Source organism: Lithobates pipiens, unplaced genomic scaffold (assembly GCF_037356315.1).
Source record: "Lithobates pipiens isolate NorthernLeopardFrog02 unplaced genomic scaffold, aLitPip1_a1.2 Scaffold_19, whole genome shotgun sequence".
Classification (NCBI taxonomy): Eukaryota; Metazoa; Chordata; class Amphibia; order Anura; family Ranidae; genus Lithobates; species Lithobates pipiens.
Window position 1 is genome coordinate 793,029 of NW_027507764.1, and position 72,089 is coordinate 865,117.

Consider the following 72,089-nt stretch of genomic DNA (forward strand, 5'->3'; position numbering starts at 1 on the left):
ACCGGACAATGAGGTCCCTGTCCTCCAATCATCTCACCACTGGACAATGAGGTCACTGTCCTCCAATCATCTCACCACACGACAATGAGGTTCCTGTCCTCCAATCATCTCACCACCGGACAATGAGGTCCCCGTCCTCCAATCATCTCACCACTGGACAATGAGGTCCCCGTCCTCCAATCATCTCACCACTGGACAATGAGGTCCCCGTCCTCCAATCATCTCACCACTGGACAATGAGGTCCCCGTCCTCCAATCATCTCACCACTGGACTATGAGGTTCCTGTCCTCCAATCATCTCACCACTGGACAATGAGGTCACTGTCCTCCAATCATCTCATCACTGGACTATGAGGTCACTGTCCTCCAATCATCTCACCACTGGACTATGAGGTCCCTGTCCTCCAATCATCTCACCACTGGACAATGAGGTCCCTGTCCTCCAATCATCTCACCACTGGACAATGAGGTCCCTGTCCTCCAATCATCTCACCACCAGACAATGAGGTCCCTGTCCTCCAATCATCTCACCGCTGGACAATGAGGTCCCTGTCCTCCAATCATCTCACCACTGGACAATGAGGTCCCTGTCCTCCAATCATCTCACCACCAGGCAATGAGGTCCCTGTCCTCCAATACTCTCACCACTGGACAATGAGGTCCCTGTCCTCCAATCATCTCACCACCAGACAATGAGGTCACTGTCCTCCAATCATCTCACCACTGGACTATGAGGTCACTGTCCTCCAATCATCTCACCACCAGACAATGAGGTCCCTGTCCTCCAATCATCTCACCACTGGACTATGAGGTCCCTGTCCTCCAATCATCTCACCACCAGACAATGAGGTCCCTGTCCTCCAATCATCTCACCACTGGACTATGAGGTCCCTGTCCTCCAATCATCTCACCACCAGACAATGAGGTCCCTGTCCTCCAATCATCTCACCACCAGACAATGAGGTCCCTGTCCTCCAATCATCTCACCACCAGACAATGAGGTCCCTGTCCTCCAATCATCTCACCACCAGACAATGAGGTCCCTGTCCTCCAATCATCTCACCACTGGACAATGAGGTCCCTGTCCTCCAATCATCTCACCACCAGACAATGAGGTCCCTGTCCTCCAATCATCTCACCACCAGACAATGAGGTCCCCATCCTCCAATCATCTCACCACCGGACAATGAGGTCCCCGTCCTCCAATCATCTCACCACCAGACAATGAGGTCCCTGTCCTCCAATCATCTCACCACTGGACAATGAGGTCACTGTCCTCCAATCATCTCACCACACGACAATGAGGTCACTGTCCTCCAATCATCTCACCACCGGACAATGAGGTCCCCGTCCTCCAATCATCTCACCACCGGACAATGAGGTCCCTGTCCTCCAATCATCTCACCACTGGACAATGAGGTCACTGTCCTCCAATCATCTCACCACACGACAATGAGGTTCCTGTCCTCCAATCATCTCACCACCGGACAATGAGGTCCCCGTCCTCCAATCATCTCACCACTGGACAATGAGGTCCCCGTCCTCCAATCATCTCACCACTGGACAATGAGGTCCCCGTCCTCCAATCATCTCACCACTGGACAATGAGGTCCCCGTCCTCCAATCATCTCACCACTGGACTATGAGGTTCCTGTCCTCCAATCATCTCACCACTGGACAATGAGGTCACTGTCCTCCAATCATCTCATCACTGGACTATGAGGTCACTGTCCTCCAATCATCTCACCACTGGACTATGAGGTCCCTGTCCTCCAATCATCTCACCACTGGACAATGAGGTCCCTGTCCTCCAATCATCTCACCACTGGACAATGAGGTTCCTGTCCTCCAATCATCTCACCACTGGACAATGAGGTCCCTGTCCTCCAATCATCTCACCACTGGACAATGAGGTCCCTGTCCTCCAATCATCTCACCACTGGACAATGAGGTCCCTGTCCTCAAAATCATCTCACCACTGGACAATGAGGTCCCTGTCCTCCAATCATCTCACCACTGGACAATGAGGTCACTGTCCTCCAATCATCTCACCACTGGACTATGAGGTCCCCGTCCTCCAATCATCTCACCACTGGACAATGAGGTCCCTGTCCTCCAATCATCTCACCACCAGACAATGAGGTCCCTGTCCTCCAATCATCTCACCGCTGGACAATGAGGTCCCTGTCCTCCAATCATCTCACCACCAGACAATGAGGTCCCTGTCCTCCAATCATCTCACCACTGGACAATGAGGTCCCCGTCCTCCAATCATCTCACCACCAGACAATGAGGTCCCTGTCCTCCAATCATCTCACCACCAGACAATGAGGTCCCTGTCCTCCAATCATCTCACCACTGGACAATGAGGTCCCTGTCCTCCAATCATCTCACCACCAGACAATGAGGTCCCTGTCCTCCAATCATCTCACCGCTGGACAATGAGGTCCCTGTCCTCCAATCATCTCACCACTGGACAATGAGGTCCCTGTCCTCCAATCATCTCACCACCAGACAATGAGGTCCCTGTCCTCCAATCATCTCACCACTGGACAATGAGGTCCCTGTCCTCCAATCATCTCACCACTGGACTATGAGGTCACTGTCCTCCAATCATCTCACCACTGGACAATGAGGTCCCTGTCCTCCAATCATCTCACCACCAGACAATGAGGTCACTGTCCTCCAATCATCTCACCACTGGACTATGAGGTCACTGTCCTCCAATCATCTCACCACCAGACAATGAGGTCCCTGTCCTCCAATCATCTCACCACTGGACTATGAGGTCCCTGTCCTCCAATCATCTCACCACCAGACAATGAGGTCCCTGTCCTCCAATCATCTCACCACTGGACTATGAGGTCCCTGTCCTCCAATCATCTCACCACCAGACAATGAGGTCCCTGTCCTCCAATCATCTCACCACCAGACAATGAGGTCCCTGTCCTCCAATCATCTCACCACCAGACAATGAGGTCCCTGTCCTCCAATCATCTCACCACCAGACAATGAGGTCCCTGTCCTCCAATCATCTCACCACCAGACAATGAGGTCCCTGTCCTCCAATCATCTCACCACCAGACAATGAGGTCCCTGTCCTCCAATCATCTCACCGCTGGACAATGAGGTCCCTGTCCTCCAATCATCTCACCACTGGACAATGAGGTCCCTGTCCTCCAATCATCTCACCACCAGACAATGAGGTCCCTGTCCTCCAATCATCTCACCACTGGACAATGAGGTCCCTGTCCTCCAATCATCTCACCACCAGACAATGAGGTCCCTGTCCTCCAATCATCTCACCACCAGACAATGAGGTCCCCATCCTCCAATCATCTCACCACTGGACAATGAGGTCCCTGTCCTCCAATCATCTCACCACCAGACAATGAGGTCCCTGTCCTCCAATCATCTCACCACCAGACAATGAGGTCCCTGTCCTCCAATCATCTCACCACTGGACAATGAGGTCACTGTCCTCCAATCATCTCACCACACGACAATGAGGTCACTGTCCTCCAATCATCTCACCACCGGACAATGAGGTCCCCGTCCTCCAATCATCTCACCACCGGACAATGAGGTCCCTGTCCTCCAATCATCTCACCACTGGACAATGAGGTCACTGTCCTCCAATCATCTCACCACACGACAATGAGGTTCCTGTCCTCCAATCATCTCACCACCGGACAATGAGGTCCCCGTCCTCCAATCATCTCACCACTGGACAATGAGGTCCCCGTCCTCCAATCATCTCACCACTGGACAATGAGGTCCCCGTCCTCCAATCATCTCACCACTGGACAATGAGGTCCCCGTCCTCCAATCATCTCACCACTGGACTATGAGGTTCCTGTCCTCCAATCATCTCACCACTGGACAATGAGGTCACTGTCCTCCAATCATCTCATCACTGGACTATGAGGTCACTGTCCTCCAATCATCTCACCACTGGACTATGAGGTCCCTGTCCTCCAATCATCTCACCACTGGACAATGAGGTCCCTGTCCTCCAATCATCTCACCACTGGACAATGAGGTCCCTGTCCTCCAATCATCTCACCACCAGACAATGAGGTCCCTGTCCTCCAATCATCTCACCGCTGGACAATGAGGTCCCTGTCCTCCAATCATCTCACCACTGGACAATGAGGTCCCTGTCCTCCAATCATCTCACCACCAGGCAATGAGGTCCCTGTCCTCCAATCATCTCACCACTGGACAATGAGGTCCCTGTCCTCCAATCATCTCACCACCAGACAATGAGGTCACTGTCCTCCAATCATCTCACCACTGGACTATGAGGTCACTGTCCTCCAATCATCTCACCACCAGACAATGAGGTCCCTGTCCTCCAATCATCTCACCACTGGACTATGAGGTCCCTGTCCTCCAATCATCTCACCACCAGACAATGAGGTCCCTGTCCTCCAATCATCTCACCACTGGACTATGAGGTCCCTGTCCTCCAATCATCTCACCACCAGACAATGAGGTCCCTGTCCTCCAATCATCTCACCACCAGACAATGAGGTCCCTGTCCTCCAATCATCTCACCACCAGACAATGAGGTCCCTGTCCTCCAATCATCTCACCACCAGACAATGAGGTCCCTGTCCTCCAATCATCTCACCACTGGACAATGAGGTCCCTGTCCTCCAATCATCTCACCACCAGACAATGAGGTCCCTGTCCTCCAATCATCTCACCACCAGACAATGAGGTCCCCATCCTCCAATCATCTCACCACCGGACAATGAGGTCCCCGTCCTCCAATCATCTCACCACCAGACAATGAGGTCCCTGTCCTCCAATCATCTCACCACTGGACAATGAGGTCACTGTCCTCCAATCATCTCACCACACGACAATGAGGTCACTGTCCTCCAATCATCTCACCACCGGACAATGAGGTCCCCGTCCTCCAATCATCTCACCACCGGACAATGAGGTCCCTGTCCTCCAATCATCTCACCACTGGACAATGAGGTCCCTGTCCTCCAATCATCTCACCACACGACAATGAGGTCACTGTCCTCCAATCATCTCACCACTGGACTATGAGGTCACTGTCCTCCAATCATCTCACCACCAGACAATGAGGTCCCTGTCCTCCAATCATCTCACCACTGGACTATGAGGTCCCTGTCCTCCAATCATCTCACCACCAGACAATGAGGTCCCTGTCCTCCAATCATCTCACCACTGGACTATGAGGTCCCTGTCCTCCAATCATCTCACCACCAGACAATGAGGTCCCTGTCCTCCAATCATCTCACCACCAGACAATGAGGTCCCTGTCCTCCAATCATCTCACCACCAGACAATGAGGTCCCTGTCCTCCAATCATCTCACCACCAGACAATGAGGTCCCTGTCCTCCAATCATCTCACCACTGGACAATGAGGTCCCTGTCCTCCAATCATCTCACCACCAGACAATGAGGTCCCTGTCCTCCAATCATCTCACCACCAGACAATGAGGTCCCCATCCTCCAATCATCTCACCACCGGACAATGAGGTCCCCGTCCTCCAATCATCTCACCACCAGACAATGAGGTCCCTGTCCTCCAATCATCTCACCACTGGACAATGAGGTCACTGTCCTCCAATCATCTCACCACACGACAATGAGGTCACTGTCCTCCAATCATCTCACCACCGGACAATGAGGTCCCCGTCCTCCAATCATCTCACCACCGGACAATGAGGTCCCTGTCCTCCAATCATCTCACCACTGGACAATGAGGTCACTGTCCTCCAATCATCTCACCACACGACAATGAGGTTCCTGTCCTCCAATCATCTCACCACCGGACAATGAGGTCCCCGTCCTCCAATCATCTCACCACTGGACAATGAGGTCCCCGTCCTCCAATCATCTCACCACTGGACAATGAGGTCCCCGTCCTCCAATCATCTCACCACTGGACAATGAGGTCCCCGTCCTCCAATCATCTCACCACTGGACTATGAGGTTCCTGTCCTCCAATCATCTCACCACTGGACAATGAGGTCACTGTCCTCCAATCATCTCATCACTGCACTATGAGGTCACTGTCCTCCAATCATCTCACCACTGGACTATGAGGTCCCTGTCCTCCAATCATCTCACCACTGGACAATGAGGTCCCTGTCCTCCAATCATCTCACCACTGGACAATGAGGTCCCTGTCCTCCAATCATCTCACCACCAGACAATGAGGTCCCTGTCCTCCAATCATCTCACCACTGGACAATGAGGTCACTGTCCTCCAATCATCTCACCACTGGACAATGAGGTCACTGTCCTCCAATCATCTCACCACACGACAATGAGGTCACTGTCCTCCAATCATCTCACCACTGGACAATGAGGTTCCTGTCCTCCAATCATCTCACCACCGGACAATGAGGTCCCCGTCCTCCAATCATCTCACCACTGGACAATGAGGTCCCCGTCCTCCAATCATCTCACCACCGGACAATGAGGTCCCCGTCCTCCAATCATCTCACCACTGGACAATGAGGTCCCTGTCCTCCAATCATCTCACCACTGGACAATGAGGTCACTGTCCTCCAATCATCTCACCACTGGACAATGAGGTCCCTGTCCTCCAATCATCTCACCACACGACAATGAGGTTCCTGTCCTCCAATCATCTCACCACCGGACAATGAGGTCCCCGTCCTCCAATCATCTCACCACTGGACAATGAGGTCCCCGTCCTCCAATCATCTCACCACTGGACAATGAGGTCCCCGTCCTCCAATCATCTCACCACTGGACTATGAGGTTCCTGTCCTCCAATCATCTCACCACGGGACAATGAGGTCCCTGTCCTCCAATCATCTCACCACCGGACAATGAGGTCCCTGTCCTCCAATCATCTCACCACTGGACTATGAGGTCCCTGTCCTCCAATCATCTCACCACTGGACAATGAGGTCCCCGTCCTCCAATCATCTCACCACTGGACTATGAGGTCCCCGTCCTCCAATCATCTCACCACTGGACAATGAGGTCCCCGTCCTCCAATCATCTCACCACTGGACTATGAGGTCCCCGTCCTCCAATCATCTCACCACTGGACTATGAGGTCCCCGTCCTCCAATCATCTCACCACCGGACAATGAGGTCCCCGTCCTCCAATCATCTCACCACTGGACTATGAGGTCCCCGTCCTCCAATCATCTCACCACTGGACAATGAGGTCCCTGTCCTCCAATCATCTCACCACTGGACAATGAGGTCCCTGTCCTCCAATCATCTCACCACTGGACTATGAGGTCCCTGTCCTCCAATCATCTCACCACTGGACTATGAGGTCCCTGTCCTCCAATCATCTCACCACTGGACAATGAGGTTCCTGTCCTCCAATCATCTCACTACTGGACAATGAGGTCCCTGTCCTCCAATCATCTCACCACTGGACAATGAGGTCCCTGTCCTCCAATCATCTCACCACTGGACTATGAGGTCCCCGTCCTCCAATCATCTCACCACTGGACAATGAGGTCCCCGTCCTCCAATCATCTCACCACTGGACTATGAGGTCCCTGTCCTCCAATCATCTCACCACTGGACTATGAGGTCACTGTCCTCCAATCATCTCACCACTGGACTATGAGGTCCCCGTCCTCCAATCATCTCACCACTGGACTATGAGGTCCCCGTCCTCCAATCATCTCACCACCGGACAATGAGGTCCCCGTCCTCCAATCATCTCACCACCGGACAATGAGGTCCCTGTCCTCCAATCATCTCACCACTGGACAATGAGGTTCCTGTCCTCCAATCATCTCACCACTGGACAATGAGGTCCCTGTCCTCCAATCATCTCACCACTGGACAATGAGGTCCCTGTCCTCCAATCATCTCACCACTGGACAATGAGGTCCCTGTCCTCAAAATCATCTCACCACTGGACAATGAGGTCCCTGTCCTCCAATCATCTCACCACTGGACAATGAGGTCACTGTCCTCCAATCATCTCACCACTGGACTATGAGGTCCCCGTCCTCCAATCATCTCACCACTGGACAATGAGGTCCCTGTCCTCCAATGGCCTCCACACTCACCACATCTCATCCAATAGAGCACCTTTGGGGTCTGTAGACTTATAACGGAGCTATAGCCCTGTATAGGAACCATAGACATGTATAGAAACTGGGATCTGTAGACTTGTATGGAGACTGGACTTTTATGGGACCACAAACTTGTATGGGATCTGTAGACTTCTTTAGGAACTGTAGATCTGTATAGGAACCATAGACTTGTGTAGAAGCCTAAGGCTTGTATGAGAAACATTGCGTTTTATGGGAAGTGTAGACTTGTATGGAATCTATAGACTCGTATGGAATCTATAGACTCGTATGGAATCTATAGACTTGTATGGAATCTATAGACTCGTATGGAATCTATAGACTTCTATGGAATCTATAGACTTGAAGCAAATAAAAATGGCTCCTCACAGAGGTCTTTAGAGCCTCGGGGGGGTGGAAGGATTCCCAGGATACCCAGAGCAGAATCACTAGAACCTTTAATGACCTGTCGTGTGCTGAGTATACTGTCCAGCTCATGTGTGCGTTTGCTGCCATAATAACCAGATCTGGAGAAGGAGAGATTCACCTAACATACACCGCCAGGACTACCCCTGACCTGTGACCTTAGCGCTATACATATAATATATATATATATATATACATACAATAGAACTCAATGGGAAAAAAATGCACCACACATCAACTCAAAATCTCCTTTATTGTATACGGAAGACACATCGTTTTGTTTTCTATATATGATTGTTACAACAGCCAAAAGTCTTCTATATATTTGTACAAAGACGTAAAAAAAGGGACCATTCCAGAAATTAGTGCCGACCAGAGGACTGGAAAGGCCCCAGGTCCCCTAGGCCCCCGCCCCTTCTCCAGGACCCAAAGATCCTAGACCCCCCCCCCCTTCCCTTCCCCAGACCTCCACTCTCAGTTCCCCAGAGCCCCCAGACCACCAACCCCTCTTCCTAGGCTTCAGAACCCCCAAACCCTCCTCCCTTCCCCAGAACCCCCAGACCACCACCCTCACTCCCCCAGATCACCAATCCCTCTTTCTAGGCCCCAGAATCCCCAGACCCTTTCCCCAGGTCCCAGCATCTCCAGACCACCACCCTCACTTCCCAAAGGCCCCCAGGCCCCAAAGATCCTAGATCACCAGGCTCCAGAACCCCCAGACCACCTCCCTCACTTCCCCAGAGCCTCCAGACCACCACCCATCTTCCAAGGCCCCAGAACACCCAGACCACCACCCTCACTTTTCCAGAACACCCAGACAACCAACCCCTCTTCCAAGCTTTCGGAACCCCCAGAACAAGCCCCAAAGCCTTCAAACAATTACTCTCTCTTCCTCAGGCTGCATTGCCCCCAGACCACCAGTCCCCCTTCTCTGGGGTCCCACAACCCCCAGACCACAGCCCCTCTTCCTAGGCCTGAGAAACCCCCTCCCCCTTCCCCAGGGCACAGAACCCTCAGACCCTTCATTCCCCAAGCCCCAGACCACCAGTCCCCCTTACCCAGATCCCAGACTCCTCCTGATGTCCCAGAGCCCTCAGACCACCAGTCCCCCTTCCCCAGGCCCCAGAGCACTCCGAATACCAACCCCCTTCCCAGGTCCCAGACCATCAACCCCTCTTCCCCAGAACCCCCGGACTACCCCCCTTCCTTTCCTAGGTCTCAGACTACAACTCCTCTCTTGGTCCCAGAGTGTTCTGGTCATCAAACTCCCTTTTTCCAGGCCGCAGAACCCCGAAACCACCAACTCCCCTTCTCTAGACCCCAGAGCCCCCAGGCCCTTGTGTTTATTCCATGCCTTGTATCACACCTCCCATCTCACACTGAGTCTGTGTCTTTCCACACACCTGCAGTGCAGAGGCAGAGACCGCCATAAACCGATCTCCGTGTTCCTCTGATTTCGCACTTCTAGTGACGGCGCTCTCAATAAACTCGCCAATTCCATATTTCTACGTATGTCCTCTCCTCATTAGAGCTCATACTAGTCCTTACCGCCTTCACCTATCACCTGGCTCTCCTGAAAATCGTTGGTGGTAGTTCACATCCACCAACCGGAATTCCAGCTTTTTCTCAAATTGTAATTTTTACAGGGTGGAGTCAAATCTGGTTGGCGGTTGTGGAACAACACTGACAATTTCTTACTAAAGACAAAAAAGTAGCGTGTAACTCTTCCCAACACCACCTGCGGAGCTCCTCCCATCACCCTGCATAACTCCTCCCACTATTAACTACAAAGCCTCTCCCAACACATCATCAATTCCTCCCACTATTATCTGCATTCATCTACATAACTCCTCCCACTACGCCATATTAAATATTCTATTATTGCTTGTTATTTCCCAAATACTCGGCAGAACATCTATTACGACATATAACTCCTCCCATTATTCTCTATGACTCCTCCCATCATTCTACTTGACCCCTATCATTCTCTATGACTCCTCCCATCATTCTCTTTGATGCCTCCCATTATTCTCTCTGACGGCTATCGTTATTTTATGACTCCTCCCCCTTTTCCTCGGACTTCCTCCGTCATTGACTCTGACCCCTCCCATCATTGTATCTCTCAGTATTTTCTGCAGGTATTGGGGTTCCTCCTGAGAGGCTATTGGGGGCAGTGGTCTACGCAGGGGTCACCAGACTGGAAGAAGGAGTACACGTTGACCACAGGGAACATAGTCAGGGCCCCCACCATAGAGCCCAGCTGCACCACCGCACCACACCAGACGAGGGCGCTGTGTCCTTCATCCCGTAGAATCATTCCGATAACCACCTTCACATAGGAGAGGATCCCAACAAACAGCACCCAGGACGCCACCTGCGGAGACAGACAGATCATCAGCCTCACATGGGGATTACATGGTGATATCCTCATCCCTCAGTGTGTTATATTAGTCCTTCATTATGACCTAAACCCCACACATGACACCCTTGCCCCCCCCGGTTACACATACACATGTGAGACGCGTTTCGTTATGAATCGAAATTCAGATGAGATTTTCGTTATTTGGAGATTCGGATGTATCCAAATTTCCGAATCACATTAGTAATGAATTTCAACTAATCCAAAATAAAGTATAACTAACCAAAAAAATAAATCTTTTTTTGGGGTTCACATGTGATCGGGGCCCTTCCGGGCGGTGGAGGCTTGACAGGGATTCCTTTGGAAGGCTTAAGGCCCTGGCTGGGTATATTCTGAGATTCAGATCTATCCAAATCTCCAAATGAAATAGTAATTTAGTTGAAATGTATTTAATTTCGTTTTTTTTATTCATTTTCTAGCAAATTCCAAAATTCCAGAACGATTCGGATCAGTCGAAAAACGATCGACCGATTTAAATTCTGGGTGAAGAATAGCTGGTTGTTAAGGAGTGGGCTGGAAAGGCAGACACCGCATCCTTAACAACCGGTGCTTCATCAGCTGTCAGCGGGCTTCCCTACGGAGAGCTAAAATGTTATCAAAAGGATGCCGACATTCCAGATCAACCCCCCCCCCATACCAGACCCAACATCCGAGCATGCAGCCCTGGCAGGCCAGGAAAGGGGGAGGGGACGAGCAAGCGCCACCCACCCCCATCCTGAGCCATACCAGGCCACCACCCAAAGCACCTTGTCCCCATGTTGATGAGGACAAAGGCCTCTGCCCCACAACCCTGGGTGGTGGTTGTGGGGGTCTACAGGCAGGGGGCAAATCTGGAAACTCCCTCTCCCCCCATGTGACTGAGTAAGGGGTACCCACCAATAAAATGTACATCAATCACGATGCCCGCCGGACCCAGAAAAAGAGAAACCTCCGGCCTCAACGAAGGCTCCCGCTGTCTGTCTGCTCCACCATCTGAGCCCCCCTGCCCCAAAGCACCCGCCACCGTTCCTGGCCTGCCAGACTTCGTGCTTGGATAAAGGCCTGGTATGGATTGGGGTGGGACCCCATGCCAATTTTTTTTTTACATTTTTAATTGCCGGTGATGTGTTGAATACTGTCCCCAATTGGATAGTGTCCGCCCTGTATTGCGCTTTCCCAGTATGGAGGACAAGGAGACGCCGAAGATGAATGGCGCCTGCGCACTGAGTCCAGTTTCAAGTCCCACCATCCAAGTGGACATAGAATATAAAAGCCGAGCGAATCGAGGCCGTGCTCAATGCATGGCGAGTGAAGCGAGCAGGCGAGGGGCCCTGTTACTAAGTGCTACCGTATATATCCACTTGGATGGTGGGGCTTCAACCTGGATTCCGTGCGCAGGCGCCGTTCTTCTTCGGAGACTTTCGGAGTCTCCTTCTCCTCCGTACTGCGCAAGCGCTGCGCCTTTGCAGTACGGGGCGGACACTATCCGATGGCTAGACAGTTTTTGACAGAACACCGGCATTCTTTTGTTTTACATTTCAGCCTTCAGTGGGGGGAAGCCCGCTGACAGCTGATGAGTCATCGGTTGTTAAGGACGCGGGTGGGTGGCTTCCTGGGCCCCTCCTTAACAACCAGCTATTCTTCACACACTATTCAAATCATTTTTTGACCAAAATTAGTAACATAACAAATTTTTCCGTTCTGCACGTCTACTGCTTTATTGTATAGGATAGAAAATAAAAAAATAGAATAAAATTGAATAGAAAAACGTCCATCGGACTGAAGCTACATAAAAACATCTTTCATCCTCAGAGCCCTAAACCTACCAATGATCCAGAGGAAGGCAACCCCTCCCCCCCCCCCCCCCACACCTCCATAAAGTCACCCAAACTACTCTGACAGAAGAAAAAAATTCCTTCCTGATCCCCCCCCAGATGTGATTGGATTCTACCCGGATCAATAATTGTCCCTGTATTCCTTTACTGTATAAAGATACCTGACCACTCCCACTTTGTGCGTTCAGAAACTCATCCCGCCTTATTTCCCATCAATCTACTAGACGTGCGCACACTGAAATATTTCGTTTCAGAATTTCGTTTTCATCTGAAAAATAAATTGATTTAGTTACTCCCGAAATTCGTTTTTATTCATTTCGTTTTGTTAAAAAAAATTAATTCGTCCGAAAATCCGAAATAATTACGGTGGAATCTGTCATTGAAGGTTTATGGTGTCTGTGGAATGTTCTAAGAAGATTCAACGGAGCGGCTAAACTTCACAACGCCGCAATCGCACATTTCTGGACGAATGTTCCGCCTACAAGCTATAGTAGAATTCTAATGTTGTATGACGTGAGTAATAATTATATTTATTAATTATTAGTACTAGGCAACCAACATTAGAATTCTTCTATAGTCTATGGGAGGAGGATTTGACCATAAATGTCCGCTCGCGGCGACTGCTTTTTTTCCTATTGTCTCTATAATGTCAAATCTTTTCTCTCTATGTAGAATAATCTTGGACTAATAGAGTTAGGTTAGGCACATTCAACCTTTTTTGCTATTGTCTTTATAATGTTGAATCTTTCCTCTCTAATCTTTTCTCTTTAGGGCCGGTTCACACAGCGGGCGATGCGAGGCGACACGACTCGCCTCGCCTCGCTCCCGCAAGTCGCCCCCGTTCTGTACAATGGAACCGTTCTGAGAGGAGCGACTCGAGTCGCTCCGACTCAGAAAAAAGGTTCCTGTACTACTTTTGGGCGACCTCGGGGCGACTTGCATTGACTTCTATACAGAAGTCATCTGCAAGTCGCCGCTGAGGTCGCCGCAGGTCGCGGCGAGGCAAGTCGGAGACGCCTCGCCTCGCCTGCTGTGTGAACCGGCCCTTATGTCGAATCTTTTCTCTCTATGTCGAATCTTTTCTCTCTATGTCGAATCTTTTCTCTCTATGTTGAATCTTTTCTCTCAAATCTTTTCTCTCTGTGTCGAATCTTTTCTCTCTATGTTGAATCTTTTCTCTCTATGTTGAATCTTTTCTCTCTATGTTGAATCTTTTCTCTCAAATCTTTTCTCTCTATGTTGAATCTTTTCTCTCTATGTCGAATCTTTTCTCTCTATGTCGAATCTTTTCTCTCAAATCTTTTCTCTCTATGTCGAATCTTTTCTCTCTATGTCGAATCTTTTCTCTCAAATCTTTTCTCTCTATGTTGAATCTTTTCTCTCTATGTTGAATCTTTTCTCTCTATGTTGAATCTTTTCTCTCTATGTCGAATCTTTTCTCTCTATGTAGAATAATCTTGGACTAATAGAGTTAGGTTAGGCACATTCAACCTTTTTAGCTATTGTCTCTATAATGTCAAATCTTTTCTCTCTATGTCGAATCTTTTCTCTCTATGTCGAATCTTTTCTCTCTATGTAGAATAATCTTGGACTAATAGAGTTAGGTTAGGCACATTCAACCTTTTTAGCTATTGTCTCTATAATGTCAAATCTTTTCTCTCTATGTCGAATCTTTTCTCTCTATGTCAAATCTTTTCTCTCTATGTCAAATCTTTTCTCTCAAATCTTTTCTCTCCATGTTGAATCTTTTCTCTCTAATCTTTTCTCTCTATGTAGAATAATCTTGGACCAATAGAGGTAAGGTTGGGCACAATCGAGCACAGGTTCCATGGACACAGATCGCTATTGTCAGCGTCATGTCGAATCTCCTATCTATATATCCAACTGTTGTCACAACGAAAATGAAAATAAAGGATTTGTTTATGACGGATCTTTCGGTTTTCGGCTTCTAACCGAAATTCGGATGAAAACTAATGCAGATGTCTACAATCTAATGGAAGAACCAGATTATATCTCTTTTGGTGAAGGTTCAAAAAGTCTCCAGCTCTTCAGTGAAGAACTTAAGAACTTTGCCCCAAGGTAACCATATCCCTATGAAATGGTACAATCCATTCAGCCAATCTTTCCTTCCATTATTCAGTTAGTGACCTTTCTCTGCCCCCCCCCCCCCCCCCCCGGGTCCACCATGTGAGTGGTTGGGTTGGTCTTCTCTCCTGGACATAGAAGGGCAGATGTCTCCCCAAGTACTGAAGCAGTAAAGACACCTTCCTATCCAGGAGAGGACCACCCACCTATTTCTACTTACCCAAGCAGGAACAGGTCATTCCATACGCCTTCCCTTCACCGGGACGGACTGGTTGGCTCAGTTGGAAACTCTTTCGGCTCATTTTGGTTCCCAAACTTCATCCCATGTCCCAACCCTCATCCAATCAGAGGTAGAATAAAGGCTTCCCCGTGGCAGGGAGCGGCGGTGATGCTAAAGGAAAAAAGTGGGACTTTAAATGAAGCTCAGGATGACTCCCTGCCGCGGTGAAGCCTTTATTTCTAGATGATAGGGATGGAGGCACATGACTTTACCCAGCCATGGCTTCACTCAAAGTCCCAAGTTCCCCAATTTTCCCCCCCTTTTTTAGCAATCAGAGGTGGAATCAGACTGTTCATGGATGTCTCCACCGGTCATAATGAATAGAGAGCTCCAGGCTTATTGGCCATCATCAGTGCAGTGTATGGACACCATGGACTGGGCTTTATGGGCCACACAATGGACTGACGTTAATACTGAAGGGAATTAGTTGTGTTGTCCCCGGTCCTGGAACCCCTTTAGTTGTGTTGTCCCCGGTCCTGGAACCCCTTTAGTTGTGTTGTCCCCGGTCCTGGAATCCCTATGTTTGTGTTGTCCCCGGTCCTGGAATCCCTTTAGTTGTGTTGTCCCCGGTCCTGTCATCCCTTTAGTTGTGTTGTCCCCGGTCCAGGAATCCCTTTAGTTGTGTTGTCCCCGGTCCTGGAACCCCTTTAGTTGTGTTGTCCCCGGTCCTGGAATCCCTATGTTTGTGTTGTCCCCGGTCCTGGAATCCCTATGTTTATGTCGTCCCCGGTCCTGGAATCCCTATGTTTATGTCGTCCCCGGTCCTGGAATCCCTATGTTTATGTTGTCCCCGGTCCTGGAACCCCTTTAGTTGTGTTGTCCCCGGTCCTGGAATCCCTATGTTTGTGTTGTCCCCGGTCCTGGAATCCCTTTAGTTGTGTTGTCCCCGGTCCTGGAATCCCTATGTTTATGTCGTCCCCGGTCCTGGAATCCCTATGTTTATGTTGTCCCCGGTCCTGGAATCCCTTTAGTTGTGTTGTCCCGGTCCTGGAATCCCTATGTTTGTGTTATCCCCGGTCCTGGAATCCCTATGTTTGTGTTGTCCCCGGTCCTGGAATCCCTATGTTTGTGTTGTCCCCGGTCCTGGAATCCCTTTAGTTGTGTTGTCCCCGGTCCTGGAATCCCTATGTTTGTGTTGTCCCCGGTCCTGGAATCCCTATGTTTGTGTTGTCCCCGGTCCTGGCTTCCCTTCCTATTGAAGGAAGAAGGGCTTTCCTTATCAGAGAATAGGTGCAAGGACTCCCCCCCTTCGGAGTCACTCCGGCCTCATTGGACCCTTCCCCACACTCCGCACCCCTTACCATTATACACATTGGGTGCAGGAGGTGGCGGAGCTGTGTTCCCCCTGGAAGGAGAAGGGTGTGATATCGGGACTAACATGGAAAGACTCCCAACAGTCAGAGGACAAAGGCGAGGCCCGGGCGGGGCGGGGCAGGGCGGAGGTTTATTCCCCATCAGAGTACCTACCATGAGTGCTCCCCCAATGGCGCTGTGTAGAAGAGGTGGGCAGGGACTCAGCACTGCTATACCCATAATGTACCCGCCTATAATGGAACCGACCAATGACAGCACACCGACCACCACCAGAGACCTGCGGAGAGAGACATGGGGGGGTTACTGGAGAAGGGGGTCACCACAGAGGAGGAATGTCCCCTCATAACTGGAGAACCTTAGAGTGTCAGCTCCTCGGCAACAACACTAAGGCCGCGTACACACGGGCGGACTGTTCGCCCAACTTTGTCCGCTGAACAGTGTTTGGGCGGACAGTCCGCTCGTGTGTGGGCTTTCAGCGGACAGTTTCAGCGGACAGTCTGACGAACAAAGTTTTTCGGAAATTCCGTAAAACTGTCCGCTGAAACCTTGTTTGAGCGAACAGTCCCCTCGTGTGTAGGCTTGTTCGTCAAACTAAGTTGCGCGCATGCTCAGAAAGGATTTACACGGCGAAGGTTGTATTGCAGTGTATAGGACGTCGTATTTTTCGTCCCGTCGTACGTGCCGTTCACGTCATCGCGCACGGTTTCAGCAAACTGTTCGTTCGTCGTGTGTGGCCATGTCCGTCCATGCTAATTTTGAGCGGACTGTTTGCCGAAACTGTTTGACAGACAAAGTTGGGCGAACAGTCCCCGCGTGTGTACGCGGCCTTACACTCTAATGTCACACACTATTATTATTATTATACATTTATATAGCTCTGACATATACCGCAGTGCTGTACACAGATCACTGAACCGTAACATACTGCCCATTAGGCTTGTGCAATTCGCTTCGTAACGAATCGAAATCCGGCCGAATTTTGCATCTTTCGGACATTCGGATGCATCTGAATAAAAAAATAACAAATTACAACGAATATGAAAGAAATATAACGAATGAATTCGACATGATTCGACATTATTTCAACTGCATTCGAAAAAATTTTGTGACCCGACTTTAGGGCCATGTATCTCAGGGTCACTTGGTGCTAGAAACTCCAAATTTGGATATGTTGTAGTGCTATTATGATTGTGTTTGCATACCAAATTTGGGGTTTCTAGTACCAAGTGACCCCGAGATACGTGGCCCTAAAGTCGGGTCACAAATTTTTTTCGAATGTGGTTGAAATATTTTCGAATTCGGTAGAAAACTAAACAAAATTAATGAATTAACGAATTAAAATGAAACTAAACAAATTTTTTCCTTTTGCACATGTCTACTGCCCATTGTACAGAGTGCAGTGGTCAGGAGTAATTAACACACAGTCCATTGTATAGAGTGCAGTGGTCAGGAGTATGTAACATACAGGGCATTGTACAGAGTGCAGTGGTCAGGAGTATGTAACATACAGGGCATTGTGCAGAGTGCAGTGATCAGGAGTATTTAACACACAGCCCATTGTACAGAGTGCAGTGGTCAGGAGTATGTAACATACAGGGCATTGTGCAGAGTGCAGTGATCAGGAGTATTTAACACACAGCCCATTGTACAGAGTGCAGTGGTCAGGAGTATGTAACATACAGGCCATTATGCAGAGTGCAGTGGTCAGGAGTATGTAACATACAGGGCATTGTACAGATTGCAGTGGTCAGAAGTATGTAACATACTGGGCATTGTACAGAGTGCATTGGTCAGGAGTATGTAACATACAGGGCATTGTACAGAGTGCAGTGGTCAGGAGCATGTAACATACAGGGCATTGTGCAGAGTGCAGTGGTCAGGAGTATGTAACATACAGCCCATTGTACAGAGTGCAGTGGTCAGACGTATGTAATATACTGGGCATTGTACAGAGTGCAGTGGTCAGAAGTATGTAACACACAGCCCATTGTGCAGAGTGCAGTGGTCAGGAGTATGTAACACACAGGGCATTGTACAGAGTGCAGTGGTCAGAAGTATGTAACACACAGCCCATTGTGCAGAGTGCAGTGGTCAGGAGTATGTAACATACAGGGCATTGTACAGTGTGCAGTGGTCAGAAGTATGTGCATGTGTGTTTGCAGTTCCCTGGATCTCCCGGTAAGTGTGATGACACTGTTGCAGCTCTGCATGGGAGCCAATCAGCTTCTAACTTCAGCTTGTTCAGTGAAGCTTTGACAATAAAACCTGGAAGCTGATTGGTTTCTATGCAGAGCTGCACCAGATTTTTCCCTCTCCAGGTTTAGTAAATCTCCCCCAAAGTGTCCAGTTAGTCCCCTCGTTCTCAGTACCTGTTGGGCAGAAACATGGCTATGCCACAGGCCAGTGGGTTTGCCATGGAGGCAAGGGTGGCAGCCAGATGGTAGATGTGCCCTCCATATGGCATGCAGGAGTAGGTCTGGACCGCGGGCAGTACGGCGTTGGTCAGAGCGTTGACCCAGGCCAGGACCAGGAAGATGAAGATCTTTTCACACCGGGAATATCTTTGACTTTCCTTCTTCACTTGGGTGACCTCTTCTTCCATCATCGGCCGTTGCTCCACCCCCTTTCCCCAGGACTCCTCCTGGTCTCTTTTCCGGTTCTTCACCACCTCCTGGTGCCTGTGGCTGCGTGTGCTGGGCAAGGTGTGGAGGATGGCAAAGGCTATCAGGCAGATGCCCATCATGCCGGCCAAAAACAAGAAGAAGCCCCAGGCGGGAAACCTGGCCGCCTGGTAAACGGCGGTGAGATTTCCCAAGACAAACGACCCATTGACCTCGGTGTTGTTCACCGGTTCACAGCTCAAAACCCCCACGCCTTGTGCCAGGGCCAGCAGTGCGGGCATCAACCCACTCAGTCCTTCTCCGATGAAATATGAGACCAGGTAGTCAGGCCGGAGACGGGTCATGTATGGAAGGAAGGTGACGGAAGAGGTGCAGTCCACCAAGGACAGGAAGAAGATAAGGGAGAGCAGGGCCGTACTCCTCCGTGTGCCCCCGACCCAGCTGGTCTTCTGCCACAGAAATGCCAGGAGCACACAGGACACGACCCCCACCCCTAACAGGACAAATATGACAGGTCCCTCCCGGAGGCGCCCCGGACGAAACTTGTGAGTCAGTGTGACCGCCAGGGGCCCAATATTGGCAAACTGGATAAGAAGAGACAAGTAAGAGGGCAACTCCCAACCTTCCGGTGCCCGAGGCACCAACAGGGGCAACTCCACCCATACTCCATTGATGGCAACCCAGGAGCCCAAACCAAGCAAGCAGGAGAGGATATGCAGGGCAAGAGCCATGGCTGTCCAAGTCACCGGATCTTCTGTGATGATGGGGGATTCCGGGGAGTAATAATTCACATTAATGTCTCGTCAGAGTAAAGTCTTCATGCAGGAGAAGCGCCAATGAGGGAGTCCAAGATCTGGGATCTATTCATGAGGATCGGGGATCTATTCATGAGGATGTGGGATCTATTCATGAGGATCGGGGATCTATTTATGAGGATCTGGGATCTATTCATGAGGATGTGGGATCTATTCATGAGGATCGGGGATCTATTTATGAGGATCTAGGATCTATTAATGAGGATGTGGGATCTATTAATGAGGATCTAGGATCTATTAATGAGGATCTGGGATCTATTAATGAGGATGTGGGATCTATTAATGAGGATCTAGGATCTATTAATGAGGATCTGGGATCTATTAATGAGGATCTGGGATCTATTAATGAGGATGTGGGATCTATTAATGAGGATCTGGGATCTATTAATGGGGATGTGGGATCTATTAATGAGGATCTGGGATCTATTAATGAGGATGTGGGATCTATTAATGAGGATCTAAGATCTATTAATGAGGATGTGGGATCTATTAATGAGGATGTGGGATCTATTAATGAGGATGTGGGATCTATTAATGAGGATGTGGGATCTATTAATGAGGATCTAGGATCTATTAATGAGAATCTAGGATCTATTAATATGGATCTAGGATCTATTAATGAGGATCTAGGATCTATTAATGAGGATGTGGGATCTATTCATGAGGATCTGGGATTGATTAATGAGGATCTGGGATCTATTAATGAGGATGTGGGATCTATTAATGAGGATTTAGGATCTATTAATGAGGATGTGGGATCTATTAATGAGGATCTAAGATCTATTAATGAGGATGTGGGATCTATTAATGAGGATCTAAGATCTATTAATGAGGATGTGGGATCTATTAATGAGGATGTGGGATCTATTTATGAGGATGTGAGATCTATTAATGAGGATCTAGGATCTATTAATGAGGATGTGGGATCTATTAATGAGGATCTAAGATCTATTAATGAGGATGTGGGATCTATTAATGAGGATGTGGGATCTATTAATGAGGATCTGGGATCTATTAATGAGGATGTGGGATCTATTAATGAGGATGTGGGATCTATTAATGAGGATCTAGGATCTATTAATGAGGATGTGGGATCGATTAATGAGGATCTAGGATCTATTAATGAGGATCTAGGATCTATTAATGAGGATGTGGGATCTATTAATGAGGATGTGGGATCTATTAATGAGGATGTGGGATCTATTAATGAGGATCTAGGATCTATTAATGAGGATGTGGGATCTATTAATGAGGATGTGGGATCTATTAATGAGGATGTGGGATCTATTAATGAGGATCTAGGATCTATTAATGAGGATGTGGAATCTATTAATGAGGATGTGGGATCTATTAATGAGGATGTGGATCTATTAATGAGGATGTGGGATCTATTAATGAGGATGTGGGATCTATTAATGAGGATGTGGGATCTATTAATGAGGATGTGGGATCTATTAATGAGGATGTGGGATCTATTAATGAGGATGTGGGATCTATTCACGAGGATCTCCTCTCATCCAGACTCCGGGAGAGGGAAGGACTTGTGTTGAGACCAAATGATGAAGATCTATTCCCGCTGAACAGAATTCTTCTCCATGACGTAGGGAGGGGGTCCGGGTTCTCTACCTTCCCGAAGATAAATCCACAAACCAGAGACAATAGTTGGAATTCCAAAGGCAGCTCCTTATCCCGGAAATGAAAACATTCCACCGCCTGTGAGGAGGAAATCAGATAATAAAGAATTATTCAATGAGGGAGAAGAGAGATCCGGAGGACAGAAATGACCTCCTAGATCCGCCGTTCTCAACACTTTCATTGCAGAGGAACCCTTGAGATATCTCTCTGGTATAAGGCAATCGGTACTAATAATTACTATCTCTTCAACTCGTGATACATTAGTGTGATGTTTAGTGGGAACTTATCTAAGCCCCCTGTACACACGGTCAGAGATTTCCACAACCAAATCCGTTGGATTTTGCCCGAAACTGTTGCATACACACGGGTCAGACAAAGTTGTCGGAAAATCCGATCTTTCAGAACATGATGACGTCATTTCGTTACGATGGGACTATGTTCAGGCTAGTAGCCAATAGCTTTGGTGTAGGAATTTGATCTGAGCATGCGTGGCACTTGGTCCGATCGGAATTCTCTACACATAATCGGAGTATGTCCGATGGAACCAGTTGGTCGGAAAATATTTCCAACATGTTGGAAAATTGGGTCCAACGGATATTCCGACGGAATCAGTCCGATGCAGACCACACACAGTCAGATTATCCGACAACACGGTCCGATAGGACACATTCCAGCGGATTCTCCGACCGTGTGTACAAGGGCTTAGAGGCAGAAATTCCTCATTGGCCAAGGAACCCCTAGCAAACCCTGGAGGAACCTTTAGGGTTCCATGGAACCCAGGATGAGAAAAACCCGTCCTAGATTGATTGTAGAGAGCAGTGGACATAATTGTCCTCTCTATATACTAGAATCCACCACACTCCACCCTGGAAATTATCGGGGGGCTTCTGCACACTTAGTAGAATCGATTGTTGCCCATAGCAACCAGTCAATGATTTAATTTATTTTCTATCTCCAGGAACATGAGAAGATTTGGTCAGGAAGGGCGATGAGATGCTCCAGTGCATTGTGGGTAAATACGGCATTTCCCATAATCATGTCAGGGAGCTACGTAGCTATACTAACCTATGGGAATGTGCACTGAGGATGCACCGACAGGCAACTGGGGTCCGCTCTAGGTGTGTTAGTAGAGGTTTTGTTTCCAGGGATAGACCCCGGGGGACCTTTTTTTATCCTATTGATACTCATTTCTTTCTATCAATACAAGATTATGGTTCCAGATGTTTTTGTCTAAACCCAGGAAGAATGATTATGGTTAGATGCTGGCTGCATAGACAGACAGGACACTAAGTTAACAGCTCACTGGATTTCTGGCGGGACCAACAGGTTTTTTTTGCACCTAACAAAAACAAAACAGTTTTAATGGGATGTTTAACAGACCAAAGGGAAGTAATGAAGAGAAGATAATTGTCAGGGATTATCTCAATGGAAGATGTGATGGAGAACCTTCACACCTGTATAGACAACCCATTGTCCTCTCCTTTATGATGTCATTATTCTGCTGGAACCCAGCCAAGGTACCTGGGTGAGAAGAGACGTCTGGATGATAGGTAGAGGAACGGAAATGGAGGGATGGAAAGTGGATGAGAGGAGATGGAGGAAGAAAAGTTGAGCAAAGGGAGACCAAGGTATGGATGGTGGGTGAGAGAAGATGGAAGGATGGTAGGTGGAAGAGGAGATGGAGGGATAGAAAATAGGCAAGTAAAGGAATGGATGGATTGAAGATGAGTGAGGGGAGATGAAGGTGGGTGAGAGGAGATGGAGGGGTATAAGGTGGGTGAGAGGAGATGGAGGGGTGTAAGGTGGGTAAGAGAAGGAAAAAGCATGGAAGGTGGTATTGAAAGGACGGAGGGATACAATTGGGAGAAAGGAGACAGTGGAGGGAGAGGAGGTGGTACTTGGAGGTGATGGAGAGATGGAAGGGGGTACTAAGAGGAAAAGAAGGGATGGAAGGTGATACCAGGACGAGATGGAGGGTTAGGAGATGGTACTTTGGATAGAAGATGGTACTTGGAGACAATAGAGGGATAGAAAGTGGTACTTGGAAACAATGGAGGGATGGAATGTGGTATTTGGAGGTGATGGAGGGATAGAAGGTGTTAGTAGGAGACAATTGAGGGATGGAAGGTGGTACTTGGAGGTGATGGAGGCGCAGAACGTGGTAGTTGGAAGCGGGGAGGTGGTACTTGGGTGTAATGGAGGGATGGAAGGTGGTACTTGGAGGAGAAGGAGAGATGGAAGGTGGTACTAGGAGGAGATGGAGGGTTAGGAGAGGGTACTTCGGATAGAAGGTGGTACTTGGAGACGATGCAGGGATAGAAGGTGGTACTTGGAGGTGATGCAGGGATAGAAGGTGGTACTTGGAGACAAAAGAGGGATAGAAAGTGGTACTTGGAAACAATGGAGGGATGGAATGTGGTATTTGGAGGCGATGGAGGGATAGAAGGTGTTAGTAGGAGACAATTGAGGGATGGAAGGTGGTACTTGGAGGTGATGGAGGCATAGAACGTGGTAGTTGGAAGTGAGGAGGTGGTACTTGGGTGTAATGGAGGGATGGAAGGTGGTACTTGGGGGAAATAAATGGATGGAAGGTGGTACTTGGAGGAGAAGGAGCGATGGAAGATGGTACTTGGGGGCAATAGAGGGATGATAGATGGTACTTGGAGGAGAGGGAGGGATGAAATGTGATATTTGGAGGGAGAGATGGCAGGTGGTACTTGGAGGCGATGGAGGGATGGGAGGTGGTACTTGGGGGCAATATAAGGATGGAAGGTGGTACTTGGAGGAGAGGGAGGCATGGAAGGTGGTATTTGGAAGGAGAGATGGAAGATGGTACTTGGAGGCGATGGAGGGATGGGAGGTGGTACTTGGGGGCAATATAAGGATGGAAGGTGGTACTTGGAGGAGATGGAGGGATGGAAGGTGGAATTTGGAAGGAGAGATGGAAGGTGGTACCTCGAGGAGATGGAGGGATGGAAGGTGGTACTTGGAGGAGATGGAGCGATGGAAGGTGGGTGAGAATGGACGATGGCCGGCTAACCTTTACATTTCATACTGAACAGCACGATCTGCAGACTGATCGAAGCTCCTGGGTACGTCATGTTTGATGCAGTGAGCTGTAGAGCAATTCCCTATTTTTGGTCTATGAGTGCCCCTCCCCCCCAGGACGGGGCACTTACTGTTTTTTGCCAGTTAGTGATATTTTCCTCAGGGAAGGGCGGTGGAGCTGCCAGTTAGTGATATATTTCTGAGCAAAGGGGTGGCGGAGCTGCCAGCTATCAGCTGACATTCCAGAAGGGATTAATAAAGTACAGAACTACCTACATACCGCCCAGGTCTGCCGCGGATCACCTCATATCAATGTTTCTTCCCCCAGACCGACACATATGAGGGGGGATCTCCAGAACACCCTCCACACCTACTACACAACTACTTACCTCCTGTCATAGAAAAGTCCTCATACCACCTACCTCCAGAGAGGGGTACCTCCTCCATAATGATGTCACACTCCACACCTACTGCATAACTACTTACCTCCTATCATAGAAAAGTCTCACAAGATACTGTAAATTAGGTAGGTGGTCCCAGGCATCACAAAATAGGTAGTTGGGTGGGGAATTTACTTCCAGGGAGGGGTATCTCCTCTATGAGTACGTAACACTCCTCACCTATTATAACTACTTACCTCCTGCCATATAAAACTCCTCGGATAAAGAGCACAGCACATTACTAACTTACCTGATAAAAAAAGTAACTCACAGCATCTACTTACCAACCTACCTCTGGTCTCAGAACATACCTCTTCATACCACATACAAAACACCTTACAACCACCTACCTTCCTCCTGTCCCAGTGTACACCGAACACCACCAGTCATAGAAGAGGTAAGTTGGTGCCCCCAGAAATCTTAGTACCAGTAGGTAGGTGGCCTCAGGTGACACAAGAAACAGGGAGGGGATCTCAGGTGACACATAGGTGGGTAGATAGGTGGTCTCAAATGGTACATTACAAGTAGGGGGGTGGTCTCCTGTACCAGAAGACAGGCAGGTGGGAGCAGAATGTGTAGGTAGGAGGTTTGGGGTGATACAGGACAGGTAAAGGGGTTTCAGAAATGGAGGACAGGAAGGTAGGTGGTCTCAAGTGATTCAGAACTAGTAGTCAGGTATGTGGTCTCAGGTGATACAGGACAGGTAGGTAGTGTTAGGTGATTCAGAAGTGGCAGGAAGGTGGTCTCTGGTGATACAGCACAGGTACATAGGTGGACTTAAGTAATAAAGAAGTGGGAAGTAGGTAGGTATTCTCAGGTGATACAGGACAGGTAGGTAGATGGCTTCAGGTGAAGTCGAGTTAGTAGGTAGGTGGTCTCCGGTGATACATGACAGGTATGTAGGTGGTCTCATGTGATACAGGGGGAGTAGGTGGGTAATCTCATGTGATTCAGAAGTGGTAGGTAGGTAGTGCCAGCTTATACAGTAATGCTAGGTGTTCTCTAGTGACACAAGACAGGAAGGTAGGTGGTCCCAGGTGATACAGAGTGGGTAAGTAGATGATCTCAGTTGGTAGAAGAAAGGTAGGTAGACTTAGGTAATACAGAATGGGCAGGGAGTGGTCTCTGGTGACATATGATGGGTATGTAAGTTGTCTCAGGGGATACAGAGTGGGTAGGTAGGTAATCTCAGGTGATTCAAAAGTGGTAGATAGGTGGTATCAGGTTATACAGGGCCAGTAGGTAGGTAGTCTCTGGGGAAAATGGGGCAGATAGGTAAGAGATCTTAGTAGGTAGGTGGTCCTAGGTGATAAAGGACAGGAAGTTAGGTGATCTCAGCTGACAGAATGGGTAGGTAGGTGGTCTCAAGTGATACAGCAGGGGTAGGTAGATGATCCAGGTGACACAGGATGGGCACGGAGGTGATCTTGGGGAAAATAAGACAGGTATGTAGGTGGCCTCAGGTGATACAGGATGGATAGGTGGGTGGTCTCATGTGATTCAGTCGTGGTAGGTAGGTCATCTCAGGTTATACAGGTGTTCTCTGGTAAAACAGGGCAGGAAGGTAGGTGGTCTCAGGTGATACAGGGTGGGTAGGTAGATGATCTCAGTTGGTAAAGGACAAGTAAGTAGGTTGTCTTAGGTAATACAGAACATGAAGGTAGGTGATCTCAGCTGACAGAGAGTGGGTAGGTAGGTGGTCTCAGGTGACAATGAATAGGAAGGTATGTTGTCTCAAGTGATGGTAGGTAGTTGGATCTAGGTGGCACAGGAGGGGTGGGACAGCAGGGGTAGGTAGGTGGTCTCAGGTAGGTAGGTTGTCTCAGGCGATGCAGGATGGTTGGTAGTTGGAATCAGGTGACACAGGATAGGTAGGTAGGTGATCTTGGGGAAAACAGGGTGGGTAGGAAGGGGGGGGTCTCAGGTGATGCAGGATAGAAGGTCAGTCCTCCCATGTGGCTGTCATACCCCCCTCCCCCCCTGTAGGTGGTCACTCACCCATGTGTTGTGCTGGAGGTCGGTCTCGGTTCTGGGATGGGATGAGAGGAAAGTGACTTATGTCTCAGCTGATGGAGGAGTGACTGGGGGAGGGGTGAGGGGGGGATCTGGGTGGAGGGGATGGAGAGCACTCACCTTCTTCATACATGGAGGGTGGATTGTGCCCAGAGGGGGGAGGGGGGAGTCCTCCTGATGATTTTACAGTTCAGTTGTCAGACCAGCCAGGATGACTCGGCACAATTCACACAATGCTGGGAGTGTTCATACATAGTGCAATCAGCATCGTGTCTGAGCGGAGGACAGAACACCATGAGGCTGCAAAATAATCCCTCCCTATATACTGGCTGTATACACTCTATATACTGGCTGTATACACTCTATATACTGGCTGTATACACTCTATATACTGGCTGTATACACTCTATATACTGGTTTAGGTTCTATAACAAACCTCTGAGGGCTTCACAGAACAGCTGTATTAATACTGAGATGACACACAGGGGGACTTTATTTACTAATTAGGTGACTTCTGAAGGAAATTGGTTCCTCTGGATTTTAGTTAGGGGTATCGGAGTAAAGGGGGCGCCATACAAATGCCCCTCCCCCACACACATATTTATTTGTATCATTTATCATTTTCCTTCCACTTCACAATTATGTGACACTTTGTGTTGATCCATCACATAAAATCCCAATAAAATACATTTATGGTTTTGGTTATCACATGACAACATGTGGGAAATCTCCAGGGGTATGAATACTTTTTCCAGGCATCGTATATAATGACAATCACAGACATTCCAATACCAGACTCCCCCCTCCATCCCCCAACAATAGACCCCTAAACCTCAGGGGGGTGCTCCCACCTCCGTCCCCCAACAATAGACCCCTAAACCTCAGCGGGGGTCCCCCTCCATCCCCCAACAATAGACCCCTAAACCTCAGCGGGGGTCCCCCCTCCATCCCCCAAAAATAGACCCCTAAACCTCAGCGGGGGTCCCCCTCCATCCCCCAACAATAGACCCCTAAACCTCAGCGGGGGTCCCCCCTCCATCCCCCAACAATAGACCCCTAAACCTCAGTGGGGGTTCCCCCTCCATCCCCCAACAATAGACCCCTAAACCTCAGCGGGGTCCCCCCTCCATCCCCCAACAATAGACCCCTAAACCTCAGCGGGGTCCCGCCCTCCATCCCGGGTGGGGGTCAGTCTCTGCTGCACCCCAGTATTGGACTCCTATTGGTCGGTTTGGGATAAATTCCCTTTTCAGAGTAAATTGTCACCAAATTTGAATGAAATTCAGGAAATCTCAGAACTCCTCCCCCGCAGCGCTCCTCCGCCCAGAGGCGTTATTTGTCACACATGAGGTCAAAGGTGCCGGTCAGACCAACCAATCAGGTTGCCCCACATTTACGTCAATGGGAAGACGCTGAATATCAAGACGAGGTTTGGATTGGTGACACGGCGCTATGGGGGGGGGGAGGGGCCGGTCCACAATACAGAACGTGTGTATATACACCCACCGGACACGTCATTAGGTACACCTCTCCCATTACTTGGTAACACAAATTGCTAATCAGCCAATCACATGGCAGCAGCTCCATGCATTTAGGCACCTAGACGTGGTGAAGACGACTTGCTGAAGTTTAAACCGAGTATGAGAACGGGGAAGAAAGGGGATCTCGGGGACTTTGAACATGGCATGGGTTGTTGGTGGCAGACGGGCCGGTCTGAGTATTTCTGGGATTTTCACACACAACCATCTCTCAGGGATTACAGGGAATGGTGGAAAAAGAGAAAATATCCAGTGAGCGGCAGTTGTGTGGAGAAAAATGCCTTGCTGAGGTCAGAGGAGAATGGGGCAGACTGGTTCCAGATGATAGAAAGACAACAGGAACTCCAATAACCTCTCATTACACCCAAGGTATGCGGAAAACCATCTCTGAACACACAACACATCCAATCTTGGAGCAGATGGGCTACAGCAGCAGAAGACCACACCGGGTGCCACTCCTGTCAGCTAAGAACAGGGAACTGAGGCTACAATTGGCACAGATCACCGACATCGGACAATAGAAGATTGGAAAAACGTTGCCGGGTCTGATGAGTCTGGATGTCAGCTGCGACATTCAGATGGTGGGGGCAGAATTTGGGGGCGTGGATCCATCCTGCCTTGTATTAGGAATGGGCTGAACACCCCCCCCCCCCCCGGTTCGGTTCGCATCCAGAACTTGCAGTCTACGGGACTCGAACGCGAAAAATCTAAATAACGAAATATAAAGGCTAATATGCAAGTTATTGTCCTAAGAAGTGTTTGGGGACCCGGGTCCTGCCCCAGGGGAGTGTTTGGGGACCCGGGTCCTGCCCCAGGGGAGTGTTTGGGGACCCGGGTCCTGTCTCAGGGAAGTGTTTGGGGACCAGGCTCCTGCCTCGGGGAAGTGTTTGGGGACCCGGGTCCTGTCTCGGGGAAGTGTTTGGGGACCCGGGTCCTGCCCCAGGGGAGTGTTTGGGGACCCGGGTCCTGCCCCAGGGGAGTGTTTGGGGACCCGGGTCCTGTCTCAGGGAAGTGTTTGGGGACCCGGCTCCTGCCCCAGGGGAGTGTTTGGGGACCCGGCTCCTGCCCCAGGGGAGTGTTTGGGGACCTGGGTCCTGCCTATGGGGGAAGTGTTTGGGGACCCAGGTCCTGTCCCAGGGGAGTGTTTGGGAACCCGGCTCCTGCCCCAGGGGAGAGTTTGGAGACCCGGGTCCTGCCCCAGGGGAGTGTGTGGGGACCCGGGTCCTGCCCCAGGGGAGTGTTTGGGGCCCCGGCTCCTGCCCCAGGGGAGTGTTTGGGGCCCCCCGGCTCCTGCCCCAGGGGAGTGTTTGGGACCCGGGTCCTGCCTCTGGGAAGTGTTTGGGGACCTGGCTCCTGCCTCGGGGAAGTGTTTGGGGACCCAGGTCCTGCCCCAGGGGAGTGTTTGGGGACCCAGGTCCTGCCTCTGGGAAGTGTTTGGGGACCCGGCTCCTGCCCCAGGGAAGTATTTAAGGACCCGGCTCCTGCCCCAGGGAAGTGTTTAGGGACCCGGCTCCTGCCTCGGGGAAGTGTTTGGGGACCCGGGTCCTGCCTCGGGGAAGTGTTTGGGGACCCGGGTCCAGCCCCAGGGGAGTGTTTGGGGACCCGGGTCCTGCCCCAGGGGAGTGTTTGGGGACCTGGGTCCTGCCTCGGGGAAGTGTTTGGGGACCCGGGTCCTGCCCCAGGGGAGTGTTTGGGGACCCGGCTCCTGCCCCAGGGGAGTGTTTGGGGACCTGGGTCCTGCCTCGGGGAAGTGTTTGGGGACCCAGGTCCTGCCTCTGGGAAGTGTTTGGGGACCCGGGTCCTGCCCCAGGGAAGTGTTTGGGGACCCGGGTCCTGCCCCAGGGGAGTGTTTGGGGACCCGGCTCCTGCCCCAGGGGAGTATTTGGGGACCTGGGTCCTGCCTCGGGGAAGTGTTTGGGGACCCAGGTCCTGTCCCAGGGGAGTGTTTGGGAACCCGGCTCCTGCCCCAGGGGAGAGTTTGGAGACCCGGGTCCTGCCTCAGGGAAGTGTTTGGGGAGCCGGGTCCTGCCCCAGGGGAGTGTTTGGGGACCCGGGTCCTGCCTCAGGGAAGTGTTTGGAGACCCGGCTCTTGCCCCAGGGGAGTGTTTGGGGATCCGGGTCCTGCCTCAGGGGAGTGTTTGGGGACCCGGGTCCTGCCTCTGGGAAGTGTTTGGGGAGCCGGGTCCTGCCCCAGGGGAGTGTTTGGGGACCCGGGTCCTGCCCCAGGGGAGTGTTTGGGGACCCGGCTCCTGCCCCAGGGGAGTGTTTGGGGACCCGGCTCCTGCCCCAGGGGAGTGTTTGGGGACCCGGCTCCTGCCCCAGGGGAGTGTTTGGGGAGCCGAGTCCTGCCCCAGGGGAGTGTTTGGGGAGCCGAGTCCTGCCCCAGGGGAGTGTTTGGGGACCCGGCTCCTGCCCCAGGGGAGTGTTTGGGGACCCGGCTCCTGCCCCAGGGAAGTGTTTGGGGAGCCGGGTCCTGCCCCAGGGGAGTGTTTGGGGACCCGGGTCCTGTCCCAGGGGAGTGTTTGGGGACCCGGCTCCTGCCCCAGGGGAGTGTTTGGGGACCCGGCTCCTGCCCCAGGGGAGTGTTTGGGGACCCGGCTCCTGCCCCAGGGAAGTGTTTGGGGACCCGGCTCCTGCCCCAGGGGAGTGTTTAGGGACCCGGCTCCTGCCCCAGGGGAGTGTTTGGGGATTCGGGTCCTGCCCCAGGGGAGTGTTTGGGGACCCGGGTCCTGCCTCTGGGAAGTGTTTGGGGACCTGGGTCCTGCCCCAGGGAAGTGTTTGGGGACCCAGCTCCTGCCTCGGGGAAGTGTTTGGGGACCCGGGTCCTGCCCCAGGGAAGTGTTTGGGGACCCAGCTCCTGCCCCGGGGAAGTGTTTGGGGACCCGGGTCCTGCCCCAGGGAAGTGTTTGGGGACCCGTCTCCTGCCCCAGGGGAGTGTTTGGGGAGCCGGGTCCTGCCCCAGGGAAGTATTTGAGGACCCTGCTCCTGCCTCTGGGAAGTGTTTGGGGAACCATGTCCTGCCCCAGGGAAGTGTTTGGGGACCTGACTCCTGCCTCTGGGAAGTGTTTGGGGACCTGGGTCCTGCCCCAGGGAAGTGTTTGGGGTCCCAGCTCCTGCCTCGGGGAAGTGTTTGGGGACCCAGCTCCTGCCTCGGGGAAGTGTTTGGGGACCTGGCTCCTGCCTCGGGGAAGTGTTTGGGGACCCGGCTCCTGCCTCGGGGAAGTGTTTGGGGACCCGGCTCCTGCCCCAGGGGAGTGTTTGGGGACCCGGGTCCTGCCTCGGGGAAGTGTTTGGGGACCCGGGTCCTGCCCCAGGGGAGTGTTTGGGGACCCGGCTCCTGCCCCAGGGGAGTGTTTGGGGACCCAGCTCCTGCCGCAGGGAAGTGTTTGGGGACCCGGGTCCTGCCCCGGGGAAGTGTTTGGGGACCCGGCCCCTGCCCCAGGGAAGTGTTTGGAGACCCGGGTCCTGCCCCAGGGGATTGTTTGGGGACCCGGGTCCTGCCTCAGGGGAGTGTTTGGGGACCCGGGTCCTGCCTCTGGGAAGTGTTTGGGGACCCAGGTCCTGCCTCTGGGAAGTGTTTGGGGACCCAGATCCTGCCCCAGGGAAGTGATTGGGGACCTGGGTCCTGCCTCGGGGAAGTGTTTGGGGGCCCCGGGTCCTGCCCCAGGGAAGTGTTTGGGGACCCAGCTCCTGCCTCGGGGAAGTGTTTGGGGACCCAGCTCCTGCCTCGGGGAAGTGTTTGGGGACCCGGGTCCTGCCCCAGGGGAGTGTTTGGGGACCCGGCTCCTGCCCCAGGGGAGTGTTTGGGGACCTGGGTCCTGCCTCGGGGAAGTGTTTGGGGACCCGGGTCCTGCCCCAGGGGAGTGTTTGGGGACCTGGGTCCTGCCCCAGGGGAGTGTTTGGGGACCCGGCTCCTGCCCCAGGGAAGTGTTTGGGGACCTGGGTCCTGCCCCAGGGGAGTGTTTGGGGACCCGGCTCCTGCCCCAGGGAAGTGTTTGGGGACCCAGGTCCTGCCTCTGGGAAGTGTTTGGGGACCCAGATCCTGCCCCAGGGAAGTGATTGGGGACCTGGGTCCTGCCTCAGGGGAGTGTTTGGGGACCCGGGTCCTGCCCCAGGGGAGTGTTTGGGGACCTGGGTCCTGCCCCAGGGGAGTGTTTGGGGACCCGGCTCCTGCCCCAGGGAAGTGTTTGGGGACCTGGGTCCTGCCCCAGGGAAGTGTTTGGAGACCCGGGTCCTGCCCCAGGGGACATGGATCAATGCAAAAAAAAAGTTTTAAAAATGGCTGTTTTTTCAGGAGCAGTGATTTTAATAATGATTAAAGTGAAACAATAAAAGTGTAATATTCCTTTAAATGTGGTACCTGGGGGGTGTCTATAGTATGCCTGTGAAGGGGCGCATGTTTCCCGTGTTTAGGACTGTCCCTGCACAAAGTGTCATTTCTTTTATTTTTTAATCAAAGTAACGTTTATTGAGTATAGGAAAAAAATGAACATAAAGGGATATTAGTGCAACGGGCACTACATCTGCCAATCACTCCAATTGATATACATGAAGGCATGACCAGGGGCAGACTGACAACTCATGGGGCCCCCGGGCAATAGGAGATTATGGGGCCCCCAGGCAATCAGAGATTATGGGGCCACACAGTATACACACGCACACAGTCTACAATCACACAGTATACACATAGCCCCCGTACACACGGACGGAAAATGTCCGATCGGACCGCGTTGTCGGATAATCCGACTGTGTGTGTGTGTGGGCTCCATCAGAATTTTTCCGCCGGAATATCCGACCAACAAAGTTTGAGAGCTGCATATAAAATTTTCCAACAATATGATCCGATGGGACTTTGCCCGATCGTTTGTAGAGACTTCCGATCAGACAAAGTGCCGCGCATGCTCAGATCAAATTACGAGACCAAAGCTATTGGCTGCTAGTCGCAATGTACTCCCGCCGCAACGAACGAACGTCATCACGTTCCGAACGATCGGATTTTCCGACAACTTTGTCCGGCCGTGTGTGCGCAACACCAGTTTTGGACAAAATCCGTCTGAAAAAATCCGACGGATTTTGTTGTCGGAATGTCCGACCCGTGTGTACGGGGGCTTACACGTACACACAGTATACACAGACATGTTTCTATTGGCTGAGAAGGTACTGGAGAGGCGGGGCAGATATAATCTCAGGATTTTTAGACCAAAAGGATGTCGGGACATTTCAGAGACAGAAAAAAAAAACCACATATATATGCTGTCCCTGGTCTTACTGAGGCTGGCAACCCTGATGGGGCCCCCTAGTGGCCTAAGGCCCCCGGGCAGTGCCCGAGGGGCCGAATGCTTAGTCCGCCCCTGGGCATAACATATATCAGTAAGGCACTTTGCGCAGCCTAAGCCATTGAGTAGTATAATAGTGGGCGGCCTATGAAGAAGGAGGAGGAGGATCCATGGGATGCCCTCCAGCCATCTATCCCATATTTTATTGTATTTATTGGGGCGACCCCCACGAATGTAGAATCATTTTTGGTAGGGAAGAGTGTTGTTGAACGCTCTGATACATTGTTGCAGCATGGGGGGGGGGGGGTCCCCTCATCTACTTCTTGGCAAGGAATAATGTTTCTTGTAAGAAGATATTCAAATATTTCTCACCTTCGGAGAGTGAGAGGAGCCCCGGGATACACTGACGAGGGCAAAGGGACAGCGGGGGGAGCCCATGCGGTCGTGGGGGAACCCGAACCACCTGGGTCCAGAAGCCCTGTATAGACGGGCAGATCCAGAGTAGATGGTAGAAGGATTTGTTGGGGTGGCTACAGCTGGGGGTTGTTGGGGTTGTGTCCGGGTCTGTATTTTTGAGAGGCGGTAGGGCGTTGGGTACGATCTGTGAAGAATGTACAGATGGGTGAGGTGGTCAGATAGCTTGGGAGATACGATTTTGCAGTTAGCGAGAGCCTCCTCCCAGTCCCCATCCGACACACTTCCCCGATCGGACACCCATCGAGGTCTCAGCTGAGGAGCGGTGGCCGCAGCAGCGGGCGTCGAAAAGGTAATTGTAAATAAGGGAGATTCGTTTCTTGGGATCTTTACCCAGGACAATGTCTACCAGTAGTGGGACTTCGAGCGTTGGGATAGAATCCCTAAACTGAGTGTTGAGCACGTGTCGAAGTTGAAGGTAGCAAAATAGCATGTGGTTGGGTAAGGCGAAGTTGTCTTTGAGGATTTGGAAAGGTTTAACTGCCCCATTAGCCACAACCTGTGACCGGTATATGATACCCTTAACAAAATTACATTTATAAAGGAATAAAAGTCTTTTAAAACTGCTTGCGGCTGTAATGTAATGTAATGTAATGTCTGGTCCCGGCAATATGGATGAAAATTATTGAGAAAATCTACCCCCCAGCCCATTACCAGGCCCTTTGGGTCTTGTATGGATATTAAGGGGAACCCCGCACCCAAATTAAAAAAAGAAAAGGCGTAGGGGCCCCAAGGCCCTATATACTCTGAACAGCAGTATACAGGCGGTGCAAACAAGACAGGGACTGTGTAAGTTTGTTCTTATGTAGAATCTGTTTGTAACTTGGAACAGGTACATTTTGTAAGTGTAGCTCCAGCCAAAAAAAATCAATTTTTAAGCTTTTTGGAAAACATAGGGAAGGGTTATCATCACCCCTGTAACGTTTATTTTGCTGTCTGTGCCCCTGTACAGAAGATTCCACCTCACTTTCTGTCCCAATGACAACTGGATTTTGAAAATTTGGGTTTTTAGGGATACAAGGATTGGTGATAAAGCATTAGTGGGGACACCTTTATCCCATATTAACTCTTACAAGAGAGAATTTCCCTTCCTAGGGGTAGATTTCCTCTCACTTCCTGTTGTCTCCCTCTGTTTGTAAGTCGGATGTTTGAAAGTAGGGGGCCGCCTGTATATACTATATGGCCTGCCCTATATACAGGGCCGTCTTTAATATTGATTGGGCCCTTGGCAAAAATTTTCTTAGGGCCCCCCTCCCCCCATGCAATTTCGTTCTCCACCTTCTCTGAGACATACAATAAATAGCAGCTAGACTTAAAATCAATTTACTGTATCAGATCAGGCAGCGATTGTGATTGGTTGCCAGAGGTTACAGTATATCATTACTGCTTACTGACTGGTTGCTAGAGGTTACAGCACTCCTTAAGGCTCACTGATTAGTTGCTAGAGGTTACAGCACATTTCTGCTTGTTGATTGGCTGCTAGAGATTGCTGTACAGTAATACTGCTTACTGGTTGCTATAGGTTACAGCACATCTTCTCCTCACTGCAGGGGAGCATGATATACCTATGAATGCTGCCTTTATTTACATATCAATGCAGTTGGCCTCAGCTATTTACATATGCATGTCACTGCTATTTACATATGAATGTCAGTATTTATAGGTAAACACAGGTCTGCAGGTGAGTCATCTGTACACAACAATAGGGCCGAGCTGGGCAGCATAAGTAGCAGCACAGGACTAAAACTTCAAGGGACAAGGGAATGTAAACTGGGATAGTTGGCAAGTATGAGGCAGCTGCTTTGGGCCCCACAACAATGACAGGGCCCAGGGCAGCTGCCCCTTTTGCCCTGCCTTAAAGACGGCCCTGCCTATATATTCTGCAGAAAATTGGGCCTTAGGTGTTAGTGGTACCAGAACACTGTAAGCCCTCACAGTTACTCTTGGTAGGCGCTGGAATGGGCCCTGCTGTGAAATATTATATCAAACATTGTAATTACATGTCCCTGTTGAACAAGGGCAGACAAAATGGGCTTTAGGCACTGGTGCACCAACACTGCAACCCCTCACAGATACTCTAGTTGAGCGCAGGAACGAGCCCTGCTGCAAAATATTACAGCAAAAATTGTAATTACACACCCCTGTTAAACAGGGGCAGAAAAACTGGGCCTTAGCCACTGGTGGTGCCGAGAACCAAAAATGTTCTTAGAAGCTATCAACATGAACATTGAGGAGGACAGTCACTCAGCGTCAGCATAGGCAGTCTTGAAGGGATCTCACATTCCTAAAAAAATTAATCGGTTACATCAGCATCAGGTGGTTGGTAGCTGGTGATCCAAGTCTGATTCATTTTTATGAAGGTGAGCTGATCAACCGAGTCGGTGGACAGGCGCACTTTGTGATTTGTTACAAAGCCTCTAGCAGCACTGAAGGTGCGTTCCGAAAGAACGCTGGATGCAGGACAGGCCAGTAGCTCAATTGCATACTGTGCAATCTCTGGCCAGTGATCCATCCTCAAGACCCAGTAACCCAGAGGATTTTCGGTTAGAAAGGTCTCCAAGTCTGATCTTGCCCCCAGGTATTCCTGCACCATGTACAACAGATACTGGCGATGGTTGCTGGAACCGATCATACCTTGGGGCTGCGGACTAAACAATTGTCTGAAAGCATCAGTCAGACGGCCACCTTCTCCACCGCTCCTTCTATGACTGACCGAAGCCTCAGCAACACGTTGTCCAGAAGGACCAGGAAATTGTAACCTCCCAGGCTCTGGAAATGCATTGCACAAACCTTTCTGCAAGGCCTCCCAAGATGTTTCATCCTCTGCTCCCTCTGCGATGGCTGGATAAGTTCCGTCACCTACCCTTGTAATGTGGATCAAGAAGGGTTGCCAGCCAGTAATGATCCCTCTAATTGATACCATAAATCCGAGGGTCCTTTTGCAGGCTTTGCAGGATCAGGGAGGCCATGCAGCGTAGGTTTGCTGAGACATTCGGTCCAGAGTCCTCTGGGTCACTAAGGACGACATGATCCGCAGCCACCTCCTCCCAGCCACGTACAAGTCCATGGGTTTCTGAGGACTGAAAACGATCCCTTAAAGACTGCTGCTGATGCTGAGTGCCAGGCTCCACCTCCATGCTGGCACAATCCTCCTCCTCTTCCTGTGTGTTAGGTGGGCCTGCGGGAATACTGTCTGTATAAAGGGGGCCTTGAGAGGTAAGGAAGTCCTCCTCTTGCTCCCGCTGTTCTGCCTCAACTGCCTTGTCCATTATTCCACCCAGCGTATGCTCCAACAGGAAGACAAGAGAGACAGTGTCACTGATACATGCATTGTCACTGCTCACCATCCTCGTGGCCTCCTCAAATGGTGACAGGACAGTGCATGCATCCCTGATCATAGCCCACTGGTGTGGAGAAAAAAAGCCAAGCTCCCCTGACCCTGTTCTGGTGCTATAGTCGCACAGGTACGCATTGATGGCCCTCTGCTGCATGTACAGCCGCTGCAGCATTGCCAACGTTGAGTTCCACCTGGTGGGCATGTCACAGATGAGGCAGTTTTTGGGCAGGTTGCATTCATTTTGGAGGTCAGCCGAGCACTGGCGTTATATGACTGGCGGAAATGCGCACAGACTTTCCTGGCCTGCCTCAGGAGATCCTGTAAGTCTGGGTACCTGCACAAGAACCGCTGCACCACCAAATTAAGGACGTGAGCCAAACAGGGAACATGGGTGAAGTGTCCCTGACGGAGGGTGGAGAGGAGGTTGGTGCCATTGTTGCAAACCACCATTCCTGGCTGAAGCTGGCGTGGTGTCAACCACCTCTGAGCCTGCCCCTGCAGAGCTGCCAGAATCTCTGCCCCAGTGTGGCTCCTGTCCCCTAAGCAGACCAACTCAAGCACCACATGGCATCTTTTTGCCTGAGTGCTTGTGTAGCACCTAGAACGCCTATGGAGTACCGCTGGTTCTGAGGACAAATCTGCACAGGAAGAGGCCGTAGAGGAAGAAGAAGAGGAGGGGTGGAGGAGAGAGGTGTGCCAGAATCACCACTACCTGCATTTTTGAGGCGGGGTGGTGGAACAAGCTCCAACAATACTGCACCCTGTCCTGCATCCTTCTCAGCTGCCAGCAGGGTTACCCAGTGCACCTTGAAATAAAGGTAACGTCCCTGTCCATGCCTGCTGGACCATGAGTCAGCGGTAATATGCACCTTACAGCTGACCGACCTGTCCAATGAGGCAAGGACATTGCCTTCCACATGCCGGGAGAGAGCTGGAATGGACTTCCAAGAAAGGTACTGAGGTACCGCACATTCCACAAATTCTCGAAAGGGGGCAGAGTCTACCGACTGAAAAGGCAGCAGTTGGAGTGCTAGCAATTTAACCAAACTGGCATTCAGCTGCTGAGCATGTGGATGGCTGGGAACGAATTTCTTTTGCCGGTTTAGCAACTGGGGTAGGGAAATTTGCCTGCTACAATCTGATGTTGGTGTACCGCTAGCAGATTGCCCGGAAGTGCTTGGGACTAGGGATGAGCCGAACAGCTTCCCGGTTTGGTTTGCACCAGAACCTGCAAACGGACCGAAAATTTGCGCGACCTTTAGGACCCCCGTGAAGTCTATGGGACTCGAACGTTCGAAAATAAAAAGTGCTAATTTTAAAGGCTAATATGCAAGTTATTGTCCTAAAAAGGGTTTGGGGACCTGGGTCCGGCCCCAGGGGGCATGTATCAATGAAATAAAAGTTTTAAAAACAGTGTTTTTTTGGGGAGCACTGATTTTAATGATGATTAAAGTGAAAAAAAAAGTGAAATATTCCTTTAAATATCGTGCCTGGGGGGTGTCTATAGAATGCCTGTAATGTGGCACGTGTTTCCCGTGTTTAGAACAGTCTGAGAGCAAAAGGAATAAAAGTAATTTAAAACTGCTTGCGGCTTTAATGTAATGTCTGGACCCGGCAATATGGATGAAAATCAGTGAGACAAATGGCATGGGTACCCCCCCAGTCCATTACCAGCCCCTTTGGGTCTTGCATGGATATTAAGGGGCCCTATATACTCAGAACAGCAGTATACAGGCGGTGCAAACAAGACAGGGACTGTGTAGGATTGTTGTGTTAAGTAGAATTTGTTTGTAATTTTGAACTGGTACATTTTTAAAGTGTAGCTCCAGTCAAAAAAATTATTATTACGTTTTTGGGAAAACATAGGGAAGGGTTATCACCCCTGTAACATTTGTTTTTCCATCTGTGCACCTCTTCAGAAGATTTCACCTCACTTTCTGTCCCAATGACAAATGTTTTTTGAAAATTTGGGGTTTTTAGTGAAACAAGGATTGGGATAAAGCATCAGTGGAGAGGAGACACGTTTTTCCCATATTAACTCTTACAGGAGAGAGAATTTCCCTTCCATATATATATATATATATATATATATATATATATATATATATATATATATATATATATATATATAAAAACACCTAGGATGCATATATATATATATACACACACACAATACTCTAACTGACTTGCCTCCTGCCTGCTCTATCTAACTCAAATGAAATGAATCAGCACGCCGGAACACACTACACAAGGCCGACTTCCAGGCAGCATTATATCATGTGGGGCGTGTACTAAACCCCCAGTTTCGCGGCGATACCTCACATGTGCGATTTGAACACCGTTTACATATGCGGGCGCGACATCCGTATGCGTTTTCTTTGCTTCGCGATCTCGCGGTGACGGCGGGCACTTTAAAAAAATTTTTTTATTTATTTTAAAATTAATAAATAGTTTTATTACTTTGATAACTTTGATCACTTTTATTACGTCCCCTCCCGCTCCCCCGGCATAACAGCCAAGCGGCTTTTAGCTGCATCGGTTGTCATGGCTGGAAAGCCGATTCGCCCGCTCTAAAAAACGGTACCGGGATGATGCCTGCAGGTAGGGGCATCATCCCGGTATAACCCCCGGAAGCCGAGTACGCACATCTGCGTACGCTCGGCGGGAAGGGGTTTAATATTGATTGGACCCTGGGCAAACATTTTCTTGGGTCCCCCCCCCTCCATGCAATCTCGCTCGCCACCTGCTCTGAGACATACATTAAATAGCAGCTAGACTCAAATTATGTTTCCTGAATCAGATCAGGCATCGATTGCAATTGGTTGTCAGAGTTCACAGTGTATCATTACCGCTCACTGACTGGTTGCTAGAGGTTACAGCACATCATTACGGCTCACTGATTATTTTCTAGATATTACAGCAAGCGACTTCTGCTTGTTTGGTAGCTACAGATTCCTGTACATCAATACTGCTCACTGATTGGTTAATAGGGGTTACTGCACATTATTACTGCTCACTGACTTGTTGCTTGAGGTTACTGCATATCCTTATCGCTCAGCGATTGGTTACAAGAGGTTGGTGCGCATCATTACTGCTCACTGATTGGTTGCTAAAGGTTACAGCACACCATCTCCTCACTAACTGCACGCCATGGGCTGGGGAGGTGAGGGGACCCATCAATAGACAGAAAACTCCTAGGGATCCTAGGACTCCTGGGATCAGTGGCGGTAGCGGGGGAGGGGGTGTGATCAGTAGCAATTATGGGGGTTTGATGGGATCAGTAGCAGTGGTAGGGGGGTGGGATTAGTTAGGAGACAGTACACTGTGGCACATTCTGAATCATGTAGAGCAAAGCTGAAAATCTTTGGCAAGTATATAGTGGGGGATTCTACACTGACCACCAATTTTAATGGGGAATTTACAATGATCACCAATGTGAGGAGGATATTTGTACTGACCACCAATGCAAGGTGACACTTTCACACCGACCACAAATGTTAGGGGGGAATTTACACTGACCACCAATGTAAAGGGGGATTTACACTGACCACCAGTGTAAGGGCAATTCTGCACTTATCACCAATATAGAGACAAATGTATACTGATCACTACTGTAATGAAGAATTTACACTGACAACCAATGTAATGGGGTATTTTACACCAAAAACCAATAAAGGGTGATTTCTACACAGGCCACCAATGTAAAGGGGATTTACACTCACCACCAATTTAAAGGGGGCTTTGTATAGGAGGATTTGAAGCATTCACAGTAAATGTAAGGAGGGATTTACACTGACGGCTAATGTAATGGGGATTTACACTGACCACCAGTGTAATGGGGATTTACACTGACCACCAGTGTAATGGGGATTTACACTGACCACCAGTGTAATGGGGATTTACACTGGCCACCAGTGTAATGGGGATTTACACTGACCACCAGTGTAATGGGGATTTACACTGACCACCAATGTAATGGGGATTTACACTGACCACCAATGTAATGGGGATTTACACTGACGACTAATGTAATGGGGATTTACACTGCCCACTAATGTAATGGGGATTTACACTGCCCACTAATGTAATGGGGATTTACACTGACCACCAATGTAATGGGGATTTACACTGACCACCAATGTAATGGGGATTTACACTGACCACCAATGTAATGGGGATTTACACTGACCACCAATGTAATAGGAGTATTCACACTGACCACTAACGTAAGGAGGGGTTTACACTGACCAAGGGGGACCTTCACACTGGCCACTAGTGTAAATGAAAGGATCGTACACCAAGCCCCAATGTAATGAGAAGATGCCATTGATTGTTAATGACACCCTCACACATCTGCTGAGATGTGAGTATTCACATGCACTAAAATTCAGGGTGCTGTGACCCCATGTTATTTTGCAAAAAGGGTTCCACCTCCAATTTGCTTACCTTTGCAGAACAGGCTGATGTTGGGCTTAAAGCGGTAGTAAACACGCAAATTTTTTTTTCTTTTTTTTAAACCTGCAAAGCAAAAGGCATAATGAGCTAGTATGCACCGCATACTAGCTCATTATGAAATACCTTAGAACGAGGCCCCGACATCTGGCCCGATTCACGCCGAGGGAGCTGACATGCTCCCTCAGCGTTTCTTCCGGGTATCGCGGCTCCGGCGCTGTGAGTGGCCGGAGCCGCGATATCGTCACTCCCGCGCATGCGCGCGGGAGATTTCAGTCCGGCCGGTCGGCCGCTGCCGGATTTTCACGGCGAGAACCCCCTTGTGCGCATGCGCCGCTGCAGTCAGCGGCGCATACCGAGGGGAATATCTCCTAAACCGTACAGGTTTAGGAGATATTTTTTTTACCTACAGGTAAGACTTATTATAGGCCTTATTATAGGCTTTCCTGTAGGTAAAAGTTAAAAAAGTGAGCATACAACCACTTTAATGACCACAGTTGTAGGCAAAACTTTCCAGCATGCCCCTTTACCTCCCCAGTGGGCAGCATTAAGTAGAAGTGATGGTGGATATGACCTCGGAGGGGCATGATATACATATGAATGCCACCTCTATTTACTTATCAATGCAGTCAGTCTGTGGCTATTTACATATCAACACAGGTTATTTACATGTAAACACAGGGGCTGCAGGTGAATCATTTATACACAGCAACAGGCCAGAACTGGGCAGCATTAATAACATAACTTCACACTGAGATATCAGGACACAGCACGGGACTAAATCTTCAAGGGCTGAAGGGAATTTAAACTGGGATAGTTGGCAAGTATGAGGCAGCTGCTTTGGGCCCCACAACAATGATGGGGCCCTCGGCAGCTGCCCCTTTTTCCCTGCCTTAAAGATGGCCCTGAACCCAGTCACCTGGTTAGAAAAAAAATTTAAACTTCACATCACTGTGGCTTATCGTGTTTTTTCCCTCTTTTTTTTTCCCGCAAAATCAATAACAATAAATATCTTTTCCTTATTAAATACACTTCTTTTATTCATCATACATCTTTTTATTATTCCCAATCCCCTTTACGCCTCTCTAGAGAATTCGCTGATGTGGAAAAGAAAAAAAAAAATGTAAACTGATTATTGTGTCCGGGTCCAGGAGGGACTCGTGATCCCCGTGGGGGACCTTTTGGAGTTCATGTTACAGTGATTGCACCTACCCCATCAGCTGAGAATGTAGGTGACCACTAATGAGGAAAGAACCACTGGTTTTGGTTGACCTCCAAACAAACCTCATATGGCAATAAGCCAGACATGTGGGAACTTAAAGAGGAAGTAAACCCTGATGGGTGTTACTTCCTCTTTCATTCCCTGCAAAGGCAAAGCATAATGGACTACTATGCATCACATCACATCACATCGCATAGTAGCCCATTATGTGTCACTTACCTGACACAGGAGCCAGCGAAGTCACCGCTGTCCCCTGTAGTCCGGAGCATCCATCTTCTCGGTGGGGTCTTGCAGCTCCGCCGCTGTCATTCGGCGAAGCCGCGATGATGTCACTCCCGCGCATGCGCACGGGAGCCGATACGCACGGCATCTTCGTCTGTCTACGGCACATGCTCCGTAGACAGAGGTGCCTGTCTTTCGGCAAATATCTCCTAAACGGTGTAGGTTTAGGAGATATTTCTTGGACCTACAGGTAAGCCTTAATCTAGGCTCACCTGTAGGTCAAAGTGTGTTGTAAGGGTTTACAACCACTTTAATGACTGTGGTCACTGCATCTTACCATCTGGGGTGTAATACCCGGAACCATTGAAGAAAAGGTTCTTATGGGAGTGTCCTTCACCAGACTGCTGACTCAAATTCCATCAAAGAAAGTCGTGGAACCCGTTGTTCTTCCTAGGTCACAAACTTGGCTAGAATTAGAGCGGTTAGTATTATTGATTTAAAAAATTTTGATTCTTACCACCATAACCTCCCCCTTTTTTCCTTTAGAATGGTGCAGAAAAAAAACAATGAAAACAGTGAAATAGCCTATGATACTTTTACCTTCTCTAATGCCGTGTACACACGATCGGAATTCCGGCCAAAAAAAGACTGATGAGAGCTTTTCATCGGAAAATGCGGCCGTGTGTACGCTCCATCGGAACTTAGCTGTCCGAATTTCCTCCAGCCAAAAATTTGATAGCAGGTTCTCAATTTTCCAGACGGAAAAATTTTCTATCGGTAATTCCCATCGTGTGAACGCAATTCCGACACGCCAAAAAATCACGCATGCTCAGATTCAACTACAAGATGGAAGCTATTGGCTACTGGCTATTGGACTTCCCTTTTCTAGTCACGTCGTACGTGTTGTACGTCACCGCGTTATAAACGATCAGGAATTTGATGTGATCGCGTAGAGGCGAGACAGCTTGAGCCGAATTCCATCGGAATTTCCGTCGGGGAAACCATCAGAGCTTTTTCCGACGAGAATTACGATGGTGTGTACGCGGCATTAGGCATGTATACAGCTATCTACTTACACTTTCAGAAACTCCTTGGACCTGAAAAGATACTTATAAACAAAAGTCATTACTCCGTCCTTCAAAGAATGGTAAACAATACAACATTCGTGTACATTGGTAAATTGTCATTGACGTTCCTCAAAACCGATAATAACTAAACCCTCTGTAACCCTTAGGCAGCGTACACACGGGCGGACTGTTCGCTCAACTTTGTCCGCTGAACAGTGTTTCAGCGGACAGTCCGCTCGTGTGTGGGCTTTCAGCGGACAGTTTCAGCGGACAGTTTGACGGACAAAGTTTTTCGGAAATTCCGAAAAACTGTCCGCTGAAACTTTGTTTGAGCGAACAGTCCGCCCGTGTGTAGGCTACTTTCGAAATGAGCAAACTGTTCCAGCTCGGAGGAAAGTCTGCTCATTTCGAGCGCGTGTGAAGGTAGGCGGGGCCCGCGACAGAGACGTCGCGGGCTCCGCCGCCTGGAATGGACTTAAAGGGGAACCCCAACGCCGAAAAAAAACGGCGTGGGGGTCCCCCCAAAGTCCACAACAGACCCTTGTCCGAGCACGCTACCTGGCCGGCCAGGAAAGGGGGGCGAGCGAGCGCGCCCCCCTCCTGAGCCGTACCAGGCCGCGTGCCCTCAACATGGGGGGTGCCTTGGGGAAGGGGGGGCCGCGCGGCCCCCCCACCCCAAAGCACCTTGTCCCCATGTTGATGAGGACAAGGGCCTCTTCCCGACAATCCTGGCCGTTGGTTGTCGGGGTCTGCGGGCGGGGGGCTTATCGGAATCCGGGAGCCCCCTTTAAGAAGGGGGCCCCCGGATACCGGCCCCCCACCCTATGTGAATGAGTATGGGGTACAATGTACCCCTACCCATTCACCTGTGAAAAAAAGTACAAAAAAAAACACAACACAGGGTTAAAATATTTTATTGCACAGCTCCGGGGGTCTTCCGTCTTCGGGGGTCTTCTCCGGACTCCTCCGCTATCTTCGTGTAGCTCTTTTGCTAGCGGAGGAGTCCGGCTTTCTTCCTCCCCGCCGCCGGCCTCTTCTCCCGACTTCGGGGGTCTTGTCCCCCTCTTCGGTTCTTCTGTCGCCGCTGTCGCCGTCGCCGCCTTCCGTTCTTCTTCTTCTTCTTGTTCTTCTTCTTCTTCTTCAGGAGATGTTGACACGACGCTCTCTCCGGCCGGAATGCCAGAGCCGCCCTGCGCTGCCACTTATATAGTGACAATGGGGCGGTGTCACATGGTATATGTCACATGGGTTGGTCACATGGGTTGATGTCACATGGTGACCCCGCCCCCTTATGATGTCATAGTCCCCATGTGACATCAACCCATGTGACCAACCCATGTGACATATACCATGTGACACCGCCCCATTGTCACTATATAAGTGGCAGCGCAGGGCGGCTCTGGCATTCCGGCCGGAGAGAGCGACGTGTCAACATCTCCTGGAGAAGAAGAAGAAGAAGAAGAAGAAGAAGAACGGAAGGCGGCGACGGCGACAGCGGCGACAGAAGACCGGGCCACCGCCTGCAAAAGAGCTACAAGAAGGCGCGGTGGCCCGGCAGAAGAACCGAAGAGGGGGACAAGACCCCCGAAGTCGGAAGAAGAGGCCGGCGGCAGGGAGGAAGAAAGCCGGACTCCTCCGCTAGCAAAAGAGCTACAAGAAGATAGCGGAGGAGTCCGGAGAAGACCCCCGAAGACCCCCGGAGCTGTGCAATAAAATATTTTAACCCTGTGTTGTTTTTTTTTGTACTTTTTTTCACAGGTGAATGGGTAAGGGTACATTGTACCCCATACTCATTCACATAGGGTGGGGGGCCGGTATCCGGGGGCCCCCTTCTTAAAGGGGGCTCCCGGATTCCGATAAGCCCCCCGCCCGCAGACCCCGACAACCAACGGCCAGGGTTGTCGGGAAGAGGCCCTTGTCCTCATCAACATGGGGACAAGGTGCTTTGGGGTGGGGGGGCCGCGCGGCCCCCCCTTCCCCAAGGCACCCCCCATGTTGAGGGCACGCGGCCTGGTACGGCTCAGGGGGGGGGGGGGGCGCGCTCGCTCGCCCCCCCTTTCCTGGCCGGCCGGGTAGCGTGCTCGGACAAGGGTCTGTTGTGGACTTTGGGGGAACCCCCACGCCGATTTTTTTCGGCGTTGGGTGTCCCTTTAAGTCCATTCCAGGCGGCGGTGCCCGCGACGTCTCCTTCGCGGGCCCCGCCTACCTGTACACGCGCTCGAAATGGGCGGACTTGCCTCCGCCTTACGTGGGCGAGTCCGTTCATTTCAAAAGTTGAGCGAACTGTTTGGCAAACAGTTCGCTGAAACAGTCCGCTCGTGTGTGGGCAAGTCCGCTCATGCAAATTTTGAGCGGACTGTTGCGGCAACTGTTTGACGAACAAAGTTTCAGCGAACAGTCCCCGCGTGTGTACGCGGCCTTACTTTCACGTTCTTACTAAAACACAACACCCGCGACACGTAAGAGGGCCGCCGCGGTGGCTTCAGACATTTTCTTGTTACCACATACAGACAATGAGAAGACTAAGCCCTTGTACACAAGGTCGGAGATTCCGACGGAAGGGATGTTGTATACACACGGTCGGACAAAGTTGTCGGAAAATCCGATTGTACATAACGTGATGACGTTATTCAGTTACGACGGGACTACGTTCAGGCTAGTAGCCAATAGCTTTGGTCTAGGAATTTGATCTGAGCATGCGTGGCACTTTGTCCATCGGAGTAGGCTACACATGATCGGAGTATGTCCTGTGGCAGCACGCAGGTAAAATCACCTGGTTGTATCCAGGATGGGAAATATGTGTGTCCTAGATTCAGGCTTTATGCAGACTTTTACAATTAGAGGGGAAGAGTTAATGAGCCCAGCTGTAGTAAGTGGGCTCATTAAGACCTCTACAAAAAACCCCAGCATGCATAGGGAGATGCTCCACCCTGGAACCAGTTTTGTGTTGTATAGACTGGGGAGTGTGTCACCTGTACTGTGCGGTGAGTTAACGCCTGTGTGGCAAAACCTTTACAACAAAGGCAGGGACTGGTACAGCACAAGGCTGCACCCAGTTGTTAGACAGGGAGTCTACGTGTGTAGTTAGAGGTCAAGCTGACCAGGATTTATTTTCTTGTTTTATTTTGTTTGGCTGTTATATGTATCACTGCATGTAGCCTAAATAAACCGGATCTTTTGTTTTTTGCACCTACACCGCTGTCTGCTGTGCCTGACTTTGTGTTGTGAACCCATCCAGGGGGTCACACACACCCGCTGCCGAGCGAACCCCTCACAGTTGGTGGAGAATTTTGGCACTTTTTTTTTTTTGTTAAGGCCAGCATGGAGGAGATACTGAGACAGCTGGCTCTAGCAAATGCAAACCAGCAACAAACAAATGCAGGTTTACAAAAGAGCCTTGCAGCCCAGCAGCAGATAAATGCAACTTTGCAGCAGAGTTTGGAAAATCAGCAGAAGGCTCACCAGCAGAGTTTGGAAGCTCAGCAACAAGCCCAGCAGCGATCTGAACCCCGCTTCATAGACCTGTTGCAGAAGCAAGAGCAGAATTTTCAACAGAAAATAGAGACATTGATACAGCAACGTCCGCAGACCAATGAGGCAAGTGGTTACAATAATACCGCATCCTTTGGTGTGAGCCGTTTACTGACAAAAATGACGGGAGAGGATGATCCGGAGGTGTTTTTGACCACATTTGAAAGGACTGCTGAAAGGGAAAAGTGGCCTAAGGAGCAATGGGCTGGACTGGTGGCCCCTCTGTTAACTGGGGAATCGCAGAAAGCTTATTATGACCTAGAGCCTGACCAAGCAAAAGACTATGTGGTGCTAAAAGCAGAAATATTGGCACGGCTGGGTGTCACCCTGGCCGTCCGGGCTCAGCGTGTGCATAATTGGACTTTTCAGGTTGGAAAACCCCCCAGGTCTCAAATGTATGATCTCATTCACCTGAGCAGATAGTGGCTGCAGCCAGAGACTTTGACCGCACCAAACATTGTGGAACGTGTTGTTATGGATCGTTTCCTGAGAGCTCTTCCTACTGCCATCCAAAGATGGGTAAGCCATGGAGACCCAGAAAATGCCGATAAACTTGTGGATCTGGTTGAGAGGTACTTGGCTACAGAGAACCTGACCACCTCTTCCAGGGACTCACGGACTTTCCATCCTAAGACCAGATCATCCCCAGTGGCGGGTAAGATGACTCCAAGGGGTGAGGGTGGAGAGCGTGAGAGGGTGGGAGTTCTACCTAAGGTCTGGCGGGAGCAGCCCAGGAAGCCCATGCTGCAAGAGACAGCGAAAAAGATTATTTGCTACCGCTGCCGGCAAGAGGGACATATTGCAGCCAATTGCCCCGTTGTGGATGAGCCTATGCAATGTGACTTGATAAGGGAGAGACGTCAGTCGATGTTTGCGACAGTTGCATGCACTGCCATTCGGGGACCTGAGAAACATTTATGTAAAATGTGTATTAATGGTAGACCTGTTGATGTGTTGCTGCATTCAGGTAGCCTGGTAACATTGATAAAAGCTGAATTAGTTACTACAGAGGTCTCTGGGAAGAACAGGGTGGCTGTTATTTGTGTGCATGGGGACCCCCGAGAGTATCCTGTAACTTCAGTGTTTTTTGAGACCCCCAAAGGTAACCTCTCTCATCAGGTGGGGTTAGTGTCTCACTTACCACATGATGCTATTGTGGGAAGGGATTTTCCAAAATTCTGGGAACTCTGGGATTGTCCTGAGCCCCCCACTGGTGCCCCTATAGACCAGGAAGATGACCAGAATTCCTCTGGGGGTGGTGAGGACTCTCCTGAATTTCCCTTGTCGGTATTGGCGGGGGAAACTCGAGAAACTGGGGAGGAATCAACATCCTCAGATGAAAACATGCCGTCTGTGGAGTTTTCGGATCTTGAGGTTCACAGGGAAAATTTTGCCACAGAACAGTTAAAAGACCCCACCCTAATAAAGGCACGGGAAAATGTGGTGAAAATAGATGGCGAGTTAGTGAACCCAGATAAGACTTGCCCTTATCCTTACTTCACTATGGAAAGGGACCTGCTGTATCGAGTGGCTCAAAGGGCAGAAGAAACCATTGAGCAACTTGTAGTGCCCAAACCTTACAGGAAGTTGGTGTTAGAATTGGCCCATGGGCACATTCTGGGAGGTCATCTGGGGAATGAGAAAACCAGAGAGAGGGTACTGCAGAGATTCTATTGGCCTGGGGTCATGAAGGAAATAGAAAATTATTGTTCCTCCTGCCCTGTGTGTCAGAAGTCGGCACCTATGCCACATTTCCGTAACCCACTGGTACCTCTTCCTATCATTGAGGTCCCCTTTGAAAGGATCGCAATGGATTTGATAGGTCCGATAATGAAGTCCGCTAGGGGGCATCAGTACATTTTGGTTATATTGGACTATGCCACCCGTTATCCGGAAGCAATTCCTCTTCAAAATACCTCGGCCAAAACCATAGCCAAAGAGCTATCTCTTGTTTTTAGCCGCGTGGGTATTTGTAAGGAACTGCTTACGGACCAAGGTACATCCTTTATGTCCCGGGTAATGAAAGAACTATGCAAGTTGTACAAAGTGACACAATTGCGTACATCTGTGTATCACCCCCAAACAGATGGGTTGGTTGAAAGATTCAACAAAACCCTAAAACAAATGTTAAAGAAGGTGGTGGATAGAGATGGAAAGAATTGGGACTGTCTAATACCCTATCTGATGTTTGCCATTAGGGAGGTACCCCAATCCTCTACGGGTTTCTCACCCTTCGAGTTGCTCTATGGGAGACACCCAAGAGGGCTGCTGGATATCGCCAAGGAAACTTGGGAAAATGAGAGTTCTCCTCACAGGAGTGTGATTGAGCATGTCGCCCTGATGCAGGATAGAATCGCACAGGTAATGCCAATTGTAAAGGAACATTTGACCCAAGCGCAGTTAGCACAGCAGAGAGTGTACAACCGTGGGGCCAAGACCCGTACTTTTTCCCCGGGGGATAGGGTCTTGGTGCTAGTCCCTACGGTTGAAAGCAAATTTCTGGCCAAATGGCAAGGTCCATACGAAGTAATTGAAAAAATTAGTGAGGTGAACTACAGGGTTAGACAGCCAGGAAGGCGAAAGCCGGAGCAGATCTATCACGTCAATCTGCTGAAAGCCTGGAGGGATAGGGAATCCCTAGTCGCAGAGACTTGGTCACAAGCCCAGCCTGATTGCTTAGTTCCTGAGGATGGAATAGCAGTCACCTTATCGAAACCCCAACAACAGGAGGTTAAAGAGTTTGTACTTTGTAACAAAGAGATTTTCTCTGAGCTGCCAGGACAAACATCTGGCGTAGAGCATGACATTATCACCCCGCCAGGAGAAAGGGTAAAACTAAAACCTTATAGAATACCAGAGGCCCGATGGGAGGCAATACGTGGGGAGGTTCAAAGGATGCTGGAATTGGGTGTGATAGAGGAGTCCCAGAGTGACTGGTCCAGTCCTATCGTACTAGTGCCCAAACCTGATGGGAGCTGGCGGTTTTGTAACGATTTTCGACAATTAAATAAAGTTACAAAATTTGACACCTACCCCATGCCGCGTATAGATGAGTTGATTGACCGGCTGGGAACAGCCCGATATATGACAACTCTTGATCTCACCAAAGGGTATTGGCAAATTCCCCTGGCCGAGTCGGCCAAGGAGAAAACTGCGTTTGTAACCCCAGATGGGGCATTCCAATATAAGAGAATGCCGTTTGGGTTACAGAATGCACCGGCAACATTCCAGCGGAAAATGGATAAGATTCTGAGGCCCCATCAGAAATATGCTGCAGCTTACCTGGATGATGTGATTATCCATAGCACAGACTGGGTCTCACATTTGCCAAAAGTACAAGCAGTCCTAGACTCTATCCGGGAAGCTGGGTTTACGGCCAATCCAAAGAAGTGTACCATTGGACAGGAGGAGGCCAAATATCTTGAGTACACTATTGGGAGGGGGGTGATAAAACCCCAAGTCAATAAAGTCGAGGCCATACAGAGTTGGCCACGTCCCAACAGCAAGAAACAGGTACGAGCCTTTCTGGGAATCGCTGGCTATTATCGACGATTCATTCCCCATTTTACTTCTCAGGCTGTGCCCCTCACCAACCTGACAAAAGGGAAAGAGTCGGTCATGGTTAAATGGTCCCCAGAGGCTGAAGAAGCATTTCAGTCCTTAAAAACAGCCTTATGTAGCCAGCCAGTGTTGTACTCACCAGACTTCTCTAAGGACTTTGTGGTACAAACTGATGCATCAGACGTTGGGTTAGGAGCAGTGTTATCCCAGGTCTGGAACGGGGAAGAGCACCCAGTCATTTACCTCAGCAGGAAGTTGAAGTCCCATGAGGTAAATTACTCCAAGATTGAGAAGGAATGTTTAGCAGTGAAGTGGGCTCTAGATTCCCTTCGGTACTATCTGCTAGGTAGGCACTTTGACCTGGTGACTGATCACGCTCCTTTAAAGTGGATGGCTCAGAACAAGGAGACCAATAGAAGGGTAAATAGGTGGTTCCTGGCCCTACAGGAATTTAACTTTACAGTTAAGCATCGCCCTGGTGTTAAAATGGGGAATGTGGATGCTTTGTCTCGGATACATGCGTGTCTGGCTGCTTGTGTTACAACCCCAAGGTTGAAACAAGAGGGGGGGGGTATGTGGCAGCACGCAGGTAAAATCACCTGGTTGTATCCAGGATGGGAAATATGTGTGTCCTAGATTCAGGCTTTATGCAGACTTTTACAATTAGAGGGGAAGAGTTAATGAGCCCAGCTGTAGTAAGTGGGCTCATTAAGACCTCTACAAAAAACCCCAGCATGCATAGGGAGATGCTCCACCCTGGAACCAGTTTTGTGTTGTATAGACTGGGGAGTGTGTCACCTGTACTGTGCGGTGAGTTAACGCCTGTGTGGCAAAACCTTTACAACAAAGGCAGGGACTGGTACAGCACAAGGCTGCACCCAGTTGTTAGACAGGGAGTCTACGTGTGTAGTTAGAGGTCAAGCTGACCAGGATTTATTTTCTTGTTTTATTTTGTTTGGCTGTTATATGTATCACTGCATGTAGCATAAATAAACCGGATCTTTTGTTTTTTTAACCTACACCGCTGTCTGCTGTGTCTGACTTTGTGTTGTGAACCCATCCAGGGGGTCACACACACCCGCTGCCGAGCGAACCCCTCACAGTCCGATTGGAGCATTTTGTTGGAAAAGTTTTACCGGCAAGTTGGAACACTTGGTCCATCGGAGATTCAGACGGAAACAGTCCGATGGAGACCACACACAGTCGGATTATGCGACAAAACGGTCCGATAGGACACATTCCGTCGGAATCTCCGACCGTGTGTACAAGGGCTAAAACATGAGACAAACATTTAGATACAAATGTGGGGGAGATATTTTATAGTTCCCAAAACAAAAATGGGAAAAAAACAAAACAAGCAGATGGAATGCGGCCTTCACTCTTTTAGTGATAGAAAAACATACAATGGGAGAAAGACGAGAACATCTCGGAATCTTTGCATGGACCGGCCACACAGACTTCAAAAACAGGGATGAGGCATTGATCATTTTAATCACACAAACGCCACTACACATCCAAGAACTCATCATCATTACAGATTTCTGAAGCCACATCTGAACCACTTCCAAGGAATTTTTATTCTGGGGTCTCGTACCTCCAGATATCAAAAGTACCTTCCAAAGGATTTCACCTTACTGTACCCTCTGACCATATATACCAAACTTTAAGGGGTCTAATGGCCTTCGCCCCATACTCAGATTTCATGTATTGTGCAGCTGTCTGACTGGGGTGCATGGACGACCCATTGCCCATGACGATTTCGAAACGCTTATTTGGCGAACTCTGTGTCCAGAGAACCCTGCGCTTTATTTCCGGAGTGGTTATGGTTTGCGCCTTTATCACCATAATCAACCCCCCGCATCCCCATTATTGTACACGGCCTGAGAGGGGATGTTAGCGTACTACTCCTCACGTTTATGCCAATACAATCTCGCACTGGAATTCCGACTATTATACACGGCCCGACCAGTCTCACGATATACAGCCTTCTAAACTAGACATGTGTATTTCGTTTTGTTCCGAATCGAAATTCGGACGAATTTTCATTATTCGGACATTCGGATGCGTCCGAATAACCGAATTACAATGCTAACAAATTCAACCGAATTCGGAGGAAATTCGAAACAAATTCGAAAAATTGCATTTTGCAATCCAACTTTTGGGCCACGTATCTCGGGGGCCACTTATAGCTAGAAACCTAAACCAAATTAGGTATGCAAACACAGTAGACCAAGCACCACAACATCTCCAAATTTGGGGTTTCTAGCACCAAGTGACCCCGAGTTACGTGGCCCCGAATTCGGGTCACAAAATGTCAAGCACTTTTCTGCAGCAGAGAAATAGATTTCGCGACCCAAATTTGGGGCCACATATCTCGGGGTCACTTATAGCTAGAAACACCAAATTTGGTATGCAAACACAATGGTACTAGCACTACAACATCTCCAAATGTGGGGTTTCTAGCACTAAGTGACCCCGAGATACATGGCCCTAAAGTTGGGTCACAAAATATTTTCGAATGTGGTTGAAATAATTTCGAATCCGGTAGAAATATTTTCAAAATCGATTTTTCGAATTCAGTAGAAAACGAAACAAAATCTGAAAACAAATTTAAAGCGGGAGTCCACCGGGACTCCGCGTTTTTTTTTTTTTTTAAAGCCAGCAGCTACAAATACTGCAGCTGCTGACTTTTAAAATAGTGACACTTACCTGTCCAGCGCGCCCGCGATGTCGGCACCCGAAGCCGATCTCTAGGTCGTCTGTCGGGTCCTGCCGCCGCCATCTTGGGTATGGGAATCAGGAAATTGAGCCTTTCGGCTTCATTTCCCGGTTCCCTACTGCGCATGCGCGAATCGCGCTGTGCAATAAGGACGCTCCCCGCTGCCTCTGGGATCTGTGTGTTTCCCAGCAGGCAGCGGGGCACTTGCGGGAAGGGGCGGGCACTTGCAGAAAGGGGCGTAAGTTACGCCCCTTTCCGCAGAGAGCTATCCCGGAAGTGGGTGCAGTTACCTGGATTATCCAGGTAACTGCACCCCCCTCCCCCCTGAAAGGTGCCGATTGTGGCACCGGAGGGGGGGAGGGTTCCGATGAGCGGAAGGTCCACTTTAGGGTGGACCTCCGCTTTAAGGAATTTAACGAATATAACTAAACTAAATTAATTAATTAACGTATTAAAACAAAACGAAACTAAACAATTTTTTTCCTTTTGCACATGTCTATTCTAAACGTGTTTGTCCGACAACTACAAAAAAAAACATGAAATCCTCCGCTATTCAAAGCAATATTATGGCTTCTATCTGTACCTCGATATTACAACAATAACTTGGATGCCTCCCGGTTTGCTCTCTACCCAGAACTGTATTACAGAAGAAAACAACTGGAATTAAATGTAAAAATCAAAATGATTTTGCCATAATTCCAAGCAAAAGACCCCAAAGCTCCTCCCACCAACTTCCTGTACATCTTGTAAAGAACTTCCTGTCTTCTGAGCTTCTCGGCTCTAAAAACCCAACAAACTGGTTTATTTCATATCAATGAACTGGAAGAGGGAGGGGGAGGGGAAGCCTAGTTTCACATTATGTCTATCAAGACATTAAAAAATCTATGGCTAACATCATATATACGGCAACAATTTAAAAAAACTTTTGTCCAGGAAAGGGTGGAATAAACCCCAATATTGCAAATGGGAGGGAATGCCCCCTTGACTCCCATATCCCCTGGGCAGTCAAACCACAAGTTTTGAGACCGAAATACAACACAACAAAAGCCGAAAACTGAAACGCCTGCAAAAAAGACGGCTCAAGGGGGTCAACCAAAGCCTTTCTATACAAATACAAACCTCAGCTCTAAAAACCCAAGACAATAGGAGGGCGGGGGCATGAATCGCCATCTGAAAACTCACAAACAATTACAAATAAAAATAACACACCGTTTTAAAAGTACAAAAACGATGTTAAAGTTAGTAAATTCAGTGCAAAGTGGAGAAGTTTCACTGAAAAGTATGTAAAAAGTACAAAAACAGCCAAACCGGAAAAGATTGAATTCACTTAAAATGAAACGGAGCCTTAACCACTTGCTTACTGGGCACTTAAACCCCCCTCCTGCCCAGACCAATTTTCAGCTTTCAGCGCTGATGCACTTTGAATGACAATTACGCGGTCATACAACACTGTACCCAAATGACATTTTTATCATTTTTTCCCACAAATAGAGATTTCTTTTGGTGGTATTTAGTTACAGCTCGGAGTTTTATTTTTTGCTAAACAAACAAAAAAAGATGCAAAAAAAAAAAAAAAATCATGTTTAATAGTTTGTTATAAAATTTTGCAAACAGGTCATTTTTCTCCTTCATTGAAATGCGCTGATGAGGCGGCACTGGTGGGCTGCACTGATAGGCTGCACTGTTGGGCACTGGTAGGCACAGTTAAGGTGGCACTAATAGGCACAGATAAGGTGGCACCGATGGGCACAGATAAGACAGTACTGATGGGCACAGATAAGGCGGCACTGATGGGCAAAGATGGGCACAGATAAGATGGCACGGATGGGTGGCATGGATGAGTGGCACGGATGGTGGCATGGATGGGCACTGATGGGTACCAATGATAGATGGGACTGATGGGCACTGATAGGTGGCACTGCTGGGCACTGATGGGCGGCACAGCTGGGCACTGATGGGCGGCACTGATGGCAATGATGGGCACTGGTAGATGACACTGATGGGCACGGATATGTGGCACTGGGGTGCAGCACTGTTTTTGCGGCAGATTGTGGGCACTGATAGGTGGCACTGTGGGCACTGATAGGTGGCACTGTGAGCACTAATGGGTGGCACTGTTGAGTTTCACTTTTTCCCCTACTTAGGTGGCACTGGCAGGGTGCAGGTGGGCACTGATGATCTAGCCGTGATCGGGACTGAAGTCCCTCTCACGGCCTCCGGTGATCGGCGATTACCGATTACCGGCTCTGTTGCGATCACATGATCAGCTGTCATTGGCTGACAGCTGATCACGTGGTAAGGGGTCGGGATCGACCCCTTGCTCCGATCTATGATCAGGCGAGTCTCATAGACTCGCCTGATCACAGAGCGCGTTGCGCATGCCCCTCAGGGGGCACGCAGGCCACTCATGCCCCTCAGGGGGCACGCAGGCCGCTCGTGCACGGGACGATGTCAATAGACGTAGTCCCAGCAAAGCAGGTCCGCGCTGTAGCCGTCATTCGGATATAGCGCGTATCTATAGAGGTTAAACTGCGCCTCTACAAACCAAAATAGCGATTCCACCCAAACACAGCAGACACAAAATGGTGGTTGCCACGGCCACGTGGTGTCGAAAAATGGCCAACAAAAGAAAATGGCCAACGAAGGCCAGGCCACGACAAAATTTAGTTGTTGATCCCGCCAAAACCAGCACAAAACAGACTTCTTCACTAGAAACGCAAACTTCTCCCCACAAAACGACACATTTGAGACACCACATGAACACTTACAAACATTTTAGGCTATATATTACTAGGGACCTTCACCAACCAAATAACACAGGCTCTCCAATCACACAACATTATATAAAACACAAAAATAACGCGTCTCAAACATACACTCTTGTTCTCAAAAAGTTCATATACTTACTCTGGTATCTTCTATAGGAGAAAGATATTGAGAACCTCAAAACAAAAAGAGCCCCCCCCCCCCCATGCTATTGTCCACAGGGAGTAGCCAACTTTCCCCAATGTAAGTGATGGGACAGGGATGCCCCTCCTCCGCCAAGCTGCATGGCAGCCGCAAAACACATCAGCCACACACACATTCCAGGCTGCACCAAATGGGCCCCATAGCAGAGGCAAATAATCCCAATCAATACTGACAAGTCATACAAACCATACGGTTACTTACACATAACAAACATGCAATAAAAATCCCAGCATTATACCAAAAGACATAAAATGTGTTCTTTTGCAAAGCAGAACCTAACACATCGCACAGCCTAATGATCCGATTGTGAAGGAGTGTCTGTTCGCTCCTACCTGGCTCGCCATCTATGGTGGAGATTTGGCTATAATCAATCTCACCTGCACTAACATGCGCCCTTTCAGTCTAATGGTATAACGCATGTTACTTAACCCATGTCTCCCGCATTTCCCCAGTAAACAGACATTACCACATTCTTACAACCTCATCTCAGCACGATTCCCTGTCGAGCAGTGCACTTGCTCTTCTATTCACACACACACAAAGGATGTGAATTTCAATACAGGATATGAATTTATTCAACAACCCAATGACTTCTGTTCCTGCTGATGGGAGCTTATCTGCAGGTGTACGCCATGGCACCTCAAATATGTTGATCAGCTGTCAGGTCACCTGAGACCAGGTGACAGATGCACTGCAAAGATAGTGGACCCTAGGACTGACTGACTGCTGCGGATTGTACCCAGGGAGGTCCAGGAAGCAGGTTTACTGGATCACTAACACAGATCCCAGTTGGAGCTGGAGCATAGATTCCCCAGGGCGCGGAGTCTAAGCCCTTGTACACGCGGTCGGTGATTCCGACGGAATGTGTCCGATCGGAGCGTTTTGTTGGATATTCCAACTGTGTGTGGTCTCCATCGGACTGTTTCCGTCGGAATATCCGACGGACCAAGTTTTCCAACTTGGCGGTAAAATTTTCCGACAAAATGCTCCTATCGAACATACTCCGATCATGTGTAGCCTACTCCGACGGACAAAGTGCCACGCATGCTCAGATCAAATTCCTAGACTAAAGCTATTGGCTACTAGCCTGAATGTAGTCCCATCAGAACGAAATGGCGTCATCACATTTTGTACAATTGTATTTTCCGACAACTTAGTCCGACCGTGTGTATGCAACATCACTTCCGGACCTCTTCCGGAATTACTCCGACGGATTTGGTTGTCGGAATCTCCAACCGTGTGTACAAGGGCTTAGAGCCAGCAGGTGTTCACCAGAGCCTCAAGTGGTGAGGATGGACTGCGCTGCAGTCTGGCTCCGGGTCGTGGCCCCTAGGGTCTCACAGCTCACGCTCACAGTAGACTACAGGAGAAGGAAGCAGCAGGCTGGAACAACAAGAATAGCAAAGGGATAAAGCAAAGGTCAGGGCAACTAGGAGACAGGAACAACAGAGGACACGCCAAAGGTTCAGGGTGACAGGCAGACAGGGATAGTCGGGAACACGCCAAGGTCGGTAACAGAGACAAATGTAGAGCACACGGCAAGCAGGAAACAGGAAGCCAAACACACAATGATACACAATGGTTGATCAGCACCGCTGGCTTGCAGTGCACAGGATAATATAGGGCTCCCTGATAGGGCCTGGGGTGGAGCCATGCTTAGAGGAGAGGTTATAAAAACCACCAGGTGGAAGTGGCTGGCCTCTTTTTCTGAACACATGAGAGGTAAGCAGACAGAGGAAGATCACTGCATAACCATGACAGTACCCCCCCTCTTACAAGGCCTCCCCCTCCCCCGCCTGGGTCTAGGCTTAAAAGGAAACTCCAGATGGAACCTCCTCAACAGATGAGGCGCAAAGACCTCAGATGCAGTGATCCAAGACCTCTCCTCAGGGCCAAACCCTTTCCAATGTACAAGGTACTGAAGAATGCCTTTACGGAGCCGGGAATCCAAAACTTGACTAACCTGGACTGGCATAACTGGTGCAGAGGCCGACTGAATAGTATTGTCAGGTGTAGCGACCATCTCAAATCGCATCACAGGGCATAGCGACTGTGTAACTTGCGGACAAGTTAGCCTGGCTGTGCGTCCAAGGGAGATTAGGGACAGGCAAAGGTAAATGGTTATGCGAACTGGAATGATCGACTCAGGTTCATAGGTGGGCTCCTCATCCAGAGTACCACATGACCTAGAGAGTGCATCAGTCCGACTATTGCAGGACGCGTCCCAGAGATCGCTATATACAGCGGGAATAGCAGAAGATACTGGGATGGTGGTAACAGGAAGTCTCTCCTTTGGGGTACCCTTGAGTAGGCAGGAAGAGTAACAGGAGGAACCCCAAGCCAGGATTTGTCCAGTAGTCCAGTCAACGTGTGGAGAATGGAGCCGAAACCAAGGAAGACCTAATATGATAAGAGATGAAGCCTTAGGCCGCGTACACACGGGCGGATTGTCTGCCCAACTAAGTTCGTCAGACAATCCGACAGACAGTCCGTTCAAAATTTAAATGAACGGACTTGACCACACACGATGAACAGACAGTCCGCTGAAAGCGTGCGTGATGACGTGTACGGCACGTACGACGGGACTAGAAAAACGACGTCCTATACACTGCAATGCAACCTTCCGCTGTGTAAATCCTTTCTGAGCATGCGCCATACTTAGTCCGTCCAACTTGCCTACTCACGAGCGGACTGTCCGCTGAAACCAAGTTTGGACGGACAAAACCAAGTTTGAACGGACAAAATTTCAGCGGACTAAGTTGGACGGACAATCCGCCCGTGTGTACGCGGCCTCAGGTAAGACAAGGAAGGATATCCACTCCTGGTGGAGTGTCCCTACTGACATCTTAACAGGAAGAGTCTAGAAGCGGATAGGGCCCCCTGGGAGAACAGTGCCATCAATCGCCAAGACCACCAATGGCGTTGTAAGGGGCAAAAGGGTAAGTCTCATGGAGGATGCAGTTTCCCAATCCATGAAATTGGCAGCGGCTCCGGAATCCAGATGTGCCGAGACCGAACGAGAGGAAGCACCGACATGAAGCAACACAGAAAGGAGAAGACGAGAAGGTGAAGGTGATATTTCAGGGTCTAATACTCCACCTTCCAGATGTATTAGACCTGAGCGTTTTTCCGGACGAAGAAAACAAGTGTCACGGAAATGACCTTTGGCCCCACAATAGAGGCATAGGCCCAGAGTTCTGCGCCTAGCACGTTCTTCGGGAGATAATTTAGTCCAGCCCAACTGCATAGGTTCCTTGGTAGGCAGGGGGCGCTCCTCGGATCGAAGAGAAGGGACTGGGGGCTCAGGCTGCCTAAAGAACGGAGTGCTGGCGTCTTTTTTCCAGGTCCCTCTCCTGAAAGCGAATATCGATCTGGTTACACAAGGTGATGACACTGTCCAGATCAGCAGGAAGGGATCTTCCTGCTAATTCATCCTTCACTCTATCAGAGAGGCCATGTAAAAAGGTGGCAACCAGGGCCTCATTATTCCAGCTCAATTCAGCTGTGAGGATACGGAACTGAAGAGCATACTGTCCCACAGACTGAGGAGCATACTGTCCCACAGACTGAAGAGCATACTGTCCCACAGACTGAAGAGCATACTGTCCCACAGACTGAGGAGCATACTGTCCCACAGACTGAAGAGCATACTGTCCCACAGACTGAAGAGCATACTGTCCCACAGACTGAAGAGCATACTGTCCCACAGACTGAGGAGCATACTGTCCCACAGACTGAGGAGCATACTGTCCCACAGACTGAAGAGCATACTGTCCCACAGACGCCGACTCTTGACGGAGACGTAAAAGAGCGCTAGCCGCTGAGGAGACATGACCCGGTTCCTCGAAGATATTCCGAAAAAGTTTTAAGAAATCAGACAGGCTAGAAACCACTGGATCATTCAGTTCCCACAGAGGGGCGGCCCAAGCTAACGCCTCGCCGGACAGGAGGGATATGATATATGCGACTTTCGCCCGATCGGACAGGAAGTTTTGGGGCTGAAGTTCAAAATGAATTGTACACTGGCTAAGGAACCCCCTGCAAGCCTTGGAGTCCCCAGAGAAACGGGCCGGAGCTGGTAGTTGTAATGAATGTGTGGCTGCGACTGATGCGATAGGTGCAGCGGCAGATAGCGGTTGAGGTTGTTGAACCGGGGGGCCTAATGAGGCCTGAACCTGTTCAACACGGGATGCCAAATCCTGAAGGAATCGCATCACCTGGGTCTGATGCGATTCTTGGGTCTCAAGTCTGTGAACTAAGCCCTGCAACGGATCATCTGCAGGAAGCGGCACGTCAGCCGGGTCCATCCTGATCAAACTGTCAGGTCACCTGAGACCAGGAATCGGAAGTGCACAGCTAAGATAGTGGACCCTACGGCTGACTGCTGCGGATTGTGCTCAGGGAGATTCAGGACACAGGTCTACAGGATCACTCACACAGATCCCATTCCCAATGGGAGCTGGAGCATAGATTCCCCAGGGCGCGGAGTTTAAGCCCTTGTACACACGGTCAGACATTCCGATGGACAATGTCCGATAGGACCGTGCTGTCTAATAATCCGACAGTGTGTGGGCTCCATCGGAGTATCCGACGGACCAAGTTTTCCAACTGGGCTATAAAATTTTCCGACAACATGATCCGATCGGACTTTGTCCAATCATGTGTAGAGAATTCCGATCGGACAAAGTGCTACGCATACTTAGATCAAATTCCTAGACCAAAGCTATTGGCTACTAGCCTGAACATAGTCCCGTCCTAACGAAATTACGTCATCACATTCCGTACGATCGGATTTTCTGACAACTTTATCAGACTGTGTGTATGCAACAGTTTCGGACAAAATCTGATGGATTTGGTTGTCGGAATGTCCGACCCGTGTGTACAAGGGCTAAGAGCCAGCGGGTGTTCATCAGAGCCTCCAGTGGTGAGGGTGGACTTTGGTGAAGTCTGGCTCCAGGTCGCGGCCCCTAGGGTCTCACAGCTCACGGTAGACTAAAGGAGAAGGAAACAGCAGGCTGGGACGACAAGGATAGCAAAGGGATAAAGCAGAGGTCAGGGCAACTATCAGACAGGAACAACAGAGGACACGCCAAAGGTTCAGGGTCACAAGCAGACAGGAATAGTCAGGAACACGCCAAGGATGGTAGACCGAGATAACCGTAGAGCACACGGCAAGCAAGAACCCAAACACACAGTGAATACACAATGGTTGATCGGCACCGATGGCTTGCAGTGCACAGGGTAATATAGGGCTCCCTGATAGGGCCTGGGGTGGAGCCATGCTTAAGCCCCATACACACTATCAGATTATCTGCTGAGATTTTCCTTCAGATTTACCAAAACCATGTAGTAGAAGGGCCTGCCTGATTGCATACGCATTGAAACTCCTAAGGTTTGTCCTCATATTATATGGTTTTGGTAAATCTGAAGGAAAAACTCAGCAGATAATCTGATAGTGTGTATGGGGCTTTAGAGGAGAGGTTATATTCCACCAGGTGGAAGTGGCTGGCCTCTTATGCCGCGTACACACGATCGGAATTCTCGTCGGAAAAAGCTCTGATGGTTTTCCCGATGGAATTTGGCTCAAGCTGTCTTGTCTACACACGGTCACATCAAATTCCGATTGTTTATAACGCGTACGACGGGACTAGAAAAAGGAAGTTCAATAGCCAGTATCCAATAGCTTCCGTCTCGTAGTTGAATCTGAGCAATGTGTGATTTTTGGCGTGTCGGAATTGCATTACACGCGATCGGAATTACCGATAGAAAGTTTTTCCGTTGGGAAAATTGAGAACATGCTATCAATTTTTGGCTGGCGGGAATTCGGACAGCTAAATTCCGATGGAGCATACACACGGCCGCATTCTCCGATGAAAAGCTCTCATCGGTCTTTTTCTGCCCGGAATTCCGATCGCGTGTACGCGGCATTAGTCTGAACACATGAGAGGTAAGCAGACAGAGGAAGATTACTGGATAACCATGACATCAGCCATACAGGAGTGACACGAGCGCACATCTACTAAACCGATAATGTCTTTTCAGAGCGAACACATCCCCCCCAGACGATCGTCTGTGCAATGCACAGGGGCCCTTTCGCTGGCGGACATATCCCCCACTCTGCAAACACCTCTCTCCAATCCCAAGAAGTTTTCCACTACCTAACGGGTCTCAACCAGCGTCAGTCTGCCCCCGTCATCTCTTTAGAGCGCAGGGGGGGGGGGGGGGGGCAGGAGAACTAACACTGGGAGACACTGGGACAATACATAATAAAATACATCTTCATAACATTTCCACAACACTAGGTAGCCCACAAGTGTGCTTCAACTTTCATTTGGTATTAAAGTGGTTGTAAACCCTTACAACACACTTTGACCTACAGGTAAGCCAAGAAATATCTCCTAAACCTACACGGTTTAGGAGATATTTGCCCGAAGATGTGGGGGATGGGGTATCTCCGGTTCAGGCTGGTGGTGGGGGTGTAATGGTGTGGGGGATGGGGTATCTCCGGTTCAGGCTGGTGGTGGGGGTGTAATGGTGTGGGGGATGGGATATCACCGGTTCAGGCTGATGGTGGGGGTGTAATGGTGCGGGGGATGGGATATCACCGGTTCAGGCTGATGGTGGGGGTGTAATGGTGCGGGGGATGGGGTATCACCGGTTCAGGCTGGTGGTGGGGGTGTAATGGTGCGGGGGATGGGGTATCACCGGTTCAGTCTGGTGGTGGGGGGTGTAATGGTGTGGGGGATGGGGTATCACCGGTTCAGGCTGGTGGTGGGGGTGTAATGGTGTGGGGGATGGGGTATCACCGGTTCAGGCTGGTGGTGGGGGTGTAATGGTGTGGGGGATGGGGTATCACCGGTTCAGGCTGGTGGTGGGGGGTGTAATGGTGTGGGGGATGGGGTATCACCGGTTCAGGCTGGTGGTGGGGGTGTAATGGTGTGGGGGATGGGGTATCACCGGTTCAGGCTGGTGGTGGGGGTGTAATGGTGTGGGGGATGGGGTATCACCGGTTCAGGCTGGTGGTGGGGGTGTAATGGTGTGGGGGATGGGATATCACCGGTTCAGGCTGGTGGTGGGGGGTGTAATGGTGTGGGGGATGGGGTATCACCGGTTCAGGCTGGTGGTGGGGGTGTAATGGTGTGGGGGATGGGGTATCACCGGTTCAGGCTGGTGGTGGGGGTGTAATGGTGTGGGGGATGGGGTATCACCGGTTCAGGCTGGTGGTGGGGGTGTAATGGTGTGGGGGATGGGATATCACCGGTTCAGGCTGGTGGTGGGGGTGTAATGGTGTGGGGGATGGGATATCACTGGTTCAGGCTGGTGGTGGGGGTGTAATGGTGCGGGGGATGGGATATCACCGGTTCAGGCTGGTGGTGGGGGTGTAATGGTGTGGGGGATGGGGTATCTCCGGTTCAGGCTGGTGGTGGGGGTGTAATGGTGTGGGGGATGGGGTATCACCGGTTCAGGCTGGTGGTGGGGGGTGTAATGGTGTGGGGGATGGGGTATCACTGGTTCAGGCTGGTGGTGGGGGTGTAATGGTGTGGGGGATGGGGTATCACTGGTTCAGGCTGGTGGTGGGGGGTGTAATGGTGTGGGGGATGGGGTATCACTGGTTCAGGCTGGTGGTGGGGGGTGTAATGGTGTGGGGGATGGGGTATCACCGGTTCAGGCTGGTGGTGGGGGGTGTAATGGTGTGGGGGATGGGGTATCACCGGTTCAGGCTGGTGGTGGGGGTGTAATGGTGTGGGGGATGGGATATCACCGGTTCAGGCTGGTGGTGGGGGTGTAATGGTGTGGGGGATGGGATATCACCGGTTCAGGCTGGTGGTGGGGGTGTAATGGTGTGGGGGATGGGATATCACCGGTTCAGGCTGGTGGTGGGGGTGTAATGGTGTGGGGGATGGGGTATCACCGGTTCAGGCTGGTGGTGGGGGTGTAATGGTGCGGGGGATGGGGTATCACGGGTTCAGGCTGGTGGTGGGGGTGTAATGGTGTGGGGGATGGGGTATCACTGGTTCAGGCTGGTGGTGGGGGGTGTAATGGTGTGGGGGATGGGATATCACTGGTTCAGGCTGGTGGTGGGGGTGTAATGGTGTGGGGGATGGGGTATCACCGGTTCAGGCTGGTGGTGGGGGTGTAATGGTGTGGGGGATGGGGTATCACTGGTTCAGGCTGGTGGTGGGGATGTAATGGTGCGGGGGATGGGATATCACCGGTTCAGGCTGGTGGTGGGGGTGTAATGGTGTGGGGGATGGGGTATCACCGGTTCAGGCTGGTGGTGGGGGTGTAATGGTGTGGGGGATGGGATATCACCGGTTCAGGCTGGTGGTGGGGGTGTAATGGTGTGGGGGATGGGGTATCACCGGTTCAGGCTGGTGGTGGGGGTGTAATGGTGTGGGGGATGGGATATCACCGGTTCAGGCTGGTGGTGGGGGTGTAATGGTGTGGGGGATGGGATATCACCGGTTCAGGCTGGTGGTGGGGGTGTAATGGTGTGGGGGATGGGGTATCACCGGTTCAGGCTGGTGGTGGGGGTGTAATGGTGCGGGGGATGGGGTATCACCGGTTCAGGCTGGTGGTGGGGGTGTAATGGTGTGGGGGATGGGGTATCACTGGTTCAGGCTGGTGGTGGGGGGTGTAATGGTGTGGGGGATGGGATATCACTGGTTCAGGCTGGTGGTGGGGGTGTAATGGTGTGGGGGATGGGGTATCACCGGTTCAGGCTGGTGGTGGGGGTGTAATGGTGTGGGGGATGGGGTATCACCGGTTCAGGCTGGTGGTGGGGGTGTAATGGTGTGGGGGATGGGGTATCACTGGTTCAGGCTGGTGGTGGGGATGTAATGGTGCGGGGGATGGGATATCACTGGTTCAGGCTGGTGGTGGGGGTGTAATGGTGCGGGGGATGGGGTATCACCGGTTCAGGCTGGTGGTGGGGGTGTAATGGTGTGGGGGATGGGATATCACCGGTTCAGGCTGGTGGTGGGGGGTGTAATGGTGTGGGGGATGGGGTATCACCGGTTCAGGCTGGTGGTGGGGGTGTAATGGTGTGGGGGAAGGGGTATCACTGGTTCAGGCTGGTGGTGGGGGTGTAATGGTGTGGGGGATGGGGTATCACTGGTTCAGGCTGGTGGTGGGGGTGTAATGGTGCGGGGGATGGGATATCACCGGTTCAGGCTGATGGTGGGGGTGTAATGGTGTGGGGGATGGGGTATCACCGGTTCAGGCTGGTGGTGGGGGTGTAATGGTGTGGGGGATGGGATATCACTGGTTCAGGCTGGTGGTGGGGGTGTAATGGTGCGGGGGATGGGATATCACCGGTTCAGGCTGATGGTGGGGGTGTAATGGTGCGGGGGATGGGGTATCACCGGTTCAGGCTGGTGGTGGGGGTGTAATGGTGTGGGGGATGGGGTATCACCGGTTCAGGCTGGTGGTGGGGGGTGTAATGGTGTGGGGGATGGGGTATCACCGGTTCAGGCTGGTGGTGGGGGTGTAATGGTGTGGGGGATGGGGTATCACCGGTTCAGGCTGGTGGTGGGGGTGTAATGGTGTGGGGGATGGGGTATCACCGGTTCAGGCTGGTGGTGGGGGTGTGATGGTGTGGGGGATGGGATATCACCGGTTCAGGCTGGTGGTGGGGGTGTAATGGTGTGGGGGATGGGATATCACCGGTTCAGGCTGGTGGTGGGGGTGTAATGGTGTGGGGGATGGGGTATCTCCGGTTCAGGCTGGTGGTGGGGGTGTAATGGTGTGGGGGATGGGGTATCACCGGTTCAGGCTGGTGGTGGGGGTGTAATGGTGTGGGGGATGGGGTATCACCGGTTCAGGCTGGTGGTGGGGGGTGTAATGGTGTGGGGGATGGGGTATCACTGGTTCAGGCTGGTGGTGGGGGTGTAATGGTGTGGGGGATGGGGTATCACTGGTTCAGGCTGGTGGTGGGGGGTGTAATGGTGTGGGGGATGGGGTATCACTGGTTCAGGCTGGTGGTGGGGGGTGTAATGGTGTGGGGGATGGGGTATCACCGGTTCAGGCTGGTGGTGGGGGGTGTAATGGTGTGGGGGATGGGGTATCACCGGTTCAGGCTGGTGGTGGGGGTGTAATGGTGTGGGGGATGGGATATCACCGGTTCAGGCTGGTGGTGGGGGTGTAATGGTGTGGGGGATGGGATATCACCGGTTCAGGCTGGTGGTGGGGGTGTAATGGTGTGGGGGATGGGGTATCACCGGTTCAGGCTGGTGGTGGGGGTGTAATGGTGTGGGGGATGGGGTATCACCGGTTCAGGCTGGTGGTGGGGGTGTAATGGTGTGGGGGATGGGGTATCACCGGTTCAGGCTGGTGGTGGGGGTGTAATGGTGTGGGGGATGGGATATCACCGGTTCAGGCTGGTGGTGGGGGTGTAATGGTGTGGGGGATGGGATATCACCGGTTCAGGCTGGTGGTGGGGGTGTAATGGTGTGGGGGATGGGGTATCACCGGTTCAGGCTGGTGGTGGGGGTGTAATGGTGCGGGGGATGGGGTATCACCGGTTCAGGCTGGTGGTGGGGGTGTAATGGTGTGGGGGATGGGGTATCACTGGTTCAGGCTGGTGGTGGGGGGTGTAATGGTGTGGGGGATGGGATATCACTGGTTCAGGCTGGTGGTGGGGGTGTAATGGTGTGGGGGATGGGGTATCACCGGTTCAGGCTGGTGGTGGGGGTGTAATGGTGTGGGGGATGGGGTATCACCGGTTCAGGCTGGTGGTGGGGGTGTAATGGTGTGGGGGATGGGATATCACCGGTTCAGGCTGGTGGTGGGGGTGTAATGGTGTGGGGGATGGGATATCACCGGTTCAGGCTGGTGGTGGGGGTGTAATGGTGTGGGGGGAGGGGATATCACCGGTTCAGGCTGGTGGTGGGGGTGTAATGGTGTGGGGGATGGGATATCACCGGTTCAGGCTGGTGGTGGGGGTGTAATGGTGTGGGGGATGGGGTATCACTGGTTCAGGCTGGTGGTGGGGGTGTAATGGTGTGGGGGATGGGGTATCACTGGTTCAGGCTGGTGGTGGGGGTGTAATGGTGCGGGGGATGGGGTATCACCGGTTCAGGCTGGTGGTGGGGGTGTAATGGTGTGGGGGATGGGGTATCACTGGTTCAGGCTGGTGGTGGGGGGTGTAATGGTGTGGGGGATGGGGTATCACCGGTTCAGGCTGGTGGTGGGGGTGTAATGGTGTGGGGGATGGGGTATCACCGGTTCAGGCTGGTGGTGGGGGTGTAATGGTGTGGGGGATGGGGTATCACTGGTTCAGGCTGGTGGTGGGGGTGTAATGGTGTGGGGGATGGGATATCACCGGTTCAGGCTGGTGGTGGGGGGTGTAATGGTGTGGGGGATGGGATATCACCGGTTCAGGCTGGTGGTGGGGGTGTAATGGTGTGGGGGATGGGGTATCACTGGTTCAGGCTGGTGGTGGGGGTGTAATGGTGCGGGGGATGGGGTATCACCGGTTCAGGCTGGTGGTGGGGGTGTAATGGTGTGGGGGATGGGGTATCACCGGTTCAGGCTGGTGGTGGGGGTGTAATGGTGTGGGGGATGGGATATCACCGGTTCAGGCTGGTGGTGGGGGTGTAATGGTGTGGGGGATGGGGTATCTCCGGTTCAGGCTGGTGGTGGGGGTGTAATGGTGTGGGGGATGGGGTATCACCGGTTCAGGCTGGTGGTGGGGGTGTAATGGTGTGGGGGATGGGGTATCACCGGTTCAGGCTGGTGGTGGGGGTGTAATGGTGTGGGGGATGGGGTATCACCGGTTCAGGCTGGTGGTGGGGGTGTAATGGTGTGGGGGATGGGGTATCACAGGTTCAGGCTGGTGGTGGGGGTGTAATGGTGTGGGGGATGGGGTATCACCGGTTCAGGCTGGTGGTGGGGGTGTAATGGTGTGGGGGATGGGGTATCACTGGACAATGAGGTCCCTGTCCTCCAATGGCCTCCACAGTCACCACATCTCATCCAATAGAGCACCTTTGGGATGTGGTGGTACGGGAGATTGGCATCATGGATTTGAAGCCACTGCCGGTAAGTGTCCAGTCTATAGAATGCACCTAGATGGCCTCCATGCAATGATATGTTCTATAATGTAGACCGGCCCCTCTATAGTGCCGTGTCACCAATCCAAACCTCGTCTTGATATTCAGTGTCTTCCCATTGACTTAAATGTGGGGTAACCTGATTGGTTGGTCTGACCAGCACCTTTGACCTCATGTCTGGGTGAAGGACCGCTGCGGGGTGACGTCGGGCCGCTGCGGGGTGACGTCGGACGGATATTTCCTGTATTGTTACATTCTTTTCCCTCTCATTGGAGAAGAATTTGAAGTTTTGTGACAATTTTTGGAGAATGAAGAAATTAAGCACTTTCTTTCCGTATGATGTGATGTCCTGGACTGAAAGTGGGGATCTCGGGATAGGATTCCACTAGTACAGGATTTACCCGGACAGTCCGGGTTTTGAACCATGACTGATACCCGGACACATTATTCAGACCGGACTGCGGCTCTCTAAGATTGCTGGAGAGAGGATTGGGCATTTTCCTCCCTCCAGCCTACAGGGGGTGATAGAGAGCCGGCACAGCCCAGTGTCAGCGCAGCACTGCGGGGGAGGGAAGACTGGAGAGAGGAAGGAGGACCTTTCAGTTTATCTGTAAGTACAACAAAAGGGGGGCAAAGCGTGACTCTGATGGGGGTACCTGATGTAAGAGGGACTCTGATGGGGGCACCAGATGGAAGATGGACTCTGATGGGGGCACCTGATGTAAAAGGGACTCTGATGGGGGTACCAGATGGAAGAGGGACTCTGATGGGGGCACCAGATGGAAGATGGACTCTGATGGGGGCACCTGATGTAAAAGGGACTCTGATGGGGGCACCTGATGTAAAAGGGACTCTGATGGGGGCACCAGATGTAAGAGGGACTGTGATGGGGACACCAGATGTAAGAGGGACTCTGATCGGGGCACCTGATGTAAGAGGGACTCTGATGGGGACAGCAGATGTAAGAGGGACTCAGATGGGGGCCCCAGATGTAAGAGGGACTCTGATGGGGACACCAGATGTAAGAAGGACTCTGATGGGGACATCAGATGGAAGAGGGACTCTGATGGGGGCCCCAGATGTAAGAGGGACTCTGATGGGGACACCAGATGTAAGAGGGACTCTGATGGGGACACCAGATGTAAGAGGGACTCTGATGGGGACATCAGATGGAAGAGGGACTCTGATGGGGGCCCCAGATGTAAGAGGGACTCTGATGGGGACACCAGATGTAAGAGGGACTCTGATGGGGACACCAGATGTAAGAGGGACTCTGATGGGGACACCAGATGGAAGAGGGACTCTGATGGGGACACCTAAGGTTGCCACCTTTGTTTTGGCAGCCGTGTGTCGGGATGACGGCGGCAGCTGCAGGCGTTGCGTCATCCCCGTATCCATCCCACCAATACCTCTGCGGGCTCTGCCATGTGATCAGGGAGCCTGGGACCCCGGCTGTGCCATCAGGTCACCACAGAGCTGGCCATAGACTACATGGTCCCCGGCCATCTCTATGATCCTGGGAGGCCGGAAGAGACGTCATAACGCCCCATAAGAGTCTGGCAGATGTAACACCGCCATTATTTTGTCCCCCACCCCCTCTATGGCTAAGAGGAGTGTCCCTAACTGTGTCTAAAGTGTATGTTTGATACCCCAATAAACAGTTTTTATGCTCTGGATGTTTAACCCTCAACACCTGTGTGTCTTGTCTGGTGATTGAGGGGTTAAGGGCCGGTTATGGGGAGTCTGCAGGCTGCGGGTGGGTTTGGAGGACAGGAGACACGGGTCTGGCGGAGGTGCCCAGCAGGGGTATCTGAGATCTGTCACATCCGGAATGCCCCATTTGACATATTTCTAGGAAGATGTCGGGATGAAGAGATCATTCTCCCGGAAATAATTGTTGGCGTCTCAAGTAGTTCGCCTGAAACATTAAAATTGCCGATAGGCAAGGAGTGTTGTGTTCTGCCCAAGCTAGAACATTATTCACCTCTTTTTGGGCTGCCCGACTTCTCGTGCCCCCCTGGTGATCGATGTAAACCACCGCCGTGGCTGTCAGACTGAATCCTGTCAGGACAGTCCCGCAATCTGACCACCAAGATTCTATGGCCAGACGTACTGCCTGAAACCTCCAACAAAGAGGATAGACAAGGTCCTGTAACCTGGACCATCTCCCCTGGACAGAATCTTCTTCCAGGGCCGCTCCCCGGCATAGAAGGCTGGCATCTGTTATTAACACTTTCCAGGATAAAGATTTTCCCTCCTGCTGGATAACAACCACCAATCTAGGCTCTGGCCTGTCGGGAGCCAAGCGTATTGGAAACAAACAAGGCCTGAATCCTCTTTATTCCGGACCCACAGGATGGTGTCTTGAAGCAATCTTTGAGTAAAACTGCGAGTAAGGGACGGCCTTGGAGGTCCCCTAAAAATCTCCTGCAGCCGAATGAAGGAATTTCCCTTTCCTGATAAGATTAATGAATCCTACAATGGAACTGATTCTCATCTGGGGTAAGAATACCTTCTTCTCTATGGTATCTATAACCAGCCCCCGAGTACCGTCATCTCCTAGATGGTTATAAGGAGAATCTTCCTAGGCTGAGAATCCATCCCAGAGATTTCAGATCATTACAGCTGAGATCAGACTCTGGATTTAGACCTGGAGAGTGAATGATCTATTCAAAGTAGATCTTCTAATA

General features: G+C 50.6%; 1 protein-coding gene across 2 annotated transcripts; it reads right to left on the reverse strand.

Moving 5' to 3' along the window:
• Positions 1 to 8,727: 8,727 nt before the first annotated feature.
• Positions 8,728 to 27,120, reverse strand: LOC143995751 (solute carrier family 52, riboflavin transporter, member 3-B-like). 2 transcript variants are annotated; one of them, XM_077490466.1, is made up of 4 exons: positions 27,098 to 27,120; positions 18,775 to 21,554; positions 16,559 to 16,682; positions 8,728 to 10,867 (listed from the first exon to the last, which is right to left on the reverse strand). In XM_077490466.1, the coding sequence occupies exons 2-4, from the start codon at positions 19,755 to 19,757 to the stop codon at positions 10,655 to 10,657; spliced, it is 1,320 nt and encodes a 439-aa protein (XP_077346592.1). In that variant the 5' UTR covers positions 19,758 to 21,554; positions 27,098 to 27,120; the 3' UTR covers positions 8,728 to 10,654. The 2 variants fall into 2 exon arrangements, with proteins under 2 accessions (XP_077346592.1, XP_077346591.1); XM_077490465.1 differs by lacking the exon at positions 27,098 to 27,120 and adding an exon at positions 26,963 to 27,078.
• Between the last annotated feature and the right edge of the window lie 44,969 nt (positions 27,121 to 72,089).

Bases quoted from the DNA above. Each gene is read 5' to 3' on its own strand.
- LOC143995751 (XM_077490466.1), bottom strand. From the start codon at position 19,757: ATGGCTCTTGCCCTGCATATCCTCTCCTGCTTGCTTGGTTTGGGCTCC. The intron at 16,683-18,774 runs GTACTGAGAACG...CTCTCTCCGCAG, and splicing joins GCCATGTTTCTGCCCAACAG to GTCTCTGGTGGTGGTCGGTG. The intron at 10,868-16,558 runs GTAGGTACTCTG...CTGTCTCCGCAG, and splicing joins CCATTGGGGGAGCACTCATG to GTGGCGTCCTGGGTGCTGTT.